This window comes from Schistocerca americana, chromosome 1 (assembly GCF_021461395.2).
Source record: "Schistocerca americana isolate TAMUIC-IGC-003095 chromosome 1, iqSchAmer2.1, whole genome shotgun sequence".
NCBI classification, from domain to species: Eukaryota; Metazoa; Arthropoda; class Insecta; order Orthoptera; family Acrididae; genus Schistocerca; species Schistocerca americana.
Genome location: NC_060119.1, coordinates 577,930,370 through 578,002,458, shown reverse-complemented (window position 1 = coordinate 578,002,458; position 72,089 = coordinate 577,930,370).

The window sequence follows — 72,089 nt, the reverse complement described above, 5'->3', positions numbered from 1 at the left end:
GTCACGTAAAGTACCCTCCACCACACACCGTTGGGTGGCTTGCGGAGTATAAATGTAGATGTAGATGCAGAACACCTGCGCCAGACACTTGTTGTCTTATATAGGCGTTTCAAACCGCAGCGTCGTATTATGCCTGTCTGAATAACTCTGTATTTAAATACCAGTTTCTTTAGCGCTTCATTGTATTTTAAAATTATATTTAGGGTAAGAGGAAAGTTCATAGCATATTTTGTAAAGGTTGCGAGAAATTAAAATTAAGCGTCGGTGAGAGTTTGTTAATCTGATGCGTTTCTGTCAGCTCTGATGTATCTGCGTTGTGTTGTTCCATTTATTCTGGTTCTGGGTTGTTCAGACTGAAATTTTGGATCAACTTCTTTGTGGATCTTGTTTTGCGGTACGTGTTAAAATAGGAAGCGAGAGTGTGTCAGGTATTTTCTGACAGACTTTTGTAGTTAATGTGAGTTCATAATCAGATGAGGCGTGAAGGAGCTGAATAACTAGTTTTATATCTAGGTCAATGAGGATATTGAGGAAATGACATCTGTCAGAGATCCGGTCTCGTTGGAAACAGCTAGGAGCTTCGAATTAAAGGGAACGTGAAACTAATCTCGAAAATAATTCGAAATGAAAACTGAGACTGATGACGATTTATATGCGGTAACGGCTTATCGAGTTGACGCCGTGGTTATAATGATCCATGGTGAGAATGATTGCGTAGATACTCCTGAAACCGGGAAATGGTTATTTCAGTTCGTCTATCTGATCCTTGTTCGAACCGGTACTACAAGTTGATCTCTTAGGTGGCATCTTAGAGATGTTGAAAAAGATGATTCTGAAAATTCATGCCGGGAAATCCGCCGCTCAGGCTAATCATGAAGAGATAAAGAAGCTAGATTCCACAATTGAGGCTACTACTAAAGCGATTATGGAACAGATTAAGACGACTAAGGGGGTGTCAGCGAACGTAATGGAATCTCAAAGACGCTAGAGATAGTTCCAGAAATTAAGAAACAGGTTGACCGTTTGACGCGAATGCAAGACGACAACGAAAATCTACAATTAGACGCAGACGAACGGGTAGCAGTGTTAGAATACAAGGTTGAGCAGACATCAGAGGAAATCGAGTACCATCCGTGTGCAGCCACTGAGCAGTTAAAAATTGCTTATCGAACGCTTATTAGAGAAGTGATTTAGACCAGGCGTCGGAAATCTGGGGACACTTGTCCGATACCAGTAGATGAGGCTACGGAAATAGAAGAGTTTGTAGCACTTAAGGAGAACCAAGAAGCCTTAAATGGGCAACATAAAATCAAGGTAACACATTTGGAGACGGTCTCTGAATGGGTTGCAGCGCAAGTACATCAAACATTAGGTTGTTGAGATATTTCCGAGACTCCCATTGACTGTGCGACAATTATCAGGATGCAGAAGTGAGAATTAGCACTCGGTGTGCAAGCAACGATGGAAACAGTTCAGATTTGTCAGCAGCAGGCAGAGTTAACATTGGGGAATGAGAAGATTCTAGTGGACAGCAAAGGTGACCAGGTTTGGAGGATTTTGATTACAAAGGACAGCAAGACCTCATTACATCCTAAGGCTTGCCTGGAACAATGTGATCTTTGTTTCCCACAGTTGTGATCATTAATGCGTAGCGTGTGGTCTTCTGGAGGGCGGGACCATTGTGAGAATGTGTCCTATCGCGCAGCAGTTGTCGACATTTAAGGAATTCAGCGACGATTCATTAGGCATGTTTGGTAGAAGGCAGCACAGGAAAGGGCGAAAGTCAAAATAATTACGGAACGCGATTTGTAGGGTTTCAGAGCTCGAAGGATGGTAATGCTGCAAATATTTTCTTGACATGCTGTGCAGCTCCTTTTAAATAATTAATTTTTACTACTAGAAGGTACTGTGACGTTTCCAGTTCTTTCTTATGGCATGCGAGAGGCATGACATTAAAGCGTTTAAGAATGTGCTGCGATAGTTAAAATTCATGAGGAGGGATTATAGCCATATGATTCAATGCTCAGTTTTGTGGGTCTGCAGAGATAGACGACGACACGAAGAAGAAACGGGCACGTGCAACAGTTTCCAGAGGAAGGACAGTAACGTTAATAGATTCAAGTAGGAAGAGAATAGTCGGGAACCACAGATCCAAGACGTGGAAATCGCTGAGATTCGTCCCTCCCCCCCGCCCTCAGGACCGGCTGGTGAATCCAGTTGCTGGCCTATCATAAAGACATTGACGAAGGGCTCACGCGGGTAAGACAGAAGATACACAGATACACCAGTGTCAGACCTAAGGACAACTGAAGTCAACGTCTTGGCAGATGTAGTTATAAGAGAGGTCCAGTGAGTTATGCATTATACGATTCGTTCCCACTGAGGTTATTTGAGTTTATGAAGTCATTCAAGTTCCTTGGTACCGATCATTTGAAGACTGTCAAACCCTTTATGGAATAGACAGACTTCAGCGACAAGCAATTTGAATGTTTTGCTTACATAAAGATAGGTTAGAGGAGATTAATCAGTTCGTGGGGATTAATTAGTTCAGGAGGACTCGTCTACTGTGTGTGTGTGCGTAGGAAACTGAATTCAAAGTTGGGGATGTATGTGGACAGTTGGACGTTCTTCAAGTGGAATGACGTGACGTTTCGTTACAAGAACTATTAGCTGATTTGCGAGTATGTTGGTTAGATAAGTTATTTAACTAATAGATCCTCGAGGTTCAGCCTTCGTACACATTAAGATGTTGTTGTGGTGAAGTACATGCAGTGAACGTGTAAACCGAGAACAAGAAAATGAGGTCTAATGCGCATAGGGTGCGGTCCAGGTCTCATAAGTTACTAACTTACACTCATTTGTGGAGAGAAGACTGAGAGGTGAACGCCATTAGGTGTTTAGGTCCAATGTGCAGTACCCGTAGTAACTGTAATATGGAGTAGCGTTAGTTGGCACGATCACTATGTGGATTCGATCTTATCACGTGATCTCCAGAAGTTGTTACAATATTTAGTATTAAGTGAGGAAGCGAGACATTTTTATAGGCGCACGCTACAGAGGGTTCGTGGTTGATTACGGAGTTTGTGCTTCATTATGGAGCTGTGATGATCTTTGGCACACGCCTAAGGATGTGCAGACAACATTACGTTTATTTTGTTATATTTCGTGTTGCAATCTCATGGAGCCAGTGAGAGAAGGAGAGGAACCTCCCATATTGTAGAGAAATTATTGTCGTGGAACAGACAGAAATGCCACGTGTTGTGTGAGATGACCACCTTCCAACAATGGAGAGTAGACGTGCGGTATAATGCTAGTTACGTAACACTATGACGTTCTATTTCCGTTTGCAAATAATAGATGCAAGAGATCCACACTGTGAGGAAGAATGAAAGAGGAAAAATGCAGAATATGAGGAGCATAATGTATTTTGAGAAGCGGCAACAGATTTTCCATATTCGACTAGATAAAAGAAGATATCATGTGGATATAACAAGTAAATAATGGCGTGAAAGGTAAATTGAAAGTTGAAGAAACAACAGTAAGATGAGACGTTACAGCATACGGTAATTTTTCTCACATTAGAAAAGAAGGATTTCCTAGTTGGTCGTATAGTTCAACGTTTCTACCGTAATTTCAAATTTCAGCACGTTGACGAAGATTTGAGAATAAGGTAAAAGATAGCAATTAACTTTTTGGAGATTTGTTTGTGTTGTAAGCATGTTACTCATTGAACTAAGAGGTACCGAAGTCAGCACTTGTGAAAGCCAAAGAGATTAGGAGGTAGTTTGAGAAGTTGCTGCCCCACAGCCCCTATACAGAACGAGTCACTATTTCCACCTTGAATAACTCCGTAAGTATGATAGTAGGTGAAACGTTAGTGGGAAAAACGTTGCATAGGACAACGGGGTCATAATATGACGCTGTTTTTTTGTTAATAGGTGGGGTCGCTTCAGAGATATGAAGATAAACTTTTTTTTTAATGGGATGCTATAGTTTGGTACTTATTTTCTGATAGCGGCTATCGACACGAACCCAGTGATGGGAAACAGTAAGGTCTTTGAAGATCAACGAAGGTCACAAAGGTGGCATCAACGTCAATTTACAGAAGGTGTTAGAAATGATGACCATTGGCATTAGTGCAGTGCTGCAATCTTCTTATCATGGATTGAGAGGTATTCTTTATCACATCGGCACTTATCGAACCAAATGCTCTGACAATTCTGTCTCGCATATCTTCAGGTGTAGTTAGAACGTCTTTATAAACAATGCCTTTTACGAATCCTCACAAGAAAAATCCAGAGGCGTCAAGTCTGGCGAACAAGCCGGCCACGACACATCTCCTCTGCGTCCAGTCCAACGATTTGAGAATTGTCTCTGCAACTCATTTCTAGTCATCAGCGAAAAATGTTCCGGATACCCATCGTGTTTCTACCACATTCTGTTCCTTGTTCCTAAAGGTATTTCTTCCTATAACGGACCTAATACTTCTTGCAGGAATGTGGTGTACTTCCTACCATTAAGATTTACTTCAATGAAATATGGGCCTATAATGCTGTTCTCCAGAATCCCACGCCATACATTCACCGACCACGGTTTTTGGTGTGCAACTTGCAGCAACCAACATGGATTTTCAGTTGTCCAATAATGCATATTATGCAAAATAACATTTCCATGTTTCGTGAATGCAGCCTCGTCGGTAAGTGAAATCAATAAATGTGTCATCCCTCTGAATCTGAAGTTGAGCCCATCGGCAGAATTTAATGCGACGCATACAATCCGTACCAGTTAATTTTCGGTGGAGGCTGATATGGTAAGGATGATATTTATGCCGATGCAGAACACGAACGACACACTCTGATTCATGGCAGGTTACCTTGCGATTTGACGCGAACTAACTCATGGATATAGAGTTACAGTGGCAAGAGTACTAATTTCCGTTTCTTCTTTAATAACTTTTCCTTGCCGGATATGTTTCTGATGCGTTAAAGACCCAATTGTTCTCATTTTATCATACAGATATTTAATTGTACGACGTGTAGGGTGAGTACGTTGAGGATATCTCTCAGCATGTAAGTCTCTAGATCTCACTTAATTGCGTTGGCATTCTCCGTAAATGAGAAGCATATCGACTTGTTCTTCGAAGGAATACATCATTTACATTCACTTGATTCGCTACACTATTCTTACCGTTACTATTAGTGTTGTAATGGGAAACCGTCGAATGGTGTTTACATGTCAATGGCGCATTAGATGGACACGCCGTATACAGCGAGTATTTACTATTTGCACGATAAACGAGAGAGAATCGTCAGAGCATGTGCTTCGAAAAGTGCCGAAGTGATAAGGAATACCACTCAATCCATGATAAGAAGACTGTAGTAGTGTATTGATACCAGATGTCATCACTTCGAACACCTTCTGTAAATGGACGTTCATGCCACCTTTTTGACCTTCCTTGACCTTCAAAGACCTTACTGTTACACATCACTGGTTTAGTTTCCACAGCCGCTATCAGAAAATAAGCACCAAAATATAGCATCCCATTAAAAAAAAAATAGACCTTCATATCTCCGAAGCGACCCAACTTAGCAACAAAAAACCAACGTAATGTGGTGGCCCCCTTTGTCCCATGCAACATTTGTCCCATAAACTTTTCTGCTAATACCATACTTTCGGAAGTATTCTAGGTGGCAACAGTTAGTGACCTACCCTGTATATTTAAAAAATGTCACATTACCGCATAAAAGTGTTGGCAAAACATTTAATTTGCTCAACCAGTTTCAGTCATCTGTTGACAAGATGGTTATACTACATTTTTCAGGTGAGGAGGTGTCACTGATGGCAAAGGGAAATTTAATTTTTCTTCTGTACATGAATTTGAACATGTGGTCTGTATTGCGGTGTGTGAATTATCTGGGAATTCTTGTCTCTTACTAATGTGCGTGGTTAAATGTAAGTGGATGTGGTGGAAGATTGTGTAAAGTAATCTGCTGCAATAACATATTTAACTAATCTTTTTATATTGCCTCGATACGTGAATAATATCGACTGAGTGGTCTTTCTTTTAATGATAATTAACTTTATCGTACTATTTAACTACAGTACAATTAAGCTCTCCCATGTGTTGCGAAGTGCAGCAGTGCAGTTTATTAAAAATTCCTTGAACGCCGAGTCTATAAACGATTAATTGGAAACTAAGCATAATTAGTGGTGTATTTAGTTCTTCTGTTCGTACACTCTACGACACGAAAAGACACACTACGAAGGAGCTATGCAAATAGTTCATAAATTGCCATTCGTATAGGTATCGATGGAAAGAGAAAAAACGTAAACTCTGACGGCACATAGGAAAATTTGTGAGGTATTACCTTCTTGTCTGTCAGTTCAGGTATGCTACCCTCATTTCTTACCTTACACATATCTTTGTCTTCTTTAAAATAAATTAATAATAACAATAAAAAAATGCTTTACTCTTAGCTGCTTCTTTTCATGAATTATATATGTGTAAAGAGAAAATAATTTAAAAACTCAAATAGTGCAGGTTTCGATAGAGCATTTCCTTCTGGGTGGTACTGGATAGATCATGGTATTTTATTTTTCGATTCGCTGAACTTTGCTACTGACGAGTGAAATCTTTGAAGTTCCTGATAATTTTCATATTGTCTTCGGCATTTGACCAGTGTTCATGGCCCAGTAGCATACTGCCTGCAGCCGATAAACGGATTGTGGCTCTTGGCCTGGGAAACACTGCGTTAGAACTACGTCATCCAGCCTGTTGAAATTTAACTGGAATTTCTTTCAGGTTTAATAATTTTGCAGCCACCGACAAGCAATAGCATACGTTAGATCACAAATGATCTTAATAGAAAGATGTTTTCTCAATTTGGATTGGAAGCCTACAGAAGTCCAAATACAAAAGTGACTCTTGAAAAGTAGGCTGAAAGAAACACGAAATTTCCAGATCGTTGAGAGGAACAAATGGATAAGAAGGGGAAGAGGCTGACTGTAGGGCTTGGGAAGGAAATGCAGAGGACGTCAAAAGAAAGGAGTAATAGAAATAAGGAACTTTAATTCCAAATGAGTATTAGTATAAACGAAATGTAATCACAGATATTTGATGTTTTATAGAGAGCCAAAAGCAAAACTGACATCGATCGAACTTCGAGAATAATTTGTTTGGAAAGCATGAGGTCATTCTTACTGCAGTAATGGAAAAGCTTTAACGGAAAAATTATGTAGTATATTTTTGATTAAACATCATAACACGACCCCTCGAAAAAGAAAAAGTTGGCGTTGCTTACAGTGATATCGACTTTCAAGCTAAACTGTGGAACAAATCACAAAATATTGTTGTGAATTAGGCAGCAGATGAATCTACAATAGCTGCAACTGCTGGTGCTGCGAGACACATTTGTTTAGCTATAGAACAGAATTTATAGTTTGAGAACGAAGAGCAGGGCTGCATAAGGAATGAGAGAGTAGAAATTTTTGTATTTTGGTAGAGAAGCTGACTGCGGTGGAGATGAAGAAGCAAAAGGAAGAAGAAGTGTGTAAGATGATTAAGTAAAAAGGGACGTAAACAATGAAACTCTGAAGGGGTCACAGGAAAATTTAGCTGAGGGTAACTCTACGTTCTAAATTGAAATATGAGATCAGTGAATGTTTGAAAATCCATACCAATAGAAGGATTTGAGTCTAGATAGCGAGGGAGTGAATTTTTCACGCTGATAAGACCCATTCGGTGTATCTTGCTCCAATTACAACTACTAAATGCACAGGAACGGAGAAGATGTAATTGAGAAATATCTTAATCGTGTATATCCGTGTGATTCTTTTAGAAAACTGAATTGTCGATACGACCGTTGATCGACACATTGTACTGTTCACAGTAGAGGGCAGTGGGTGTCCATCGAAGAGTTTTCATTATTTCCTGCAGAGGAGCACAAACTTTCTAACTTCTCACATACGTGTGAAGAACACTCTCTGGGTCCGACCTGTGATACATGGTCCCTGGTCAGACGCAGCTACCTCTGTCAGGACGGAGGTAGAGCCAACATCCCAGCAGTCACAGCGCAAGGAGACCGCGTCTCTGGCCAGCCACGCGGGGTGAGATATGCGTCGCCCATCCGAGCGAAACGAAGATAGCGCCGCCCCGCGCCCGCCGCCCATGTCGCCCAGCAGGCTGTCCACCACAGCCAGCACAAACACTCTCCGTCTATGTACCTCGCGTTTGACTTCATTCTCCCGAGAGTTGCCAGACCTGCTAATCCTGCATTACTACTAGTAATCATTAAAGTGTGTACATTACAATACTGAGCTAACCGTTTCCAGACCTTTATCGGGCGGGGTTGCGCAGTTATTAAGAATCTAGAGTAGAACCAGCTCTCGTTTTCCATGATTTCGCAAAATTATTAGGGGAATTAGCTGATCGCTTCCCTCAAAATGAGACAAAGCCTATTTTCTACGTCTCTTGCCACAACTGCGTACGTGAAATTTTACTGTTTCTTAGTAGGAACAGAAATGTGTTTCCACAGTGCAAATCTCATGTGCATAGTTGTGGAAGTTCGATCTTTCTGTTAGGTACAAGTGCTACCAACTGTTGGGATTCACTGTACAAATATCAGCAAATCAGTATAGCAGTGCAGCTTGTGGCAGCCAGAATACTTGGATGTGGTTGGTTAATTGTATTCCACTCTATAAAAAAGTATTATTATTATTTTTGTTTTGCATTGCAATCATTGATTGGTCAGTTTACTTAGGACAGTCAGTACTTCAAAAATAGTTGTCTTATACCATAAAAAGAAGCCAAGTGCACAAAGTATAGTTCGAAAAGGGGGCACATATTTTGTATAAATCTTACATCTAAAATAATTATTAAAAAAGCACCTAAGAGCATTACAAAATAAAGAAAAATTTTCCTCCCTCCAGAAAAATTCTAGTCTGAAAGAGAGTTGCGTAGAATAATGTAAAATGGTAGGCGGGTAGGTGATGGTGTGGTAAGGGGCTGGGCTTTAATAAAATCAGTAATACCATTTAAAAAATTGATTTACATGATCAATAAGCCAGAGTATGGAAACCGCTTTAATCTTTTCGTTTACAACATCTCCTCAATGAACGATAGGAAATAACCATTTCAATCAGAATATTTTTAACTAAGGACAGCTGTAACCAAAAGCATTTTTAAACTCTCTAGTGAAAACCTTAAGCTACTTTAATCATTTCCTTAGATAATTAAAACTCGTAAAACTTGATGATATACAAACTTTAGGAGGATAAACCTTCAATGTTTAAAAAATGTTCTTTAAAGTCAACAAAATATAAGGTTTACGAAAATTATTTTCGAGAACTCATAGCCACGCAAGCTCTGTTGTACAAACAGAAGAATCCACTTGCAATGAGATCACAAAGAACCACCTTTGTTTTCTATAGCGTAAGTCACGATCTCCTCGTAACACCTTTTAGTTTGCACGCTTTTACAATTTAATAACTAAGCTACCTGTAACACAACATATGTATATATATATATGTATATATATATATATATATATATATATATATATATATATATATATATATCTGTAGGATAAGGATCTTTATTAAGAATGGTAATATACAGTAATGTCACCTCGTACCTTAATATAATTTGCTAACACACCATCAATCTTGGCACAAACATTAATTCTTTCATTAGCATTAACACGTATCCTGTTTCTAGTATATAATGAAAATGGTTTATCAGTATGTACGACACCTGTTCCATAGTTCCTATCACCTAGTACACCAATAGAAAAGGTACGATAGGAAATAATGTCTCTGTCATAGTAAGATTCCAATCCTTGTAATGCTTTATCACTAACTCGTACTATAGCAAGTGTTAACCATGAGTTACCAGGAACAAGTTCTGTAGTAGTACATGAAAAGTTAATCTTGCATCCAACAAATGTTATTGGACCAGTCAGTAGCTGTTCTTGAGGAACATTATTAGGAACAAAACTGAAAGTGTCCACTGTCTTATACACTGGAAGTCTACTACTCCTCATGTATGTTCTGCAGCGGTACGGCATGGCTGTGTGCTTGGAGCGGCTGCCTCGAGTCGAATGAGCCTGCTGCTGCCTCAGAACAGGAGGTACTTCCTACCCCCCACCCGTGCGCACAGCGCCAGCGCGCCTTATCAGTGTTGCGCAATCTTGATTTTCCAGCAACACGGTGCTAGTAATACTAGGCACCATGTTGCGCGGCTGCCTCGTTCAGCGGCTAAGTCCGCTTCAAGGTCACACGCCTTACACAGCAGCATAAGGCAAATTCACACAGCCATGAAATGAAGCCTTGAAGTGGACTTAGCCGCTGAGCGAGGCAGCCGTGCAACACGCTGCCTAGTATTACTAGCACCATGTTGTTGGAAAATCAAGATTGCGCAACACTGATAAGGCGCTCTGGCGCTGTGCGCACAGGTGTTGGGAAGGAAGTATATCCTGTTCTGAGGCAGCAGCAGGCTCATTCGACTCGAGGCAGCCGCATGCAGCACACAGCCATGCCGTCCCGCTGCAAAAGATACATGAGGAGGAGTAGACTTCCAGTGTATAAGACAGTGGACACTTTCAGTTTTGTTCCTAATAATGTTTCTCAAGAAGAGCTACTGACTGGTCCAATAACATTTGTTGGATGCAAGATTAACTTTTCATGTACTACTACAGAACTTGTTCCTGGTAACTCATGGTTAACACTTGCTATAGTACGAGGTAGTGATAAAGCATTACAAGGATTGGAATCTTACTATGACAGAGACATTATTTCCTATCATACCTTTTCTAATGGTGTACAAAGTGATAGGAACTATGGAACAGGTGTCGTACATACTGATAAACCATTCTCATTACATACTAGAAACAGGAGACGTGTTAATGCTAATGAAAGAATTAATGTTTGGGCCAAGATGGGATGCAAGATTAACTTTTCATGTACTACTACAGAACTTGTTCCTCATGTACTACTACACAACTTGTTCCTGGTAACTCATGGTTAACACTTGCTATAGTACGAGGTAGTGATAAAGCATTACAAGGATTGGAATCTTACTATGACAGAGACATTATTTCCTATCGTACCTTTTCTATTGGTGTAAAAGGTGATGGGAACTATGGAACAGGTGTCGTACATACTGATAAACCATTTTCATTATATACTAGAAACAGGAGACGAGTTAATGCTAATGAAAGAATTAATGTAGCTCTTCTTGAGAAACATTATTAGGAACAAAACTGAAAGTCTCCACTGTCTTGTACACTGGAAGTCTACTCCTCCTCATGTATCTTGTGCGGCGGTACAGCATGGCTGTGTGCTCAATGCGGTTGCCTCGATTCGAATGAGCCTGCTGCTGCCGCAGAACAGGATGTACCTCCTGCCCCCCACCCGTGCGCACAGCGCCAGCGCGCCTTATCAGTGTTGCGCAATCTTGATTTTCCAGCAACATGGTGCTAGTAATACTAGGCACCGTGTTGCGCGGCTGCCTCGTTCGGCGGCTAAGTCCGCTTCAAGGTCACACGCCTTACACAGCAGCATAAGGCAAATTCACACAGCCAGGATAATGATCTTTATTAGGAATGGTAATACAAAGAGATATCTCCTTGTACAAGAATATATTTAGTTAAAATACCAGACAGTTTGCACCAAACATTTATCTTCTCATCAGCATTAATCCTCCGACGATTCCTTGTGTAAAGTGAAAATGGCTTGTCTGTTGTAACAACACATGTTCCATAATTACGGTTAGGTATAACTCCAACTGCAAAAGTGCGATAAGAAATAATGTCCCTCTCATTGTAGGCTTCCAATCCTTCAATAGCTTTGTCAGTACCCCTAACAACAGCAATTGTTAACCATGCATTACCACTAACTACTTCTGTTGTAGTACAAGAAAATTGAATCTTGCAACCAACAAAAGTAATAGGTCCTCGCAGTAACTCATGGCTGTGTGAATTTGCCTGCTGTGTAAGGCGTGTGACCTTGAAGTGGACTTAGCCGCTGAACGAGGCAGCCGTGCAACACGGTGCCTAGTATTACTAGCACCATGTTGCTGGAAAATCAAGATTGCGCAACGCTGATAAGGCGCGCTGGCGCTGTGCGCACGGGTGGGGGGCAGGAAGTACATCCTGTTCTGAGGCAGCAGCAGGCTCATTCGACTCGAGGCGGCCGCACTGAGCACACAGCCATGCCGTACCGCTGCAGAAGAAACATGAGGAGTAGTAGACTTCCAATGTATAAGACAGTGGACACTTTCAGTTTTGTTCCCAATAATGTTTCTCAAGAGGATCTACTGACTGGTCCAACAACATTTGTTGGATGCAAGATTAACTTTTCATGTACTACTACAGAACTTGTTCCTGGTAACTCATGGTTAACACTTGCTATAGTACGAGGTAGTGATAAAGCATTACAAGGATTGGAATCTTACAATGACAGAGACATTATTTCCTATCGTACCTTTTCTATTGGTGTACAAGGTGATAGGAACTATGGAACAGGTGTCGTACATACTGATAAACCATTTTCATTATATACTAGAAATAGGAGACGTGTTAATGCTAATGGAAGAATTAATGTTTGGGCCAAGATTGATGGTGTGTTAGCAAATTATATTAATGTACAACAGCAATCGTTAACCATGCATTACCACTAACTACTTCTGTTGTAGTACAAGAAAATTGAATCTTGCAACCAACAAAAGTAATAGGTCCTTGCAGTAACTCCTGTTGACCAGTCTCATTTGGTGTAATTGAAAATGTATCCACTCTCTTGTACACTGGAAGTGTGCTCCTCCTCCTGTATCTTCTACGACGCTATGGCATGGCTGAGGCTTCGTGCGGCTGTCTCGAGTCGAATGAACATGCTGCTGCCTCTCGACACAGTTATCAAGCACCATGACGTCAGAACTTCCGGCCCCCACTCGCGCGCACAGAGCCAGCGCGCCTTATCAGTGTTGTGCAATCTTGATTTTCCAGCAACACGGGCCTAGTAATACTAGGGCCCGTGTTGCCCGGCAGCCTCGCTCAGTGGCTAAGTCCGCTTCAAGGTCACACGACTTACACAGCAGCATAAGGCAAATTCACAGAACCTAAACAGCCTACTTACATATCCCCCATGGTCCCCACAAAATATTTTACAAATCGTTTTGGGCACTGGCCAATACATATTTGTTAAAATTTTTTCACAATTACAATAACAGAAAAATCAAATGCACACACTAATTGATACAATGTTGGTCAAAATCTAAAATTTTCTCACAGTCCATAAAGACAGTCCTGATCGTTCATCACAATAAAATTGTAGTGATTCTCTCAAAGTCTGAGCAGTAACAGAAAATGCACATGGAAGTAGTGGATTTCCATGCAGTCTTGAAGAAGTAGTGTTGTCCTTCTAACGGAAAGACAGTGCTGACTCTTGACATGCAGGCAGGTAATGGGCCACATCAGAGCAAACCCACAGCAGAGTAAGTCGAAGTTTTGAAGAATATTGGTAGGTAGGTCATCACAGATCAGACCCACTGCAGTCCTGGTAGAGATTATGGTATTGGTGGGCCATCAGAGGTGCAGACCCACTGCGGTCTTTCTAGAAATAATGGTATTGGTGGCCATCAAAGATGCAGACCCACTGTAGTCCTTGTAGAGACGGCCAGCAACCATCTGTTGCGACTGTGCAGGTGCACAATCATCATCGAAGAGTCTCTTAGACAATACAGTAAGTCCATAAACCACCAGTTGTGCACTCACAAAAATTTGTTTTGAAATCTCCTTAGAACCAGCAATGCTGTTATGCAGTCCCTTGCTGAATTATCAACACATGTGCAAGCACTAACAGTCCCAACTTCCCACATACTGTGCATATATTATGACCAACAGAAATGTGTGCAGTTAAATGATACTTAATTTGAAGAACTGGTGTCTATAAAATTATAAATTTACAATATAAGTATACATTTACAAAGGTACAAAAGACATCATTAAAGAACATAACAGTACAGTTAACATTTGTAGTAACACAGGCTCTACACAAGAATAGAAATAAACATATACATCAGTGTTACAGGAATTATGACGTAAGTAAATACATAAAAGATCAGAATAACTTTTGAAACGTCACCTTCACACATGAGCATTAAAACAAAACAGAATAAATAATGCCGAAACATCTTTACAAAGTAAATAACATATTACCAGAAAAATTCTACAATGTAACTCTCATCAGATAAACACATAAAGACAGGAAGAACACAATTACCCAAGGGTACACAAACACATAGTGGGATAACACAAGGAAAGGACAGGGTTTGTCTTACTGCTGTATTTGGCTGACAAAACTTTCTTTACTTCTCAGAGATCTCCCTTCGTTCTTCATTATTTCCAAAAAGTCCTATCTATACCAGCTTTCTGTACTTTTTTGTATAACTTCTCAATGCATTTCTTCCAATTCATCACAACTCATTCTCTTATATAGTCTACCCCCTCTTAAGCTAACCTAAATCTGCTGAGCACAGATGCTAAACTAATGGACGAGGCAATGCAGCAGCATGAAACAATTAACACAGACAGCAATGACAAAATTGCAAATTGGCAAAGCAAGCAGCAGTAAATCTAAATTAACAGAGCAAATGCAACATTACAACTAATATGAGCCAATGTGCAGCAACAAGAAAAATAAATCAGTAGTAAAATTGGCTTAAAAGAGTAATACAAAGTGAAATTCAGGAGCACTATGCCTGGCAAACAGCAGCAGCAAATGCATTAACTTATATCTAAACATGACAAACCCACATGCAGAAAAAATAGTACACTAAAGACAAGAATGCAGATAAGGGAAATGTATATTCACATCTTAATGTTTATGTAATTAAAGTGGTGCACCACAAAAACTTATTCTATGAAATAAATTACTAAGTACTTGGAAAGAAAATTATGTATGCAGTTCCTGTGAAGGGAAATGTCTTTTTGTGCTCCCTCATTTTCTTTGGAGTATATCACAAAATTACTATTTACTGGATCTGTAGACAGAAAATATTTTTATTAGTACATCTAAAAAATTTAATTTTAACCACTGCTGCAGTGCAGCTAGAAACTAGATATTAAACAAAATAGGAAAAGCAAGGTATGAAACGTGATTCACTAGCCATATGGCATTTCATAATACAGTAAACGATATTTCAACAAGCAAGACAATAGATGTGAAATGTTTCTCATCATTTAATTTCAGTAAATATCATAAATTAAGAACTCTACAGTGTAATAATGTTTTCAAGTTTGAGCGTGTCATATTTGCGATGCTTTCTACAAAGGAATGTCAATAGTGAGGTTAATTGCCTCTTTTTTCTCCACCTGTGCCTCTGAAAGACACACACTAATGGCTTTTTTCCAGGCGACTGTCGCACAGCTGGGTGCGGACAGTGACCTACCTTCCTTACCGAAATATTTACGACATCAGTTTCCGTTACAGTGACAGTTTGATACAAATAAAATTTCACAGGTCGAAATATTTGCGTTACGAATCTGTAGAAACAAAATCCTATAAATATAAAAGTGTCCAAAAAATTTTCGGTGGCATTGTGATACATGCACGCATGTACACACATTTCATAGCTCTTAAAGTACGATTCTTGGTTTCCAACATCCTTTTTCACATATCAGAGTCCCTAACCACTATTCATTACTCCTTACCTTATTACACATATACATATTCGTTGACATGTCAACCTTGCAGTGACACTTCAATATTTCATCATAATAAATACATAGCATAATCAAATTCCTCATATAGCATCAGCTTATTGATCATAAACATACCTCAACAGCATAATACACATTGTCATCATAATAATAACATCATAAAAACTCAGCCAAATCTCAAAAACGTCGTAGCTTTCTGCGATAATTTCAAAACATAAGCAATTCTCTGCTCATTTCAATAGTGTCATCTACCTCAAACGTACTTTAAAAATCATGATCCCATACCAAATACACCATCCAAAGCTCTCATAGTAACACAATGGTTCTGAAAGAATATGAAGAGTTCACAAAGTACACACAAAATACAGTTTCATAAGTGTGAAGTTATCCAACTGTGTAATTGTGTAAGCATCTGTCGGTGACGTAGTAAAAAAATTTTTGTTTCTCTGTTAAATAATCAGGTAGCTGTGTAATTCTGTGTTGGAGAAATATGGTACCGATGTGTAAAGTTGTATGAGCAAATACCATATTGTCTAGGGCTCCTTGTGCTTGCCACACACATGGTACACAAAGTAAGCGTGTACCCCCTTGAGGATTAATGTAATTATACCCTCAGGTGTTACAGATTACAGCAATGGAATGAAATTTATCACAGGAAACTTCCTTTGTAATTCAAAAATCTTGAAAAATAAATGGTTTAAGTACAAAATTAATCACTCAAATACGTGTCCTGTAGCGCTAAATGTGCGTCTTGCTTTAAGATAATTCTGTGGAATTGTCGTAGTTATCGTCTTCTGTAAGCAAAGTTCAGCTGAAGTCAATGTACTTACCTTATCATAAACGAAAGTGAAATGCTTTGCGTATAGATATCGTAGTTATTACATACCTTACCGTGATCAAGAAAGTACTATACTGTAACGTATTGTTGTGCTACAGAAAAGGCTGTCTCATTGTAGCTATACCACAAAAGTTACTACTAAAACATGTTTTCTTTTCCAGAAGAATTCAGAAAAACTGTGCAGATATATAAAAGACACATCGCAAAAGCAACAATGTAAATTGTGTCACACATTAGTAGTGTCGTGATATAGTCATGTAGCTGTCAAATAAACTAACCACTGTGTCATTTGGTATCTCTCACAAAGCACTTTAAATCAATAATGTATTTTCAAGTAAATCAAAATGTTGCAGTAAAATCTCATTAGCAGTACTTGTATATGTTCTAAGTATGTAAGCCTTATAATCGTTACATAATCGTTCAACTAACAAGCAAGAATGTACACTCACAATAACACTGTATCGTCTGTTCACTATAACAATGCATTCGTAATTACTCTCTAAATATGTTCCCTAGGTTCTAGACTGGATAGTTAATTTTACAACATAGTTGCATGTTAAGAGTTTCTAAGTGTGGTAAAGAGTAACAGTAATGTGAAGTGAAAAATTTTATAGCAGAGACTAAGTTAAAAAGCAGATTATCTCTCAATAAACGGTTTTACATGTGAAATATGGTGTAAACCTTTACTCTTTCTAGTACACAGAGTTTCAGTTTCAGCGCAATTATCATGTGGTATACGTCGGTAAGGAATACTGGAATTTTTCTCAAGGTTAGCTTATGATATTTTTCTCAAGCCCAGCTGGCGCAAGTGGCTGCCTGCGGTGCGAGTCATTGGCTGTTTCTTTGTTTGCGCGCGTCGTCATTGGGATTTGGAGACCTAACTTCAACAAATTCACCTTGTCGAGAGGGCCCTGCCCTGTTTCAATCCCGCCAGTTCTGATGAAATTCAGGTCTGTCGTTACGATCATATCGTCTGTCGTCATGTCGGTAGATTCCATAGTTTCTTTCTTGTCGGTCACGTGGTGGAGAATTTCTCCCTGAATCATAATTGTGCGCTGGACCGTTGCGTCTGACGTTATTCTGCCTCCCTTGATAATGATTATTTAGGTTCCCATATTGTCTGTTTCTCTAATTGCCTCTGTGATAGTCACTATCACGGAGATGTGATGTTTCTCTGTAATTATTACTACTCTGCCAACGGTTGTCATACGGGTGGTGTCTGTTTTGGTCACGATTTGTGTTGTGAGAATAGCCTTGTCGTGTCTGGTTATTATTTCTTTCATCGCGGAATTACGACGGATGTGACCTGTAATTGTTGTGTTCTTGTTTTCGCTTTCCGCGATTGTCAGTGTCAATTTATAATTCTTGTAAGAGTCCCTGAAACGCTTCAATGTCGTCTTTGCAACGTCCTGCCAAAATAATATGTCGTAAATGTTCAGGTAATTTGATTAAGCAAATGCGGATGAGTTCTGAGGGGCTGTATGGGTTTGACAGGTACTGATTCCTGTGCAACATGTCCACAAAATATTTCACAAGACTGGAGAATTCAGATTGTTCGAAATGTTTCATCATTATGATGCTATGTTTTACTAGGTCTTGTGTACCTTGAGACCAATATGCTGAGTAGAAGGCATGATAAAATTCTCCTTCACTGTGGCAATTGTGAATGACCGATCGCATTCTTACAGCTGGGTCATTCTCTAAATAGCCACACATAAATTCTAATCTGTTCTCTAATTACCAGTTGGGAAGAAAACAATGATAGAATTGATGTAGCCACGATTGTGGATGAATGTCGTTGCCGGAATTCTTAAATGTTTTGAATTTACGTGTGGTAATGAACAGCTTATAGTCAAAATCATCATGTCGGCGAGTCACTGTTACTTCGTTTCAGCGGTTCCATCTCAAATTTCGGTGTACCTTGCCAATTTCTTTCATAATTCCCGAACTACCCCGTGTTATTATTTTGTGGCTGTTCCGTATTTCTATGTCCCTCTTCCCGTATTGGAGCGCGAGTGTCCTCTGAAATACGTAATTCTTGTATTACCTGTGTCAGCTGATCTTGTACTTCCCGGATTTCTCTTTGGTGTTGCGTATTAATTTGATTCTGATTTTGTTTGAATTTCATAATTTGTTCGCACTGTTCTGTGTCATTAAAGACTACCGGTTTTGGGTCATTCAGATTATCATCTACCTTCGTAGATAAATTATTTATCTGATCCGAAAGTTCAACTACTTTCTCTGATAATGAACTAATTTCCTCCATGTGTCTTTCTGAACCGATTTTCAGAGTATCTACTGCATCCTTTAAGTTTTCCTGAATTGTTGCAAGTTGCGTAACCGAATCGGTAGATGCAACTCAGTCAATTTTAGCTTGCTAGGTCTCTTGATTTTCATGAACAATAGTTTGCAGTTCTTTTATGGCTGCTTCGTGATTCTGTAATGCATTTTCATGCCGCGAAAAAATAGGTTGAAAATGCTCACAAATTTGTGTTTTTACGTCATTACAGACTTTTTGACATTTCGATTCGATTTTAAGTAGCTCAGCAGTTAAACCTTCACGTGTTTGTTCAAGCGTTTGTTCCAATGAGTCTAACTTTTGAAGCTTTTGTCCCATTTGTTGCATTAATTGAAACAATAATGCACTGGTGTCTCAAACATGTTCCTCAGTGCTTTTCGGCAGCGAATTTGCACCGGCAACATTCACATTTTGACAAGCAGAAAATGAGTCTTGACTTATTTGTGAAAACGGTGAGGACCCAAAACCTGACTCTCCAGTATTTGCGAGATTGTGTCCTGTCATTTCGGATTTCTGAGGCGGGCTGTTTCTGACCGATCGATCGATAATGCTTCCTTGTTCACTACTTGTTTCACTGTCTACAACATTATTTGCCACCCGCTCCCTTTCCCTATGCACTATTACGAAATTACTACTTTGAATCCCTGTTAATTCATTACACAGTGGTGCTGATAAGCTACGCTCGTCGTCACTATTATTTCTCAGTTTACTTCGGAGCCTAGTGTTACGTTTTTCACACGCCATTATTGTCACAATATTTCGCACGATAACACAGAAAAGCACAATTTGAAGAGCAAAAATAAGAGAACACATTAACATAGCACTGAAAATAATATCTAGTTAATTGCAAGCGCAGCTGCGAAATCCTTGGTGCAAATCTACATGCATGCCACAACTGTTTTACTGTACAACAATGAAAGACTGCAACTACAAAGGAGATTCTCTCTACAATTCACGCTAGCAATAAACAAAAGCTACACTAATTATACAAACTACAAGAAAAAATCAAAAGATTCCAGTGAGGTATCCTTGGCTATGGGTCGACATATGAAACGTCCCCTTAGAAAAATTATACATGACTGTGCTTAAACTGACACACAATAGTTTTTAGCGCAACGCAATATGACTTTCAATAATCCCTACAAGAGAATGGCCCTGACTTAATTAACCTATACGTTTCACAAATCACTTACCTGACAAAAATTTTCGTTACTCAAACTACTGCAATACAGCGAGCGCCAATACTGCTAGCTAAATAAAAGATTCAAACTACTGAAGACACTAAATACTGATAGGCATAGTTAGCAAATGAAAGATTTTGATAGAGAACAAACAATGTATTTAGCTTAATAGTGTTCAAAAGTCATAATATATATAGCAGTTCATGATATCCCTTCTTACAAATGTACTATTTCTGTTGGACACACGTCCAGATCACCCGCTCTCAAAAATCCGCCATCTCACTTCCCCACATCCACCACTGCTGGCGGCTCACCTCCAACTGTTCAACGCTACGTTCTGTTAACAGCCAACTGCCCAACACTACAATAGCAAATTCCAACAATGCAAACCAGCCTCAGACTGCACACAGCACACTCAGTGACTTTCATACAGAGCGCTACGTGGCTGTGGCGTTACCAATATAGGAATCTAAACCGCCTACTTACAAACTCACAACGGACGGGCAAGAGCTAACTTCGATAAATTCAGTCATTTACCTGTGGGTCGAATGAGTTTGGCTCTTTGCATGGAACAGGCACCTCACTACAAGGGCTGCATCCTCTTCTGTTGGCTGTATCCAGTTTTGAAAGGCGATGGTATAAGGATCCAGTGTAAACTCCTTCTCTGGCGCCAGCTCATACTTTCAGTCATCCTGTATGGCTCGGGCCGGCCGCTGTGGCCGAGCGGTTCTAGGCACTTCAGTCCGGAACCGCGCTGCTGCTACGGTAGCAGGTTCGAATCCTGCCTCGGGCTTGGATGTGTGTGATGTCCTTAGGTTGGTTAGGTTTAAGTAGTTCTAAGTTCTAGCGGACTGTTGACCTCAGATGTTAGGTCCCATAGAGCTCAGAGCCCTTTGAACCATTTGGTCTCCCAAAATCGATTATATAGATAAAAAATAGCAGAGACTCTATAACACTATCTTCTGTTTTACTCGATGACTATACCAATTACTACGGACTGTTACCTCTCTGCAATCACGAATCCATTCGCATAACTGACAGGATGTTTATAATCATACAAATTGGTTACAAGAGGCTTGTGAGGTACAGTGTCAAAAGCCCTCTGGTAGTCTAGAAATACGGTATCAATTCGAAATCCCTCGTCAATAGCACTCAACGCTACGTGAGTGTAAAGAGCTAGAAGATGCTTTCCAAATCCGTGTTGACTGCGTTTCAATAGACAATTCTTCGAGGTAATTGAGAATTTACGAATACAAAATATGATGGTCGTCCACAAAGTAAGTTCCGTTTTTATTTCTATCCGCGCCAGTGCTACGATCGCAGTTTCGAGCATACGCAGCAGTTCTTCTGACTCAAGAAGAAGACATGTACCCCATTTTCAGGTCGCTGCTACCGACGCGTGCTTCTTTTTAATATAGTTCTGCAATTCTGCAGGCTTTCGTGGCCGTTGTCACTGAAGTTAAAATCTTCTGGGTTATCAGGCCGCGTCATATTTTTATTAAAATGATCGACGTTTCGACCCCTCTGCTGGGATCTTTCTCAGGATCTTCTGGTGTCCACAAGTGCTACAATACTGTAAGAGTGTCGTGTTCTGTTATGAAGGGGAGTTTTCTCCCGTTCGTGCTGGTGAAGTGATAGTATTGGTTAACATTCATCTGACTACCATTGGTGGGCCATAGTCATAGGCTCATATTCTCGGTCTGATGCACAAGAAGCGGCGTTGTTGGCTAATCTCCTGTGGATAGCATTGGCGGCCCATCGTCATTGGATCGGAAGGCACTATTCCACACTTACACTGGAGAAGGTATACTGGTTGGAATTCCTGCTACTGCTATTGGTTGGTCCTCATCATGGGCTAGATTCGAAACGGACAGGGAAAGAGAGGGGGAATTTTTACCCAAAATATCATTGTCCGCCGAGGTGACTTGCAGCGCGTTGTTTATGTCGCTCGCACACCGCGGCCGCGTATTCACTTCCTTGATGGCGGGGAGCCACGATGTAATTACATGATAGTACATGTGCGTTATTAAAATCGATGTCAGATTCACAGTTCTCATGATGTTCCGCTACTGCCGAATCTGCGCTTTGTTTTAGCCACATGTGCCGTTCGTGTTCTTATTGTGTTCCGTAACAGTTGTTCTCGTTTCGCCTATATACACTTTGTCGCAGCCGCATGTCGCTTGATAGATGCCTACATTGTGGAAGCAATAAGGTGCATCCGTTTTCCATCGGAAAAAATCTTATATTTTGTTTTGACTAAATGAAAATATCTGAATACGATTTTTCTTTAGAATTCTGCCTAAGTGGTCAGTGGCCCCCAAAACGTACGGTAACCTAACGGAGTAAGAAGGCGGTTCCTCGTCTTTCTTATTAGCGTTATAAATATTCCGCCTAAAAGCCCTGTCGATTGACAAACTTTCATACCCATTTGCCTTCAATGTCTTTGAAAAATTCAACTCCAAGTTGTCGTCATCGCTTATACGGAATGCACATGAAGACAGAGTGTTGAGTACTGCTTGCTTCTGGGCTGGGTGATGGTGCAAAGTGGCATCTAAACACCTGTTTGTGTTAATCGCTTTCTGTACTCTCTGTGACCTAGAGTCTTATCAGATCTTCTGTATACCAACAAATCTAGGAACTTACTCTCGACCTCCAAGGTATATTTGATTTTGGGGTGAATTCCATTGAAGAAAATGTGGAACGCATGAAATTCTTCTTCGCTGTGTGGCCATATAACAAAAGTATTGTCCACATAGCGGAGCCAGCAAGAAAGCTTCAAAGGAGCAGTACTACATGCCTGTTCCGCAAAATGTTCCATAAAAACATCAGCTGCAATTTGCGAAATGAGTGAGCCCATAGGGAGGCCGTCAGCTTGTTCATAGAATTCCCCATTGTATTTAAAATAGCTGTTGTATCCGATATTGCAATGTTAGTAAATGACGATGTCACATCGAAGCTAACAAGAATGTCACCTGCAGATGTCTTCAGTGTGCGTATAATTTCTAAAAAATGTTTCGAATCTTTTAAAAAAGTATTTGTTATACCAACTAGATGTCTCAGTTTGTCACACATATGAAGTGCTAAAATGTTAGCTGTAATTGAAAATGCCGCCGCGTGTGAAATCAGAGCTGTGATTCGTTTCTAAGTGCAAAGAAAGTTAAACAAAAGGAAATTCATCGGCAAAAGTGCGAGGTTTGCGGTCAAAATGCTATGAGTGATTCAGTGGTTAGAAGACAGGTCAGACTGTTCAATGAAGGACTTGATCAGGTGCACGATGAAGAACGAAGAGGACGCCCGTCTGTGGTCACTGATGAACTGGTTCACTGGGACACGTTTGATCATCCTCCGTACAGCCCGGACCTCGCTCCTAGCGACTTTCATCTCTTCTTACACCTAAAATGATGATGACGAGCTGAAAGCACATATTACCACGTGGTTGAATACACAGGCGGCAACCTTCTTGTGCCACGCTATGACAAGTGCCTACAAAATTTCGGAAGCCATGTCGAAAAGTAGTTCAACAGTTGTAGATTTTTGTAGAATACGTAAATATTTTTTCTCTATCTGTACACGTTTGTTTTATATAACCAAACGGAATTTACTTTGTGGACATACCTCGTACATTCGAAAATCCTGCTGCGTATCGACTTTAATGATATGGTCTGTAAGTTAGTGGATTACTCCTAATGCCTTTCTTGAATATTGGTGTGATCTGTGCAACTTTCCAGTCTTTGGGTACGGATATTTCGTTGAGCGAACGGTTGTATATGATTATTAAGTATGGAGTTACTATATTAGCATACTCTGAAACGAACTTAACTGAGATACAGTCAGCTTCACTACGCCGAGGATGTTTACTTCTAGGTTACTGATGTTGGCAGTTGCTCTTGATACGAATTCTGGAATATTTACTTCGTCGTCCTTTGTGAAAGCATTTCGGAAGGCTGTGTTTAATAACCCTGCTTTGGCAGCACACTCCTCGATAGTATCTCCATTGGTATCACGAAGCGAAGGCATTGATTGAGTCTTATCGCTATCATACTTCACATACAATCATAATCGCTTTGGATTTTCTGCCAGATTTCGATATTAAGTTTCGTTGTGGAAAATGTTATAAGCACCTCGCATTAAAGGCAGCGCTACATTTCGAGTTTTTGTAAAAGTCTTGGGGATTATCCATCCGTTTAAATTTGGGACATTTTTTTCGTTGTTTCTGCAACAGTGTTCTCACCGGATGTGTGTACTGACAGAGAGATCAGCTCCGTCGTTTGTTAATTTAATTAGTATAAATCTTTCAGTTGCTGTTAACAATATTTCTTTGAGTTTAAGCCACATCTGGCCTACACTAACTGGTACAGTGTTAATTTGGAAGGAGTGAAGATTGTCCCTCAGCAATGCATCAAGTAAATTTTTATTTGCTTTTTCGAACAGGTATATTTTACATTTATTTGTGGATGATTTGGAAGTTACGGTATTCATTCTCGCTACGACAACCATGGGTTCACTAATCCTTGTATCCGTTTAGATGATCGTAACTAGCTCAGGATTTTTTGTTGTCACGAGGTCCAGTGTGATTTCACTATCATTTACTATTCGAGTGGGCTTATGAACAAACTCTTCGAAATAATTTTCGGGGAATGCGTTTAGAACACTTTCGGATAATGTTTTACGCGTCCTTCGGATTTAATCGTGTATTTTCACTGACATATCCAGGGGAAATTAACCCTAGATACAGTAAAAGATATATTTATAAACAAGTTAGTCATGGAACACACTAGGTAAAATTATGTGAAGCTTTTCGTTGCAATGATAATATATCATTCCACTACTGTAATTGCTGTCTAAGTTTTAATTCAACGCCCCAGTAGTCGTATCTGAAGCGACAGCCGTAAGAAACTTGGGCCCCTTGCGGGACGTCAATTGCCCTTGCTGCTGTGAGGCCAGCTGAAAGTTCTCCCCAGCGCTGCCTCCAGCTACTAGGAGCCGCCCTCTGTGCGAGGCGTGCTCGGAAAGCAAGAGCACTTAGCCCATCACCTGCCCCCGACGGCCGCGGTAACTATTATGGAGTAATTAGGGAACTATGCACCTGGCGGCCAAGCCATATTAACGGTGTAGGTGCAAGGGCCCCTAGTTAGGCAAGATGTCACAGAGTGCTTCTCTTTCATCTAAGTGGGGTAAACATCGTTTAAATTCTTATACAATCTGCTCAGACTCGTTTTTAATGGGCACCTAACTAAACGAGCTACATATTCTCGGAATGTGTTAGGGTTTTTCCACCATACACTAAAGACGCGTTTCAAAAGAGAACTACTAGACGTAAGATCTGTACAACTAACAGTACCCACAGCGAATCCGTTAGTATTGAAATTTTTCTTATGTGTGTTTATTAGCTTACTAGAGTATTGCAGATATTGGCACTCACACAACATCCGACATGTTTTCACTACTAGTATATTGTGTTTATCACGCATTCACTATTCCCACTTCCGAGCGAAATTCCCACTGGGAAGCTTATGTGCCTGACAAGCATCTAAATAATAACTGCTATACGGAAGTCTGAAACACTGAACGACACGCTTTGGTTATATAGCACATTTACTTCTTCCAGAGCCTGTAGTCATACTTGTGATGTTTCCTTTATAGCTCTGAATCATAAGTATAAATTCTTCTTCCTTTCCAGCTACCATTTCCTAAACCTGAATAGTTGGTTGTTATTAATCCTCAAGCAACACAAACTTATAGTGGAATGGATCTGTAAACTTGCATTTAGTTAGTACATTAAGCATGGAACGCATTTTCCCATAATACATAATCTTTGACCAGAAAACGTATCACACAGAATTTCTTAAATACTTAGATACCCTGTATTCATCTTCCACAATTACATATATTTAATAGTTCGTTATGACCCTGTTTTCTACTTTGTACACGATAATCAGATAACTTAATGCTAAACAGGTCGTCCCACAATATCAGAGTTAGCTCACAGCTGGACTAAGACCGTATTGCAGAGATATGTGACCTGTTATGACTATGTATCGATACAAAAACAAAAGTGTATTGTTACTCGCAGAGAAGCTATGAACAAATATATCTTATAGTAGCTTATATGCACAGATTAAAAGTATAGGTATGTGTAATACAGAAACGTTGGGTATATGAATGGCACAAACTAGTAAGTTATGTGGACAAACTGGTGAATGTACTGAACAGGCCAAAGAAAGCATAGATATAGTAGTATGTACCTTTAGACACTTATGCAAAGCTTTTCGCTTATACATTTGATAATACTGAAGATTAGATGAGTGGTCACGTAACTAATGAGGTACTGAACAGAACTGAAGAGAAAACATATTTGTGGCACACTCTGAGAAGAAGGGATCGATTGGTAGGACACATTCTGAGACATCAACGGGTCATCAGTTTAGTAATGGAGTAGCGATTGTGGGTAAAAAGCATAGAGGGAGACCAAGATATGAATACACTAAGTAGATTCAGAGCGATGTAGGTTGCACTAATTACCCGGAGACGAAGAGGCTTGCACAAGGTAGAATAAAATGGAAAGCTGCATCAATCAAGTCTTCGGCCTGAAGACCACAACAACAATTTTAATATCTGAGCGTGAATTCATTTGTTCAGGTCTTCTGTGGGAATTACTTTATCGTTGTGTATTGTATCGATATCTAGTTGTAGAATGTTATATATCTTTGGAAAACAATCATTGTACACCTATGAAATCTCGCTCATACTCGTATTGTGTGGAGTATATGTTTAATAATTAATTTACCTGATGATGGCCCAGAAAGTCGAAACTGGTTAGTAATATAATACTACGTACATATCTTTGTTTAACATTATTACTGATTATTAAAGTTTTTAATATGTCTATATTCCTCTGAGTATCGAAAGGATGTTCCATATATACACGGAGTTTCCTCCATAACGAGTCTCCGTTACTGCAAGTTTATCTAGTAAATAAATTCTACGCGACAGGAATTCGTTTTGGCGTTAGTCACAACGTTAGGTAAGATTCCGAGCAACTTTTAATGGAACATACGTTGATTAACCTCAAACTTACTTGACTGATTGTTAAAGAAGACTTTGGCCAAAAATGAAACAATAGGCGGCGCAAGTAATAAATCGCTGTGAGCTTTAATCACAAAGTAGCTAAACGGAACAGCAATTTTCTTAAAGGGGACGAAAATTTAAGGTAGTGTCTTGTTCTTCGGATGTGAGACTGCCTGTAAATGTGTTAGAATCTGAGTGACCAGCTACATGCGAATACGGAGAGAAAAGAAAACTGAACCTCAGGTACTGCTTAGTATTTATTTGCCTGCAGGAGGATTATGAGTTACTAATGGAGCACAGATTGTAGATATTTGAATCTTGTGCGGATCTGTCGGCGAACTCTAAGACAATAAAGCAGATCACTAATTCTTTTGAGTTGTCAGTCTTCTGGCTTGTTTGAAGTGGCCCACCACGAATTCGTCCTGTATCTTCCTCTGCACTTTTCAACCTCTACAGCTGTCTCTATTTCCATGTATGCAGGTACGCATTGGTGGTGTAAGGTTGCCTGGGAGTGGAAGGACCGGCCCAAATATGGATAGAAAATCATCGGTCTCAAGATTATTAACATCTATCAAAAAAAATAGCCTTAACAATCAGGCCGACAGGAATTTAACATATTACGACAAACCTGTTCCGTTGGATACAGTTATCTAAAAGCAGCTGCTAATTATATTCGTCTTCTCGTTTATTAGGCAGACATGCTGACCATTACACCACCACAGTATTATGGACAACAGAGCTGCACAAACTACCGAAGTCAAACACCCTCCCCAACACAAACTATAATTCACATCTCCCCTTACATTGTCAATATTACCAGGGCTCTCTCACATTTGAATAGCACCCCAGCATTGGACGTAATGCGGAAGTGTTGTACTACATGTAATCGTATGGATCTTACATTAAATTTTCCTTGAGACATTTAAGTCTCTAATTTATCTACGACAAGGTTTTTAACATGGCTGTCAAGCAACGACTGTTGTATAATACAAAATTATGAAAAACACAGCCCTCAGTCGCGAACACAATTAATTTGTGACCTAGGTTTCAGTGTCACAAGGGACACCTTCTTCGGACAAGATTAAAACTAAATGTTACAGCATAACGTACCAAAAAATACGAAAGCGGCGGTCATATATGACAGCGTCAGATAGTCAGAATTAAAACAAAATGCAGCAGAGGTGCAAGCCACTAGGGGCTGCCATGTGTCCTCTGCTACAGTCAACACAAAAGACCGCAGCTTTCGTATTTTTTGGTACGTTATGCTGTAACATTTAGTTTTAATTTTGTCCGATGAAGGTGTCCCTTGTGACACCGAAACCTAGGTCACAAATTAATTGTGTTTGTGACTCAAGGCTGTGTTTTTCAAAAGTTTGTGTCTACGATAATGTTGGAGGCATCAGATTACACGCTGAAAAGTCGCTAAAAGATAATGAGTTGACTGGCCAAGAGAGCCATCCCCACTTACGCCCGATGGAAAAGAAGTTTATCATTCAAGCGAGATTTAGCTTCAAATCACGCTACGAGCGGAAACGGTAATTACGTAAACGTCACGTGGTGCGGAAAATATAAGCGGAAGGAAAACGCGAATGTTTGGCTATTGAACCTCACCTCCGCAATCACAAGAACAATAACAACAACAGGAAGCTGAACTGAATCCTATATAGAAGCAACAGGGCACAAACGGGCACAGGGAGTGAATCACTAACAAATATCACGCTCCCAGCTAGAAGAAAGATCAGTCTTCACGAATGGCGCCTGATTTTGGCACCGACGCAAAGAATTAAAAGTCGCTCATCAAGCGCACAAAGCCGCTGTGCGATGACAAACAGTGGAATATTGGGAGCCACCAGGAGACGGGTGGATGACGACGCCCCACCGCTGGCCCCCAGACCTGGTCGACTAAACGAATAATGGGCCCACTCCCGTTTTCCGGTGCACGTCCCTCGTGTACGGAAGATGCTCAGCCAGACCAACTTGGAAACCATACGGACGACAGAACACACAGCCAGCCCGTCGCCCGGCAGAACTGCGCTGTCCATGCCGCTCCAGTGACTCCCTCTCCCCAGAAAATGACCTCGACCGCCCACGCGGAAAACGTGATACGCACCCTTCGTGCCTAGGATTCTGGCACGAACTATCGAACGCGTAGCGGTTCAGAAGTTATTCCCGATGTCTTAGCAGATGTCTCATCATCCTGTCCCTCTTTATTGTCAGTGTTTTCCATATTCCTTTGCTCGCTGATTCTGCGCAGATCTTCCCCATTTATTATCAATCCACATAATTTTCATTATTCTTCTGAGGCACGACAACTCAACTACTTCGATTCTCTTTTGTTCCGCTTTTCACAAATTTCATTTTTACTAACATACAATAGTGCCCTCAGAATGTAAATTCTCAGAAATTTCTTCCTCAAATTAAGGGCTATATTTGGTACTAGTGCCCTTTTTGCCAGCTCTAGTCTACTTTTAATGTCCTTCTTGCTCCTTCCATCATGGGTTATTTTCCCACCTAAGTAGCAGAACTGCTTAATTTTACTTTCTTCACGATCCCCAATTTCATCTCTACCCCTGTTTATTCTTATCACGTCATCTGACAAGTCCTCCCCCTCAATGAACCCTTCAGTGTACTTTCTCATCCGTCCATTCTGTTCTCTGCATCTAACAGTGGGATTCCCACTGTACTCATAACTTTACTCCCATTGCCTTCGATTGTTTTGACTTTTCTTCTAACAGTTAGTATTTTTTTCGGTTTCCTCACATTTGTCATGTCATCATTTCTCTTCACCTTCAATACACGTCCACTTTATTTCAATCCTGAGTGCCTTGTTTTTCTGTATTCCTGAACTACCATGGACAAGTTTGAACCTCCTTTTTCCGTCGAGCAACTAAAGAATTTTTCCTGTACCTCAGGGTCTCTTTGCAATTATCTTCCTTTTAACTCTGTTTTCGTTTCCAGTTTCCGCGATTACTCTTTTTACCGATGTCCATTACTCTTCAAATTAAATACCTCTTAAGGTGTTCATTATCGCAGTGTCTATAGCCTCCGAGAACTTTAAACGCATCGCTTCATTCCTTAGTACTTCCGCATCCTACGTCTTTGCGAATTGATTCTTCCTGACTGGTCTCTTAGACTTCAGTCTCCTCTTCATCATTACTAAATTTTTACCTGAGTCTATATCTCTCGTGAGTACACCTTACAATCTAATTTCTGACTTCGGAGTCTCTGCATAACCATGTTGAAATCGAACTGGTATCTTGCAGTATCTCCTGGAATTTTCCAAGTGTACCTACTTCTCGTGTGTTCCTTGAGCACAGTTTTCCCTGTTATTCGCTGAAATTTATTGTAGGTTTCAGTTAGTATTTTCCCCTATCTCAATCCTTCTACCAAGCACATGTTCTCCAGTAACTCTTTCTTCTACTCCTTTCCCTACAACCTAACTGCAATCTCCCACAAATATTAGATTTTTATCTCCCTGAATTACCCGTTCAATATCCATATACTAAAGGTAATGTTGTTGTTGTTGTTGTGGCCTTCAGTCCAGAGACTGGTTTGATACAGCTCTCCATGCTAGTCTATCCTGTACATGCTTCTTCATCACCCTGTACCCACTGCAACCTAAATCATTCTGAATATGCTTAGTGTATTGATCTCTTGGTTTCCCTCTCCGATTTTTACCCTCCACGCTGCCCTCCAATACTAAATTGGTGATCCTTTGATGCCTCAGAACATGTCCTACCAACCGATCGATTCTTCCAGTCAAGTTGAGCCACAAATTTCTCTTCACCCCAGTTCTATTCAAAACCCCCTCATTAGTTATGTGATCTATACCTCCTCATTAGTTATGTGATCTACCCACCTAATCTTCAGCATTCTTCTGTAGCACCACATATCGAAAGCTTCTATTCTCTTCTTGTCCAAACGACTTATCATCCCTGTTTTGCTTCCATTCCGCCGCGCGGGATTAGCCGAACGGTCTAAGGAGCTGCAGTGATGGACTGTACGGCTGGTCCCCGCCGAGGTTTGAGTCCTCCCTCAGGCATGGGTGTGTATGTTTGTCCTTAGGATAATTTAGGTTAAGTAGTGTGTAAGCTTAGGGGCTGATGACCTTAGCAGTTAAGATTTCACACACATTTGAACTTCCATTCATGGCTACACTCCGTACAAATACTTTCAGAGACGAGTTCCTGACATTTAAATCTATACTCACTGCTAACAAATTTCGTCTTCAGGAACGCTTTCCTTGCAATTTCGTCTACATTTTATATCCTTTCCACTTCGACCATGATCAGTTATTTTCCTCCACAAATACCATAATTCATCTACTACCTTTAGTATCTCATTTGCTAATCTAATTCCCTCAGAATCACCAGACTTAATTCGACTACATTCCGTTATCCTCGTTTTACTTTTGCTGTTGTTCATCTTATGTCCTTCTTTCAAGACACTGTCCATTCCGTTCAGCTGCTCTTCTAGGTCCTTTACTGTCTCTAACAGAATTACAATGTCATCGGCGAATGTCAAAGTTCCTTTTTCGTCTCCATGGATTTTAATTCCTACTCGAATTTTTCCTTTTGTTTCCTATACTGCTTGCTCAATATACAGATTGAACAATATCGGGTGTACATTACAAACCCGTCTCACTCCCTTCCCAACCACTGCTTCCCTTTCATGCCTCTCGACTCTTATAACTGTCATCTGGTTTCTGTACAAATTGTATATAGCCTTTAGCTCCCTGTATTTTACCCCTGCCACCTTCAGTATTTGAAAGATAGTAATCCAGTCAACATTTTATTACATTCTTGTTGAATTCTGGGGGTATTTCTCTTGTCTTTATAAATCTTGCTCACCAGATGGTAGAGTTTTGTCAGGGCTGGCTCTCCCAAGGCTGTCAGTGGTTCTAATGGAATGTTGTCTACTACCGGGGCCTTGTTTCGACTTGTTTCATTGCTCTGTCAAACTCATCACGCGGTAACATATCTCCCGTTTCCTCTTCATCTACGTTCTCTTCCATTTCGATAATAATGTCCTCAAGTACATTGCCCTTGTAGAGACGCTCTATTTACTCCTTCCGCCTTTCTGCTTTCCCTTCTTGCTTAGAACTGGGTTACCATCTGAGCTCTTGATCTTCATACAGGTGGTTCTCTTTTCTCCTAAGGCCTCTCTAATTTTCCTGTAGGCAGTATCTATCTTACCCCTAGTGAGATATGCCTCTACATCCTTACATTTGTCCTTTAGCGATCCCTGCTTAGCCATTTTGCGGTTCCTGTCGATCTCATTTTTGAGGCATTTATATTCGTTTTTGCCTGTTTCATCTACTGCATTTTTATATTTTCTACTTTCAACAATTAAATTCAATATATTTTCTGTTACCCAAAGATTTCTACTAACCCTCCTCTTTTTGCCTATTTGATCCTCTTCCGCCTTCACTATTTCATCCCTGAAAGCTACCCATTCTTGGTCTACTGTATTTCTTTCCCCCATTCCTGTCAATCGTTCCTTAATGCTCTCCCTGAAGCTCTCTACAACCTCTGGTTCAGTCAGTTCATCCAGGTCCCATCTCCCTAAATTCCCACCTTTTTGCAGTCTCTTCAGTTTTAATCTTCAGTTCATAACCAACAGAACTGTTGGATTGTGGTCAGAGTCCCTATCTGTCCCTCGAAATGTCTTACAATTTAAAACCTGGTTCCTAAATCTCTGTCTTACCATTATATTATCTATCTGAAACCTTCCAGTACCTCTAGGCTTCTTCCATGTATACAACCTTCTTTCATGATTCTTGAAACAAGTATTAGATATGATTAAGTTATACTCTGTGCAAAATTCTACCAGGCGGCTTCCTCTTTCATTTCTTACCTCCAGTCCATATTCACCTACTACGTTCCCTTCTCTTCCTTTTCTTACTATCAAATTCCAGTCACCAACGACTATCAAATTTTCGTCTCACTTCACTATCTGAATAATATCTTTTATCTGGTCATTCATTTCATCAAGCTCTTCGTCATGTGTGGAGCTACTTGGCATAGAAACTTGTACGTGTGGGCTTCGTGTCTATCTTGGCCACAATAATGCCTTCACTTAAACTCATTTCTATGTTTTCATTCATTATTAAACCTACTCCTGCATTACCCCTATTTTATTTTGTATTTACAAGCCTGTAGTCGCCTGAACAGAAGTCTTGTTCTCCTGCCACCGAACTTCCCACTATATCTAACTTTAACCCATCCATTTCGCTTTTTAAATTTTCTAACCTACTTGCCCGATTAATGGATCTGACATTCCGCTCTCCGATCCGTAGAACGCCAGTTTTCTTTCTCCTGATAACGACGTCCTAATTAGTTCCCACCTAGCGATCCGAATGGGGGACTATTTTACCTCCGGAACATTTCACCCAAGAGGAAGCCATCGTCATTTAACCATACAGTAAAGCTGCATGCCTTCGGGAAAAATTACGGCTATAGTTTCCCCTTGCTTTCAGCCGTAATCAAGGTAATAAGAACTGTAAAATGGATGATTGCTGATACTTCAGTAAAAGCGCTTGTCACTTTGCGGAATACAAACAAAGTGAAACCGATCAGAAGAATTCTTCAGTTAATATGGTTAGTTTCACAATTGGCTGCGTACATACCCATCACACCACTGAATACAATATACAGCATTCTTCCTTGTACAGCCCCATCCACAGTAACTTTCACCAGCGGCAGTCGGGGCAACACACGATCTCCGATCTGGTGCCTCCCATAGGGAGCAACAGCTATGAATGCAGGTTTGGATAAAATAAACGCTGAGTTGCAAATCTTATGTAGTTTGTGTTTAAGAATTTAATTTACCTGTATTAAAACTTCGTCGACGACCTTGCCGCAGTGGATACACCGGTTCCTCTGAGGTCATTGAAGTTAAGCGCTGTCGGGCGTGGTCGGTACTTGGATGGGTGACCATCCAGGCCGCCATGCGCTGTTGCCATTTTTCGGGATGCACTCAGCCTCTTGATGCCAATTCACGAGCTACTCGACCGAATTGTGGCGTCTTCGGTCAAGAATACCATCATAACGACTGGGAGAGCGGTGTGCCGACCCAAAGCCCCTCCTATCCGCATCCTCCTCTTAGGGTCCCGATGGGCCGCTTGTAGCCTGTAGACGGAGTGGTATTAAGACTTTATATTGAAAATAAATTTTTGCAGAATGTTTTTTACATTTATGAGCATTGCTATGCAGGCATTGTCTCACGCTGTTCGTGTAAGAGGAGATCAGATGTCATATTACGAGAACGAAATGAGAACCTCTTGCGTAGTGGAAAATACTGCATAATTCGGAAAGAGTACATGTCACTCCCGTTTACGCAAAGAATAAACGATCGGATTAGGACTAAAGGGCGGTATTGTCTAACTTCCGCCCATTGCAGTATCCTGGAATAAACATTAGGTTCATACATTATCATCGTTCCTAGAGGAAGAAAGGGTCTGTCAAGATTCAGCACTAACTCACTATAATATCTTAAGAAACTTACTTTACTCGAACTAGGTATTGTCCACATAGCAGATGCTGATTAAAGCGTAGCGTTCCTTACTTGCGAAAGACTTTCGTCACCGTCGTCGACTTCTAATTAAGATACAATCTTACAGTCGTTACAGATATGAACTTCTTCGATGGATATTGCATTACTAGAACCCAGTACGCTATACTCGATGAAGAATGTTCAAGAGAAGTGAAAGACATTCGTTTGTGCGCCGACCCGCACAAAATACTGTTAGTTTTAAAATCTAAATTCGGTTTGAGCAGATCAAGTTCCTTTTGGCTGCAATGAGCAGCAACCCTCTTAGCCCACCCAACAATTAACTTTTAGTTACTGTACGTTCTTCGAGATGGTACACGAATCTTATTTATAATTTTGCCGTTCAAAAGAGTAACTTTCTCATCCGTCCTGTTATAGCTTGTTTCAAGAACATTCTTCAAGCCCACTTCAGTGTTTAAGTGATGAGAGTTTTCTCCCATCGTCCAGAACACCATCACAAAGGGCACACATCACACTCATTATGTACGACTATTTTATACACCTCAAGTGAAGTTACCGAGTGCAGACACATTCTGACCAACCATCCCAGAGCGAACATGCACAAAATTGCTGGTGCGCGAGACCAACACAAAGGATGGGCCTTCCCCCATTAGAAGGAGGGAAGTCAATATGACGTCTAGTATTCGTAAATTAAATGAAATATTTGTCACACAGGATTAACCGCATTCTACGATTATTCGCTACCGATGCTTCTTTCTGCAGGAGTCTTATGTCGTTGGACGATCCTGGGGAAAAGCAGAAAGAGTTGAACAAAATTTAGTGTAATTATTGCTATCTCTTGAAATGGTGCGTACATTCAGGATAATGCTTATAACAGACACTTAGAGATCAAAAGTATCTGATCGCTAAATGGATCTTATAACGATAGAGGCTTTTGAAACACGGTGCCACAGAAGAATGTTGAAGATTAGACGGTAGATCTGGTAATTAACAAGTAGTTACAAAATTTATGGCCAAACTATACTACAAAGGATCGGTTGGTACGACGAGGATCCTATGGCGTCTATGAATCACGAATTTGGTAATGGGGGAGAAATGTGTATAGTATGTGCGGGAAAGGTGCATGGGAGGTGGCGAGAACTGTGAAAAGATACCAAGACTCTACCAGAATAGGTTGCTTACATTGTGTATAGTTATAAAAAATGAAGAGTCTTGCACAGAGTAGGCTAGTGCGAGCTGTATGAAACCAGAAGCCTGCAACAACAGATAGGATGAATTAGTAGTTTCTTCATATGTAGGTCCACAGTTCGACATAATATCTAAATGCTAAAACCATTTTAACAATTCTTCGTAGGCTGTCAAATTCTTTATGTAAGATGAACTTCATTACAGTAGTGGTCACTGTCTCCGAGTGACCTTTTTCAAATGTGTGTAATAATACTGCGAACAAACTAAAATAATATTGTGACACAGTTACAACTTGCGTATAATGATAACTGGTGCATTACTTAGAGTGTTTTATTGTATTTGACATGCGTATTTTTTTAATTCTTGGTTTTACTCACGATGGTGCGGGCTGGAAGCCGGTAAAGTCACTTTTCAGGCGGAGGTCACACAAACAGAAAATGCTTAAGAACAGATGACAAGAAAGACTTAAAATGATTGGCCACATGCGAGTAGGATTCGCGCGCTGACTCGTCTGTGCAGACTCAGTTATGAAAATAGACAGTTTATCCATGTCTGGAATCGAGGATATTTACGCTTTTTGGCTATTATCGACATTGATACTGGCAAGATATCGGTCCCAGGGATTCCAACAGTTTCCGGAATGTTTTAATTTCAAGATAGAAGTCGGAAAACAAATGACGAAAGAAGTATCTTTTCCTTGTAATATAATTAAAAAACAACAGTTTCAGATTTTTTCCCATACTTCTACTATGAAACCTTGCTTCATCCCAAATTTCTTGATTCTCAGTCAACTGGAAGTACCCTACAGGTTTTGATGCGTGAGCTTTCAAGTAACAAAATATGTAACGTAAATGGCCGTATCTTTTTATTGCATTGATATCTTTTGATTACGCTGACATAGAAATTTTGAGTTTTCTATTATCAATAGACCATAGACCAAATTATGTGACATAAATGTGAACTTTTTACGTTTAGTCCTTCCTGAGTAAAAGGTTTATAACTGCCGCACAGACGTACTTACAGAACCACAAAACATATCTCTTGCAGCATATAACTCTCTGTGGCCATGATGCAGTAACCGTGATATATTTTCTACATGGAAAACAGACTGTGTTGCGATGAAAGCAGAATACGCAATATGACGATGAAATCGTATACCTAACGACTCTCTATTATTATCGTAGACAACAATAGATCCTATAAGGTATCCATTTTTACAGACTGAGACACGAAACTCCATGAAACACATTAGGGAACAACATTTGCGATTTTTACACGAAAGTGAAAGATACTATAAATAGATTGTTAAAAAAAAGAAAAAAACACGGAGATGGAGAATGCTGACGTTCTTTTAAAATCTTATAGATGATTTTTTACTCGTTTTAAATTACAGTCACAGATTATAATTTGAGTGGTACTACCATGTAATGATATTGTATGAAAGTGGTCATTGTTATGACGGAGATAGAATGATGAGTATCATTTTGGGCCATGTGGAGCCGTGGGTAGCGATTAAAAGCATTGGTGAGGAAGGGTGAGGCTGAAAAGTGGAAGGATGTGAGGAGGAGCATTTTGAGTAGGGCGAATTTTACTGTTGGGAAATGTGACAAGGGTGAAATTCCTGAGGGAGGGGATTAATAAAGCATAAAGGTGCGTCGAAGGTGAATTATGGACGTAGTGGGCAGTAGTAGTGTTAATGCTGGATAGGATATTGGATGCCGGAAGTGCGTTTTGCAATTAATGTGCAGGGTTTTAAGTTTCTCTAGGAAGAGAAGTAGATGTGGAAAGTAGGTAAGTTGGCATAGTATATGAGTTGGGCAAGGTAGGCGGATGCTGAAGACGAGGTAGAGTGCCTGAATTGCCAGGTTTTCAAGAAACTGGTAGAATTTAGGAGAGGCCGAAATCCAGGCAACGTTGGCGTAGGTGACGATAGGCTGAAAGAGGGATTTATTGATGAATATAATGGTGGAAAGATTCCCAGAAGGCCATAGAATGGGAGGAGTTACGTATTGCAGGAGGCGTGTTCGGTGTGTTGGTATGTGAATGTCGGCGGTGTACAGGATGTAAGGGTGGTGGGAAGTGCGAAGGGACAGAGCCTTGAGGTGATTCTGCAGTAGGTGAAATGTGCGAGAACAGGTATGGCTGATTTGAGGTACTCGTATATAGGACGGAGCTTCAAGAAAGGATGCTGTTTAACTGGGAGTGCAAATGTTGCTTGAAGAGGATACCAGATTGCCGTAAACAGTAACATACCATTTGGACATAAAGTGGGAGAAATAAGGTGTATTTCGATTTATTCAGTTGATATGACATGACTGGGTACGGTACGGAAGATGGTCGTCGGCGGAATGTTTGGGATGAAATACACATTGGGGGTTGGGGATGGGTAAGTGGTTTACGAGACGCTGGTGTTTTTGCTGGGTTTCGAGGATTTTAGTGAAAATTGCCTTGAGGCCGATAGGTCGACGAACATTTATCCTGATGGGTAACACCATCCCGTCAGGGAAGACACAGCACTCGAAGAGGTGCAGGTAGTCCTCTATGACGTTTAATCCACAGCTTTTGTGGTCCCATGCCAATACAGTTCACCCCATAGCGTAATACCGCTCCCACTGCGTGTTTCGAGCAATTGTTCATCTGGTTAGCAGCATATCTGGACACGACCGTGAAAGTAATACGACTCATCCGAATATATCACGCGATTCTATTGATCCACGCTCTGATCTCTATGATTCCTTGTCCACTGCATTAATAACTCATGTCATCAGATCAGCTGGAGAACACGTAGAAATCATTTGCTGCAGAACCACACTTTCAACAATTGGCTCTGATCGGTTTGTTCCAAAACGTTGTGCCTACCAGCACCGTAGTCTAAGATACGCCACTCACGCACGAGCTTCCGACCTCCACGATCTGTAAGGAGGCATGAAGTTCCACTCCTTGCCGGCTAATCAAGATCTTACAGAGCTATAACCACTTTCCATAGACTTTCCCCCAACAGTAGCATGCCAAACCCCTGACCGTCTTCCTTGTTTCCTAACCCGTAAACTACGATACTTTACTGGCGACTAGAGACGTTCTAAAAGAGAACATGATCGATTAGAAACTGAAATTAATTTCTACGTTGCTAATGCTATTTTAGTTTAATTTTTTTTAGTTTGCTACATTATGAGAATGAAATACGGTTATAAAGTTGTTTCTGGAACTGTTTCTACAAACAGGAAAAATAATAAATAGTAAAATAAAACGATAATGAGGGTACATGGAAACCTAGCCATAAATTTCCCGACAGCCGTTCGTGTTTTAGTACATAGTACGTTTAAGAAAGTAGCAGATGAACGTATCGAGTTGCTCGCTTTACTTGTATAGCGTAGCTGTAGGTGCTTGGGAAGTACCGTGAAATATGCTGGTATAAACTGAACATTCGCAAAATGCCGAATGACCGGCATTCGTTCTACACTTTAGAATGTTCTGGAAACGTTGTTAATTGGACTGTAACATATTGGCTCGTTCTCTTGGATAAATGCCGCTGGAGTAAGGGTGGCAGCCAGGCTGTATTTGTCAGGTCGTCTCTAGAAAATCATAACGCCGAAGTTAACATTTGCTTGCGAACCAATTTACGATGTTATATTCAAGGTTAAATTAAAGAGGGCGTAGTCAAATTTTCTCACTGTTACACATAAAGGGGATACTATTTGTTGAAATCTCTCTTTTACTTCTATTGTTTGTTATAGATTTATCAGGCTAAGGCAGAAGTGTTCTCATAAAATTTCGAAGTGGTAACTTGTTTGCAAGTTCTGTTTCCCCATTCTTAAAAGTCGGACGAACTCTAACAACAGTTATAACAGCACACAGTCATGGAAAGCTTTTATAGTGACCTGAAAGGAACATTCGCAAATATATTCTCTCAGAAAGGGGATGCTTGTTGCAACTGCCAACGTCAAGGGCTCCATTTACGTCTACAAAAGCTACATATTTTGCAGTTTGATTTCCTTTACTAGGTGCAAGGTAAGAACAGCTTCTCTCAAATTTATTCTCCTCCTGAAACAAAACTGATCTCCACCCACTATATTTCCACATTTTATTACTATTCTTATATGTACGAGGGTTGGAACTTTAATAGTGACAACTATTTATTTACAGCTCATACAAAAGAGATACGTGTTTCAAAGTTTTACTGACCTTCAAAGTAGTCACCAGCATTGTGTATAACCCATTGCCAGCGATGTAGAAGTCGTAGGATACTCTTAGCAGTACCAGTTGTGTTAACAGTTCGAGCAGCGGGGTCTATTGCCTGGCCAATTTGTAGCAGTTTTGAAGCGAATGCCGTGAAGTGTTCCCTTCAGTTTAGAAACAGAGTTGAAACCACAAGGGCTTAAGTCAGGTGAGCGCATCAGGTGGTACAGCACTTGGCAGCCCCATCAGTCAAACAATTCAGTAACAGCTTGCATTGTACGTGCTTGAGCATTGGTCTGCAAAATGATGGCCACGTCCTGCAGAAAATGTCATCACTTCTAAGCTGGTCGTAGGTTTAGTTCCAAACATGAACAGCATAGACACCGAAGTGATGACACTGACTGCAGGACTTGCCCATCATTTTGCAGGACAATACTCAAGCATGTACAGTGCAAGCTGTTACTGATTTGTTTGACTGATGGGTCTGCTAAGTGCTATACCACCTAATGCAATCCAATAACTTATGCCCTCGTGAGTTCAACTCTATTTCTAAACTGAAACATTCGCTCCAGATCTGCTACAAATACGTCGGGCAATAGACCTCGCCGCAACTGGCACTGCTAAGAGTAGCCTACGACTGTCACATCACTGGCGACGGGTTATACACAATGCTGGTGACTACTTTGAAAGTCCGTAAAACTTTGAAACACGTATCTATTTTGTACGAGTTGTAAACAAATAGTTGCCACTATTAAAGTTCCAACCCTCGTATAATTCTAGGAATCAGTGTACAGTGTAACTTTATAGAGAAATCAGTCTATGATTTTCACATTTATCTGAACACACTTTCTTTTGGTTACATGATGACATTGCCTTTCGGAAATATTTACATCTATATTCTGCAGACTACTGTGAAGCGCATGCCATAGTGTGCACCCCACTGTGTCAGTTTTTACGGTTTTTTCCAGTTCCATTCACGTATGGAGCGCAGGAAGAATGATTTTTTAAATGTTTCCATGCCCACTATAATTAATGTACTCTTGTCCTCATAAACCCTACGGGAGGTAGAATATTCCCTAAGTCATTACGTAATGCCGATTCTTGAAACTTTGTATGTAGTATTTCTCAGGGTAGGTCTATTTTCAAGAGTCTTCTATGACTGGTTGCACGAGTGGTTTGCAAGCAATGTCATTTGTCGACATATTATCTTTACCCAGTATTCTACCAATAAACCAAAGTCTACCTCCCACTTTACTCAGAGCCGAGTCTATGTACTCATTCCATTTCGCATCTCTAGAAAGTGTTAGCCCATTCCTGTTCTGAGTGATTGATATTACAGAAAAAGGAAATTACGTTTTTCAGAATTGTGAAGTGCAGAATTTTACATTTCTAATCACTTACGGAGTTGCCAATATTTGCACCGCTTTGAAAGCTTATCGTGATCTGACAGAATATTTATGCAGTTTCTTTCAGACGATACTTCATTATAGATAACTGCGTCATCTTAAAAAAGTCTGAAGTTACTATTAATTATATACGCAAGGTCATTAATATACGACATGAAGGGCAAATGTCTCAACACACTTTCCTGCAGCGTGCCCAAAGGCAATTCTACATCCGTTGATGACTCTTCATCCATCCTGCGTCCTCTCTACCGAGACATACTCAATCCAGTCACCAGCTTAGTTTGAAAAGATAATTAAATCGGCACCCTAGTTGCAAACATGCATTGTTATACATCATTGGGGACATGTTGATAATGTGTGCCCCGACCGGGACTCGAACCCAGGATCTTCTGCTTACATGGCCATGTAAGCAAGAAATCCCGGGTTTGAGTCCCGGCGGGGCACACATATGTGTCAAATAGATATAGTTGGACACAGTTGCTGTTATATGACTAATTTTTGGTTATGTACAGCAACGACCCACAATTTGTTTATAGGTTACTTTATTCAGAAAGTACCGTTACCAGTTTCGACATCTTTCACAATAAATCTTCGGATTTTTTTTCATGTTTTCATCAAAACAAATGATACCATGTTTTACTGTACGTTATCCTAGGATTAACAGTACTTCACAGTTACAAACATTTAACCAAAATGATTGTGCTACAGATTTGTGTTGGAACGCTACCATGTTCATCTGGCAGTTTCTTTCTTTCTTTTTTTTTTTTTTTTTTTTTTTTGCAATTTTCTTCCTAAAAATATTTTAGTAAGAGACTTCGTATTTTCACAATCAAGTACGTAGGTTTGCAATGTAAAACACTTTCGTTTGGTCACAAAACCAATTTTCAACGTGCATGACATGCTTCGATTCACAACATTCGAAGCAAATACAAAGTTTACAAAGCACATGAGTACGAAAGCGCTGCGATACAATGACACAAGGATATATCACTTCCGTGAAAAACTTCAGAAAGTACGTTCAATACTCTAGTATCCGCAGATCAGTAACTAACCTCTTATAATGTGTATGCACCAACAATTGTCACTATTATTCAAGGCTGTGAATACTAATAAATTTTAGTGTATTTTCACCATCATTATTGAAATAGCACAGATGAATTTCACCCACTTTCCTGTCCACATTTGTTCCTCTGTAGTCATTTAAAACAAGTTTGAGACGCTATAATTCACAAAATCTCATGTATTTATCGTTATCTGTTTGTATGAGAACCTTACATTTATTGTAAAATACTTTTAAAATTTAACACAACAGTAATTTACGCTTCCTTTCGTAAAAACGCCATCTCTTTTTATCACTGTATCATATTATCTTTAACACTCTTGTATTTTGTAAACTCTGTATTTATATTCATCTACATTGCATCTACATTGATACTCCGCAAGCCACACAACGGTGTGTGGCGGAGGGCACTTTACGTGCCACTGTCATTACCTCCCTTTCCTGTTCCAGTCGCGTATGGTTTACGGAAAGAACGACTGTCTGAAAGCCTCCGTGCGCGCTCTAATCTCTCTAATTGTACATTCGTGATCTCCTCGGGAGGTATAAGTAGGGGGAAGCAATATATTCGATACCTCATCCAGAAACGCACCCCCTCGAAACCTGGCGAGCAAGCTACACCGCGATGCAGAGCGCCTCTCTTGCAGAGTCTGCCACTTGAGTTTATTAAACATCTCCGTAACGCTATCACGGTTACCAAATAACCCTGTGACGAAACGCGCCGCTCTTCTTTGGATCTTCTCTATCTCCTTCGTCAAACCGATCTGGTACGGATCCCACACTCATGAGCAATACTCAAGTATAGGTCGAACGAGTGTTTTGTAAGCCACCTCCTTTGTTGATGGACTACATTTTCTAAGCACTCTCCCAATGAATCTCAACCTGGTACCCGCCTTACCAACAATTAATTTTATATGATCATTCCACTTCAAATCGTTCCGCACGCATACTCCCAGATATTTTACAGAAGTAACTGCTACCAGTGTTTGTTCCGCTATCATATAATCATACATTAAAGGATCCTTCTTTCTATGTATTCGCAGTACATTACATTTGTCTATGTTAAGGGTCAGTTGCCACTCCCTGCACCAAGTGCCTATCCGCTGCAGATCTTCCTGCATTTCGCTACAATTTTCTAATGCTGCAACTTCTCTGTATACTACAGCATCATCCGCGAAAAGCCGCATGGAACTTCCGACACTATCTACTAGGTCATTTATATATATTGTGAAAAGCAATGGTCCCATAACACTCCCCTGTGGCACGCCAGAGGTTACTTTAACGTCTGTAGACGTCTCTCCATTGATAACAACATGCTGTGTTCTGTTTCTCGTATGTTGTGAATCGAAACTTGTGGCAAACAGCGAAAATTCGTTGAAACGAAGGTGTTTTATATTGCAAACCGACGTATGTGATTGTGAAAATACTAACAACCTTGAGAATATATTTCACTGGAAGAAAACTGCAAAAACAAATGTGCCCGATGGGCATTTCATGTAACTTGGATTCTAATGCAAATCTGCAGCGCAAACATATTGATTACACGTTTGTAACTGTCAATTATTATTTATCCTAGGACAACTCACGGAAATCGATGCATCATTTATTTGGATGAAAATCTGGAAAAACTGTCTGAGTGCTGTGAAAAATTCGAAAGTGGTAACGGTAGTTTTTGAATAAAGTAACCTAGAACCAATGTGACTTGTTGCTGTGCACTACCAAAAGTAAATTGCAACGAACTTGTTAGAATGCTTTGAACTACAAATTCATTCGATAGTGGATTTATGCCACATTTTGAGTGCACAATTACACATCCATATGAAAGTAAGTCTCGATAACTCGAATGCATTAAATAAGGAAGATGATTTCTCATTCGTAAGGTACTTTTACATCTTGATAGATAATGTCAAGAACTTGTGATATTTCCCGGTATTTCATCTTTTAAAGTATTTCATCTTCATACATAATCTAGACATTTTAGACTGTTTATTAAATTAGTTCGACGGACAAACTTGTTACTGTCATAAGATTATTATACAGTCTTACGTAATGTCAGTCTTTAACTCTATGTTGATCATAACACATATATTTCTTTTACGAACACTATGTTATTAATATTTTAAAAAGTTATAAAGAGTTTCATGTATTAGGAGGTGATCTTCTTTAAGAATTTGTACTCATGGTGGCTGGCAGAACTAACCACATCTGTGATAGTATGTGTGAACACTTTATAAGGTTTGGTTTTTGTAGTCGTTGTATGTCACATTCCAATGAAACTTGTCAAAATGTCCTTGCTTGAACTACTTGGCATTTTATAATAATGTAAGTACTTGGTTTTGGTACTTTCACGCTATCCTCTCACATAGTTTCACTGTGCAGTCAGTACCTTGTATCCCCTCCAGCCAAAATTCCGTCACTGATTAGATTATATTAATTTTGCGCTCAAACGTTAAGGACCTCTTGACGTTTTGTTGCAACGTTCTTCGTCTTTTATCCCAATGGCTAAAAGGATAGATCACTTTTTATTAATATTTAGGGTTTCTTTGATTTTTTTTATTGATTGTAGAATGTGTTTCAAGGGACAATGCTGTTACATTCACAAGTTTATTGCATTTGCTTCATGTGTCAGGTCTTGACTATATGTTTCTGATGACTGAGTATATGATTTATTAGACTACTACATTGACGCTCTCCCTTGAGTTTGCTTTACTGTTTAGTTGCCATGTAGCACGGTCTATACAATCCTCGAATACCGGAAAGTAATTTAGACAGTAATTATCGCAAAGAGCATGCTAACAGATTTGGGTATTTGAGTGCGTCTGCAGGTGATATTCTGTTTCACATTATTTTTCCTGATAGTTTCAGTGTAGAATCACATTACTGGTCATTCCATTCCGTAGAGTTTTTCGTTCACTGGTTCGGTTGCATTAACGTTTATGGCTCCTGTGACTTGATAAAATTGCAATCCCATTTCCCTTTCAATTTCAAAGCTGTTCTACCCTCAACTAGAGGACGCAGCGTCATTTATTCCTATAGGAAATAACATTGTTTAGAACTAAAAGAACACTTCCCTTAATTACAGGTCCTTAAACTAACATCTCTTGAGATATGGCCCTTCGAGAAAACCCATTTCTCCTGACTTTGTTCACAGGAGAGGCAGTATCACAGTATGTGGCATTATAAATTATAATAAGCACATGCGAACATGCATAAACCCGTTAAACAGTCGTAGAGGAGAGGCATCAGTATTTCTTTGGTATCACTGTAAGGGCTGTAATTGTCAGTGAGACACTGATTGCAGCCCGCCACGAATTCCTCTCTTGCGCTAACCTCTTCACCTCATATTAGCGCTTGGAACCTAAGTCTTCAATTATTTGCTGGATGTATTCCATCTGTATTTTCCTCTACAGTTTTTGCCCTCAGCAGCTCCCTCTAGTACCATGGAAGTCATTCCCTCATGTCTTAATGCATCTCCCTCCAGTACCATGGAAGTCATTCCCTCATGTCTTAACAGATGTCCTATCATCCTGTCCCTTCTCCTTATCAGTGTTTTCCACATATTCCCTTCCTCTCCGATTCTGTGCAGAACCTCCTCATTCATTACCTTATCAGTTCAACTAATTTTTAACATTCGACTGTAGCACCACAACTCAAATGCTTCGATTCTCTTTTGTTCCAGTTTTCACACTGACCATGTTTCGCTCCCATACAATGCTGTACGCCAGACGTACATTCTCAGAAATATCTCCCTCAGATTAAGGCCGATATTTGATGTTAGTATGTTTTTCTTGGTCAGGAATGCCCTTTTTGCTACAGCTAGTCAGCTTTTGATGTCCTCCTTGCTCCGTCCGCAATGGGTTATTTTACTGCTTCGGTAGCAGAATTCCTTAACTTCATCTACTTCGTGACCGTCAACCCTGACGTTAAGTTTCTCGCTGTTCTCATATCTACTACTTCTCATTGCCTTCGTCTTTTTCGATTTACACTCAATTCATACTCTGTATTCATTAGACTGTTCATTCCTTTCAGCAGATCATGTAATTCCTCTTCACTTTCACTCAAGATAGCAATAACATCAGCGGATCATATCAGTGATATCTTTTCACCTTGAATTTTAATTCCACTCCTGAACCTTTCTTTTATTTCCATCATTGCTTCCTCGATGTACAGATTGAACAGCAGGGGCGAAAAGCTTCATCCTTGTCTTAGACCCTTATTAATACGATCACTTCGTTCTTGATCGTCCACTCATTATTCCCTCTTGGCTGTTGTACACATTGCATTTGACCCGTCTCCAACTATAGCTTAACCCTACCTTTTTCAGAATTTCGAACTCTTGCGCCATTTTAGATTGTCGAACTCTTTTTCCAGGTAGACAGATCCTATGATCATGTCTTCATTTTTCTTAGGTCTTGCTTCCATTATTAATCGCAACGTCAGAATTGCCTCTCTCGGTCCTTTACCTTTCCTAAAGCCAAACTGATGGTCATCTAGCGAATCCACAATTTTCTTTTCCATTCTTCTGTACATTATTCTTGTAAGCAACTTGGATGCAAGAACAGTTAAGCTGATTGTGCGTTAATTCGCGCACTTGTCAGCTCTTGCCGTCTTCGGAATTGGGTGGATGATGCTTTTCTGAAAAATCAGATGGTATGTCGCCAGAGTCATACGTTCTATACACAAACGTGAATAGTTTTGTTGCCACTTCCCGTAATGATTTTAGAAATTCTGATGGAGTTTTATCAATTCCCGTCTGCCTTATTTGATCTTAAGTACTTCAAAGCTCTTGTATATTATAATTCTAATACGTGATCCTTATCTCTACTAAATCTATTCCTGTTTCTTCATCTATCACACGAGACAAATCTTCCCCCTCATAAAGGCTTTAAGTGTATTATTTCCACCTATCTGCTCTCTGCTCTGCATTTAACAGTGGAATTCCCGTTGCATTCCTAATGTTACCACCGTTGCTTTTAATGTCACCAAAGGTTGTTTTGACTTCCCTGTATGCTGAGTCTGTCCTTCCGACAATCATATCTTTTTCGATGTCTTCACATTTTTCCTGCAGCCATTTCGTCTTAGCTTCCCTGCACTTCCTATTTATTTCATTCCTCAGCGACTTGTATTTCTGTATTCCTGATTTTCCAGGAACATGTTTGTACTTCCTCCTTTCATCAATCAACTGAAGTATTTCTTCTGTTACCCACGGTTTCTTTGCAGCTACCTTCTTTGTACCTATGTTTTCCTTCCCAACTTCTGTAATGGCCCATTATAGAGATGTCCATTCCTCTCCAGCTGTACTGCCAACTGCGCTATTCCTTATTGCTGTATCTATAGCGTTAGAGAACTTCAAACGTATCTCGTCATTCCTTAGTACTCCCGCATCCCACTTCTTTGCGTATTGATTCTTCCTGACTAATGTCTTGAACTTCAGCCTACTCTTCATCACTAATATATTGTGATCTGAGTCTATATCTGCTCCTGGATACGCCTTACAATCCAGTATCTGATTTCGGAATCTCTGTCTGACCATGATGTAATCTAATTGAAATCTTCCCGTATCTCCCGGCCTTTTCTAGGTATACCTCCTCCTCTTGTGATTCTAGAACAGGGTATTCGCTATTACTAGCTGAAACCTGTTACAGAACTCAATTAGTCTTTCTCCTCTTTCATTCCTTGTCCCAAGCCCATATTTTCCTGTAACCTTTTCTTCTACTCGTTCCCCTACAACTGCATTCCAGTCGCCCATGATTATTAGAATTTCGTCCCCCTTTACATATTGCATTACCCTTTCAATATTCTCATACACTTTCTCTATCTGTTCATCTTCAGCCTGCGACGTCGGCATGCATACCTGAACTATCGTTGTCGGTGTTGGTCTGCTGTCGATTCTGATTAGAACAACCCGGTCACAGTAATACACCCTCTGCCCTACGTTCCTATTCATAACGAATCCTACACCTGTTATACCATTTTCTGCTGCTGTTGATATTACCCGATACTCATCTGACCAGAAATCCTTGTCTTCCCTCCACCCCTACTATATCTAGATTGAGCCTTTGCATTTCCCTTTTCAGATTTTCTAGTTTCCCTACCACGTTCAAGCTTCTGACATTCCACGCCCCAAGTCGTAGATCATTAAACTTTCGTAGATTATTCAGCCTTTTTTCATGGTAAACTCCCCCTTGGCAGTCCCCTCCCGGAGATCCGAATGGGGGACTATTCTACATCTACATCTACATCTACATTTATACTCCGCAAGCCACACAACGGTGTGTGGCGGAGGGCACTTTACGTGCCACTGTCATTACCTCCCTTTCCTGTTCCAGTCGCGTATGGTTTACGGAAAGAACGACTGTCTGAAAGCCTCCGTGCGCGCTCTAATCTCTCTGATTGTACATTCGTGATCTCCTCGGGAGGTATAAGTAGGGGGAAGCAATATATTCGATACCTCATCCAGAAACGCACCCCCTCGAAACCTGGCGAGCAAGCTACACCGCGATGCAGAGCGCCTCTCTTGCAGAGTCTGCCACTTGAGTTTATTAAACATCTCCGTAACGCTATCACGGTTACCAAATAACCCTGTGACAAAACGCGCCGCTCTTCTTTGGATCTTCTCTATCTCCTCCGTCAAACCGATCTGGTACGGATCCCACACTCATGAGCAATACTCAAGTATAGGTCGAACGAGTGTTTTGTAAGCCACCTCCTTTGTTGATGGACTACATTTTCTAAGCACTCTCCCAATGAATCTCAACCTGGTACCCGCCTTACCAACAATTAATTTTATATGATCATTCCACTTCAAATCGTTCCGCATGCATACTCCCAGATATTTTACAGAAGTAACTGCTACCAGTGTTTGTTCCGCTATCATATAATCATACAATAAAGGATCCATCTTTCTCTGTATTCGCAATACATTATTCCAGAATCTTTTGCCAATGGAGAGACCATCATGACACTTCTTCAATTACAGGCCACATGTCCTGTGGATACACGTTACGTGTCTTTAATGCAGTGGTTTCCATTATCTTCTGCATCCTCATGTCGTTGATCATTGCTGATTTTTCCGCCTTTAGGGCCAATTTCCCACCCCTAGGACAAGAGAGTGCCCTGAACCTCTATCCGCTCCTCCGCCCTCTTTGACAAGGCCGTTGGCAACATGAGGCTGACTTCTTATGCCGGAAGTCTTCGGCCGCCAATGCTGGTTATTTATCAAAATTTAGGCAGTGGCGGGGAACGAACCCGGGACCGAAGACGTTTTGATTATGAATCGAAAATGCTACCCCTAGACCACGGGTACCACATGTTTCTAACCAACAGTAAATGTTTTACTGATTTTCTTTTGAAACTACTATTCTACCCTGCAGACAATTCATTTTCGGACAAAACAGTCTTAAGTTTCACCCTGAATTGCCCTGGATATCCTCAGAAGCACTCCTCCGCTGACTCTTGCCGACTGACTGGTCGGACGTTCGAGAAGGGCATATATACTCTGAGGATGTCCAGCGCAGTCCTGGAGGAAAAGTCAGGAACAGAAAAAATGGTTCAAATGGCTCTGAGCACAATGGGACTCAACTTCTGAGGTCATTAGTGCCCTAGAACGTAGAACTAGTTAAACCTAACTAACCTAAGGACATCACACACATCCATGCTCGAGGCAGGATTCGAACCTGCTACCGTAGCGGTCTCGCGGGTCCAGACTGCAGCGCCTAGAACCGCACGGCCACTTCGGCCGGCGGAACAGAATAGTTTCATGGGCCAGGACCTTAAATCCCGAAAGGTTTACCAGCAGCCATGTAGAGTTATGTTGCGTCTCTAACAGAACCTACCATGGCACTCAAATATTAGAGGGTGTAGCATATAAATTTAGTTGTAGGGATGACAGAGACAAGATTAAGTCTCGTTCAATGAACATTAAGAATGACTAATCATACACGAAGCAGACAGCCAGCGTATCCCAAAGTAAGACTTACTATTAAAATGAAGACCCAGGAAGAAATGGAAGAAAAAAATTATTCCAGCATGTACCTAGAATACAGATCGTAAAATTCTTGACTGGTATGAGTCAAATCAACAGTCTTACTTTCCATGGATCTTCCGTGAAAACAAAGTGGAGGCAGGAATTACAGTTGTACGCTGTGACCTGTGGAGTTTCTTACAGAGACCAGATGTGGAGTTAGGCAAATAAATTACAACGAGTAGAGAGTTTCATTGGAATCAAATACAGGGAATACAAGAAATGAATTACAGTTGAATAAGCTAAAAAATGTTTAGTTCGTCTTGTTCAAAATGGGACTTAACTTCTGAGGTCATCTGTCCCCTAGAACTTAGAACTACTTAAACCTAACTAGCCTAAGGACATCACACACATCCATGCCCGAGGCAGGATTCGAACCTGCGACCATAACGGTCGCGCGGTTCCAGACTGTAGCGCCTAGAACCGCTCGGCCCCACCGGCCGGCTCTTCTTGTAAACCAATGAAAAAATATTGAAAGTATTAGACTTTGATTTACTTGGTACTGTTTCCTCCTCACCGTTACCGCTGTTGTACACACTACTTGTCACTTACCCGATTTCCCATACACTCTGTCAGTCTTAACTTGCCACAAGGAATAGAACCATCTCCTCAGTCTTATGACTGCTTTGATACAGCTCGACACTTCCTCCTCCTTGTCGTTGTGCCTGTTACTGTCATGAGTGCTAATCAAACGTCGAGGGTGATAAGTTTACAGAGGTACGACAACTTATTTTTGCTTTGTCGTGCTCCCCCCTGACTGAATCTCGGCAGCGTCCGGCGGCACTGTACGTCCCTGAACTGGGCCGCGGAGGCCTCGTTTTATCGACCGGCTTGTAGCGGTGGGTGGAGTTATCTGGCACCGTGACCCGGAAACGAGACAACCGCGAAACTCGGACGCGCCATCGAGGATCTCTTCTGATTGAAGAACCTGACTTGGCTCCACGCTTATTGCTCTCTGTCTGGCAGATGAACAGTGGAACAGCACTGTCGAGCAGGCGGTCGTTCTATTCCGCTCATGTGCACGCGGCATGACGTCAGACAATTAATCGACCTAATAACCTTATTTCTTCAGAAGTGGAAGAGGCGCTAAAGCGGAAAATGTGTGCCTAATCCACTTATCGGTGCTTGATCGCTGCCTTTTGTAACGTCATTAATTTTAATCAGACAGTAAACACGTTTACCCTCTAAACAGATCGACTGATATTCTCGGAGAGGAAATCAAGTCGTAGGGTAAAGTGCTTATTGTTAATGTGTATTACCTGATGAACTTTAATTCTCTGACTAAAATGGGACTTAGGTGGCACACTTTGCATAATGATAAGTTTTCTCGAGCAATGAGATGGAGGAGGCAGGATGGGGAGACTTACTGCGGCTTCTCCGCCAGAGTGCCCCCTGACTACCAGGAGGTCATCGTGTCTCGCGATTAGCACACTGGACTTGCTTTCGGCAGGACAACGGTTCAAACACCCGCCCGGCCGTCCTGATTTAGGTTTTCTGTGATTTTCCTAAATCACTTAAGGCAAATGCTGGGATGATTCCTTCGAAAGGGTGCGTCTGTTTTCCCTTAATCTCCCTCCTACCGTAATACGAGCCTGTGTTCCGACTCTAATGACCTCGATGTCGATCGGACATTAAACATTAATCTCCTCGTCCTCCGTCTCTCGCGAAGAAGTGCTCCCTACTTGTTATCACAGCGTGGTTCAAAAATGGCATTAGCCCTTGGAGTGCAAAAGATTACTCCACTAGGAGAACGTTCTCGGCACATTATTACCATTAGAGAATTACGGTGTAGAAGAATTACAAACAACAAAAGTGCGCAGAGTGTGTTAAGATCCCTTCCACGTACCAGGAGAAGAGAACATAGCTTGCCATCTACGATGGAAGTCACCCCTGCCATTAAGACCCACTTCGCTCTCGCCCTCTAGGTCTCTGCCATCAGGTGGAGCGACAATTGAATCCATCTGGTGCCCGTCACACTGACGGCATATGAGTGACGGCTTCTGCATCCAGTTTTCTTTCAGATAACGGTTTCCGAGGTATATAGCCGAGTAGCTATCGCAAAAGACTTGTTCAAGTGCAACCTGGTCGTAGGTAAAATTTCTTCCTTTTTAGCGTCCCGTACCTCACTTGGTAAACTAAACTGAACTCCGTCCGAACAAGCCTTGGAAGGTCCAACGTTACCGACCGGCCGCCGTGTCATCAGCCCACAGGCGTCACTGGATGCGGCTATGGAGTGGCACGTAGTCAGCACACCGCTGTCCCGGCCGTATGTCAGCTGATGAGACCAGAGCCGCTACTTGTAATCAAGTAGCTCCTCAGTTTGCCTTTCAAGGGCTGAGTGCACCCCGCAACCAACAGCGCTCGGCAGACCGGCTGGTCACCCATCAAAGTGCTAGCCAAGCCCGACTGTGCTTAACTTCGGTGGTCTGGCGAGAACCGGTGTCACCACTGCGGCAAGGGCGTTGGCCTCACTCGGTAAAAACGGAACCCCTATATGACAATGAGCCCCTTGTTACCCATCTGTCTGTCAGAGCGTTAGATTTGGCAAGAAGGGAGGTTTCGAAATATAAGTATAGGAACAAATCCAAAAATTGTTAATTTATAATTATGAGTCACGGAAAAAACGTTTCTTTTGTCATATATTATCCGAGTTCAAATTAAAATTAAGACAATCTCGAAAGTCTTGGAATTCCTGGGACCGATGTGTTGTCAGTACTAATATCGATAATAGACGAAAACTGTGAGATTGTCGATTCCTGTCGTGGAGGCACATTCCAATGTATACAGACTGCACCAACGCCGGGGATAGGGAATCTGTACGAAACCCTAAGTGCGCGAGTCCTACTCGCATCTCGCCATTTTTGTGAACTTTTCAACAACTTTCCTGTTTTCATCTAAATTGTTGAAATAATACGCTGGCGAAGGTGGAAGAACTATGAAAGAACCGCATTGTGGTCTGTACTTCTTCCTACAATCATTCTGTTCTTCAAATACTGTATGAGATTCTGCTGTTTATGTAGTGACATCATAGAAACAATGTTAACACCACACATTCGTCTACTGTCGACACACTTTGGTGGTAGTTACATCTGGCAGACAGTACGCCAATGACGTTTACATGTAGTGCATCTTTCTGCATGGCTTCTTATGTGGCTGCTATTGCGTAAACTCAAGCGCCGTTGGTTTATTTTCCGGAGCTATGCAGCGATTCATGCCTTCAGTATGACCGCCCAGGGGCAGGAGGAAGAGGGGGGAATTACCTGTCGAATTATGGGCGGATTTCTGCGCGATTATCTGGCCACATTCTCTCAAAACACCCCAACATTACCGTCGCAACACTGGCTAGTGCAAGAGACAGTGGCCGTAATTGGGATGCTTGCAGTAATCAGCTGACTTAGCATTTCGCCATCGCGTCTGTTCTCGGTAAGCTAATATGACCGTTTGGTCAGCACAGTGCTGTTACCGAATTCGTGGATATTCCTGCAACATCGTTACGGGGATACTAAATGACCGTTGGTGTACCTGCATGTCATCACCTGCATGGCCAACGTAAATATTTCTCACCTTGCTGGCAGGAGACATGGAATTGGAGGTCACTGTGGAACGGGCTTCTGCCTTGTGGCCTGGAGAACCATCGTCTCTCTACCACCGTTGGTTGCAGCAGTCAACATGATCTCTCATCCAATGGGAGTTATCCGCCGTACGGACCATCGTCATCTCCCATGGGCTGTGCTTTGATCTAAGACCCCTTTAGCCACCGGCTGAATTAGGGTCTACCTTCGCCAGGCGCTGCCGGCCAAATGTTGGGGGCTGGCGCCCTCTCCCCAGAAGCCACTGCTTCCGTCATCCGCAGCTTCTGGGACCGGCCAGCATTGTGACTTGCTCATGGCAGAGCCGTGCCAGTTGCAACGCCAGCACGTGCCACAGCTCCGCCGCTGGATGAGAACGTCTACGGCGCTAGGTCGCTCCGTTACTGGGTGCCGTGAAGCATGATACCTGTAGGCGAGAACTCGCCAACTCATTGCCAACGGCGATCATGCGTTTACCTCTCAGCTCTAGCCTGCCACACATGGGTACAGGATCTCCGCCTTAGACCGAAACTAATAAGCAAAGCAGCCCATTCCAAGCTGAATGTGAGTGGATTTGTCCCTTTCCCACCCACTAGAGAACTCCGCATCGTTACATTATAGTCAGTGATAAAATTTGTCGGTTTTCTTGGTACAGATAGCTCACAAACCTTACACTTTATGCTCCGCAGTGTATAACGTTTCAGCGTAATAATCCGAACGTACAATGGATGGTTCTAACTGTGATATTGTGACTATTAAGCTGTGTAGCCTATAAATGGTCACATGTTCGCAAAGGCCACATCCTGAAAGTGAAACGTCCCTGTAAAACACTGTGCATATAGAATAGTACACAGTTTCATACAAAATATACTAAAAACAGCAGGAGGTTTTACTAAAGACAAAATGGCAGCTGTGGTCACTTCGCTGTCTGTGGCCATCGACAAGGTGTCTCAGCTGGCCAGCACCGGTGAGATGTACTGCTTGCAGAGAGAAGACAATGTGAAAAGGAAACCAAGATGGCGTCACAAATATAGAAGTCTTTCACCACAACCAACTACGATACGCGAGGAGCAGTACTCGTGTTTCGCACACACCACAGAAGAAGGGCAACTACTGAAAAATGTCCGAAAGTCAATGAAAGTACGCAACAAACTTTTCAACAACTGTATAGAACATCCAACTCCGGTTACTGATACTAATCTCAGTCTGTATCCTGATGTGTAAATGTTCAGCCGGCTGCGGTGGTCTAGCGGTTCAGGCGCTCAGTCTAGAACCGCGCGACTACTACGGTCCCAGGTTCGAATCCTGCCTCGGGCATGGATGTGTGTGATGTCCTTAGGTTAGTTAGGTTTAAGTAGTTCTAAGTTCTAGGGGACTGATGACCACAGATGTTTCCCATAGTGCTCAGAGCCATTTGAACCATTTGCAAATGTTCTGTGTTCTGCAAACACTACGAATAGTGTTTTCTCGTTGCCCTAATAATAATTCTCTACCGCATTACAAAATAAAGAAGTAACCTGTAATGTAACACTTTACTGTGTGCTGAAATACATCACACTGCTTCTGCCAAAATTGCTGTTAGCCATCTATACACGCAGCAGAAAGAAAACACGGCAATCCAAATGGGGCACCAAAGTAGCCGAAGGCAAAATAATATGTTAAACATGATTCACAGACAGAAACAAAGGTAGTCACATGTAATAAGCAATGGAAAAAAATAATCGTTTACAACAGCAATGTAATAAAAAAATTCTGACTTCTAGACTAAAGTAACAGACTATGTAATTTTCCAAAAGTGGTGTGTATCTGTAATTGAGCACTTTTCAGTTGGAATGGATTCAATTTTTGCATACCTTTTCTGTTTTCATTACTGCATGTTCACTGGGATATAATTTGCAACGTCCAACATTGGCAGTCCTTTGCAGAGGTTTCACTAAGTAGACTCCGCGTCAATGGGTTTGCATCTTCTCCAAACAATAGTTTTTACATTGATGTTCGTGTGTTTTCAGGTATTTCGTTCAGCTTCTGAATTTCTTGCTTCACGTGAGGCTTTATAATGTTCAGACCTAACAACAGTTTTCTCCTTCTGTCGTGTGCAAGAGCCTTTCAGTCACGATCTTTTGGCTTCCAAATAATGCAAATATATATGGCTGCTGAAGCTGAATAATTCATGTCAAGAATAGCCCATATTGCCATCGCTTGGTACTTACATTTCATGAATATTCGTTTATCATTTTGTTAAGTGTATCAACAGATTCTTTTTCTCTCGTTTTCCGTGTCGCTGTTGTCATCGTGATATTCAGACCTCAAAAAGAATTACTGCCTTATTCTTTGTAGGCACGAATGACATTACGGTTAGATTTTCACTGAATGCAAACGTAGACGAAAACTGTGGTTTCAAGATGAGAATTGTGGTTTCAACGGCATTGTTTGAAGTTCAGATCAGATTTCTCTAAGAGTATCAGTCAATGTTAGCCCTTGTTTCAAGGGCTCCTGTGCAAGTGGAACACCAGTAAATAAGTTGACTGTGTAATGCCGTATCAAGTTCCTAAAGGAATTAAGGTCCATTACAGCTCCAGCACCCTGTCCCTTACACGTAGATCATTCTTTCCTCATGTATACATACTATTTGAAAGCATACGAAGATTACAGTTCGCAGAGGGATGCCGTGTATGGCTCGTTATGAGTGAGTCCCAAATGGGCATTTCCCACGAAAAGCTACAGACTGCTCAACCTCTGTCAAATGATTGCTTGGAATTTTTTTTTTTGTGCCCTCTGTCTCCTAACTGGTTTGATGTGGCCTGCCATGAATTCCTCATCTGTGCCTACCTCTTCCTCTCAGAGTAGCACTTAATAGCCTACGTCCTCAACTATTTGCTGGAAGTATTCCAATCTCTGTCTTCCTCTACAGTTTTTGCCCTCTACAGCTCCCTCTAGTACCTTGGAAGTCATTCCCTGATGTCTCAACAGTTGTCCTATCCTCCTGTTCCTTTCCCTTGAGAGTGTTTTCCACATATTCCTTTCCTCTCCGATTCTGTGCAGAACCTCCTCATACCCAACCTAATCAGTCCACCTAATTTTCAACATTAAAATGAAGCACCGTATTTCAAAGGTTTCGATTATCTTCTGTGCCGGTTTGCCCACAACCCATGTTTTACTACCATACAATGCCGTGCTGCAAACGCACATTCTCAGAAGTGTCTTCCTCAAATTAAGGCCTATGTTTGATATCAGTAGACTTCTCTTGGTCAGGAATGCCCTTTTTGCCAGTGCTAGTCTGCCTTTAATGTCCTCCTTTCTCCGTCCGTCATTAGTTATTTTGCTGCCCAGGTAACAGACTTCGTTAACTTCATCTACTTCATTACCATCAATTTTGATGTTAATTTTCCAGCTGTTCTCATTTCAGCTACATCTCATTAGTTTCGTCTTTCTTCGATCTAATCTCTATCCGTATTCTGTACTCATTAGATAGCTCATCCATTCCGAAGATCATGTACTTATTTTTCATTTTCACTCAGGATGGAAATGTCTCAACAAATCGTATCTTGGATATCCTTTCACCTTGCATTTTAATTCCACTTCCGAACCTTTTCTTTCGTTTCCATCATTGCTTCTTCGATGTAGAGTTTGAACAGTAGTGGCGAAAGGCTACATCCCTGTGTTACACGCTTGTAATCCGAGCAATCCGATCTCGATCGTCCACTCTTATTACTCCCTCTCGGCTCTTCTATATATTGTGTATTACCCGTCTCTTCCTATAGCTTATCCCTATTTTTCTGAGAATTTCGAACATCTTGCAACATTTTACGTTGTCGAAAGCTTTCTCCAATTGACAAATTCTATGAAAGTGTCTTGATTTTTTCTAGTCTTGCATCCATTATCAAGCACAGCATTAGAATTGCCTCTATGGTGCTTTTACATTTCCTAACGCCAAATCGATTGTTGTCTAAAACATTCTCAGTTTTCTTTGCCATTCTTCTGTATATTTTTCTTGTCAGAATCTTGGATGCATGAACTGTTAAGCTGACAATGCTATAATTCTCGCAGTCTTCAGAATATTGTGGATGACATTTTTCCGAAAGTCAGATGGTATGTCACCAGACTCGTACATTCTACGCAGCAACGTGAATAGTCGTTTTTTCGCCACTTCCCCTAGTGATTATGGAAATTCTGATGAAATGTTATCTGTCCCTTCTGCCTTATTTGATCTTAAGTCCTTCAAAGTTCTCGTAAATTATAATTCTAATCCTGCATCCCCTATCTTTTCCTTATCGACTCCGGTTTCTTCTCCTATCACATGAGAAAAATCTGCCCCCTCATAGCGGCCTTCAATGTACTCTTTCCACCTATCGTCTCTCCTCTGCATTTGATAGTGGAATTCGCGTTGCACTCTTTAATGTTACCACTCTTGCTTTTAACTTAACCGAAGGTTGTTTTGACTTTTCTATACGCTGAGTCAGTCATTCCTACAATCATTTATTTTTTGATTTCTTCACAATTTTCATGCATCCATTCCGACTCAGCTTCCCTGCTCTTCCCATTTATTTCATTCCTCAGTGCCTCCTACCTCTGTATTCTGAATTTCCCTGAAGATTTTTGTACTTCCTTCTTTCATCGATCAATTGAAGTACTTCCTCTCTTACCTGAGATCTCTTCGCAGCTACCTTCTTTGTACCTATGTTGTTCTTTCCAACTTATGTGGTTGCTCTTTTTAGATATGTTACTGCTCGGATAAGAGCGAGCAAAAGTTCTATATATTTCTCCCAATGCGGGAAACCGTCTTGTTGCCGTTCCTCTTTAGGGTTCTGCTAGGAAGAAGTTCAGAAACCTGTTACTCAAAAATGAAGCTGGGATAAGTTTGATTTGGTACATGGCGTCCGTGGACCATAACAATGAAAGTAGTTCAGTTTAAACTTTTAATGCCCCCATAGTTACCAGGAGCCCAACGATACGTAAATTTTTTTGCACTTGCTTGGATCCACTTACGATTACTAGAACGAGTTGGAATTCTAAAATTGTAAAACGTCTATGTTTTTTGTTTCCTCTGTTTTATGACTGTGTCTGCTATTTTATGTTTAATGAAGAACATGAGAGTCTCCAAAATGTAAGAGGCACTCCTTTGAGTCTCTGTGAAACCGATACATTTTATTTAAAATATCCTGTTTCTGATACGTTCTTATAATAAAAGAATAGATTAAAGATAATTACACACAAAAATTCATTAATATTTCAAACATTCATTTCACACTTTTACCAAAATAACTCTCGGCAATGTAATTTATACATGTGTGTTTTCTTGTCACAACGAGTCCCAAGTGGGGTACCAAAGGACAACAATAAATATTTTAATTATTCTTTGTTATATAGAGAAATTTTCTTACAAAATTCAAATGAAGTAGCATTTAATGCAAGCAGTTTAACGATGTCACATAGACAGAAAAATAAAACATGTTTCAAACACCTACAAATAATAAATGAAACCCGATGGTCAAGGGAAGGCAGGATTCGGTTACGACTGTGGACGGGGTCGTAATCAGTTACTACTTGTTGCCTTTCACAGATACACACATTTACTTTTAAAACAGTAATTCCAGACTCAACAATAAATAAAAAATGCCACACGTTATTAATGAACGAATAAACAACTGTGTTAATAATACTGTTCCCAGTGAGTTACAGTTTAGCAAATCACTACAAAATACAGATACAGATAATGTTTAAAAAAAAAGGCACTGTGATCACAGTTGAAGGCCTTACACGCCAAGAATGGCAATAAATGAAGAACAGTTTAAAACTTGCTGCAACTTACAAATTTCAGGTATTTAAATATTAAAGGCAAGTCGCCACAAACACCGCAGAAGGCATCAGACGCCAGGAAAGGCAGTAAATAAGGTTTTAAGGTTTACTGAAAGAAAATACAAATACCAAATAGAATTTTAAAACAAATGCACACAATCACGGCTCAAGGCCATAACGCCAAGAACGGCAATAATGTAAAAAAACATTTGGAACCTGCTGTGAAACAGCAAATACTACAGCAAAAGTTATTTAAAAAACAAGCAAGTGATCCAGACAGTGCTCCAGGAATCGACTTCTGAGAAGGTCCGGCAACAAACACTTTCGCGAGCGATGAGATAGGCAGCTTAGAGTTGCATTCACTTCTCAAGATGGTAACTCAGACTAGTGGCAGTCTAAAGAATGACTAACGACAAGCTTGCTGAAGTTACCTGACGTCCAATTAAACAAATCCAAGAATGCAACAACAAGTCAAAGCCGGAACCGTCGGATTGCACTATGCCCCCAGAATGCTGTGCTTAGAGCGCCCGGGACGAGAAAGGAATCACTACCAGGAGAGTAGAAGAATCACAAACGGCGTACAATCAAGAAAGCCGTCAAAACCACACGCCTTACCGGACAGCAGCGGCAAGGGGAGGAAACGTACACTGCCACTACATACACTAACCCCCAGGGCAGGTAAGTGGGGCGTTAGCAGCCACCAGGCAGGAAAATACCGCTGTTTGAACTTAAAAAACTGTAACAAGCTGAACGCAGTAAATAGTAATTAGAAGTGGAGGAAAGCTAATCAGATACGCTTTCCCCAAGCACTCCACTCGCTGCTCTTCATCTTGGTGACACTACCAACCCAAGTCACCGAAGAATCTCGAGATGTCACAATGGTGGAGGTTTCTCAACTGAATTGAAATGCACTCATCTCAAAGCCTGCTTGATCCGGTTCACGACGAGGTCGTGCTACCTTGTGACCACAGCCCTTCCATCCGGCAGTCCATACGTGCTGCCAGCGGTCCCGGCATTTTCCCGCACTGCACAGACCTGGCTCCTCCTGAGTCCCCAATCTAACTGCCACACTCACACGACGCGGGAAAATGACGTCGCCCCAAAGATAGGGCAACAGTTACTACATATCGATAACCGCCGCTGCTGCCACTAGCGGACAGTCAACGCTTGCCCTGAGTGGTGCCAGTTAAGACGAGAAGAAGAGAAGCAACCGCAACCATGACAATTAAAGGATACAGTGTGGCCTCCAACAGAGGGCCGAAACTTAGAAACAGCACCAATGCGAGCCGCAATCGGCTCAACTTCCAACGGGGGTGTGTTAAGAGACCCAACTAGCGGGTTAACCAAACTTAATTGTATTAAATTGCTCCCGGTATTGCTTACCGGTATGGTTGTCCTTAACCAGAAGATTAAGTGGCCCTAAAATCTGCATAATCGTACACGGACCCAGAAAACGAGGAGTAAACTTATCAATTTTGCCAACACGTACATACTCCCAGGGAAGTTACGGACGTACACCTGATCTCCCGGCTTACCCCCGACGGCACGTCGATTACGGTTATAACGACTAGCTTGTCTGTTGTGGACCCTGAGAATATCGCGCCGCGCGCGATACCGGTTTCCTTTGACGACCTGAGGGGGGATCTCTGCAGGAATTAGATCTTGAATCCCAGAAAAGTTCGAATGGGGGGGAATTAATTGGATAAGAAAACATCAAGGAAACCGGAGTAGCCTTCAAAGCCTCATGGCTGGCGGCACTGAAGGCAAAGCTAAGCCAAGGCAGACTAGAATCCCACTTACTGGGAGACTTCTGTTGAAAGTTAATTAGGGCGAATGTAAGGTTACGATTGACCCTTTCCGCAAAGGACCCCTGCGGATAATACGGTGTGGTAGTTACATGCGTAACACCTGCTTGAAAACAGAAGTCCTTGAAAGGTGCCTAAAGAAAGGCCAGCACATTATCACTAACAATTTGCTTACGAGGTCCAAAAACACTAAATACGTAAGTTAAATGAGCAGTGGTGGTAGTAGCAGTGACATTACGACTCGGAAGGACCAAGTTATACCTCGAAAACGCGTCAATAAAATGTAATACCTACCGATGGCCTCTTTTGGTGCGAGGTAAGGGCCCCACATAATCGATATATAGTTTGTCCTTGGGGTAAGATTCTCGCTCAGAACTAAGGAAGCCCTGTTGAAGAACGTTATTCGGTTTGGCCACACAAAACCATTTCTCTGACGTCTCGGTCAATAAATGGCCATTTCATATGATCCTTACTCTTCTGCAAGGTCTTATAGGTTCATAAATGCCCGCCAATCAACGAGTTGTGAAAATAATGAAAAATGGGGCGTACTAGGATGCCAGGTAGACAGATCTTAATCTCCTTATTACGTTCCACCCTTTTACACAAAATGCCTTTACTGATAATGTATTCATCCAAACGGGTCCCTAAGTGGGGTGCTGATCCTGAAGATTGGCAGTGTCACTAAACAAATGAGGAATACCACCTAACACGACACAACTAAGATTGCCTTCCGAAGCTTCTTGGGCGCCCTCACTAGATGGTTGTACAGTAAACATATGGCTGAAGACGTCCGCGAACACATTCTAAGTGCCTCTAATGTGCTTAACTTCGAACTGAAACGCCGAAATGCGGACCGCCCACCTTGTGATTCAGCCAGTTTTAATCGACCTGGCTAGCACCCAGCTTGAGGTTTGATTGTCAGTCTCTAGCTGATTTTCTCTATGTTCGAGACAAAACCGGTACTTATCCAGCGCGAACAAGACAGCCAATGCCTCACATTCGTAAACAGAATATTTAAGCTCAGCGCTGGTTAACTGACGAGACGCATATGCCAATGGTGGCCTTTGACCCTCGAACTCCTGGAGGATGACTGCAGAAATTCCCGCATTAGATGCGTCGGTTTGGACAATTAAATTCTTATTAAATTCAGGTATTCCAAGAACCGGAGGACTGACTATAGCCGCCTTGATGTGCTCAAACGTGGTTTCTTGAGCAGCTCCCCAGTCAAAACGCACCCCGCTTCGGGGCAGGTCATTTAAAGGAGCCGCCAACTGAGCGAAATTAGGGACAAAACGCCTAAAATAATTCACCGTCCCTATGAACTTGGCAATCCCTCGCTTATCAGTGTGCGGCAGAAGGGCTCTCAAGGCCTTAGTCCGCTCCTGATCGGTACGAATACTCTCTCCTGTTACTAGGTGACCTAAGAAGGATGCCTGCTGCCTGGCTAATGTCATCTTATTGGGTTTAGCAACCTACTAAAAACTTGATGGATATGTTCCAAATGCTCTTGAAACGGACGACTATAAATTACCAAATCGTCCAGGTAATTGTAAACACAGACTAATTTCAAGTCTCCAAGAATATTATCCAGCAAACGAGTAAAGACGGCTGCGCCAGTAGCCAAACCAAAGGGGACCCTATTAAACTTAAACAAATTCCAAACAGTACAAAATGCTGTAACGCGTTTACATGCTTCCGCTAAGGGAATCTGATTATAGGCTTGATTCAGGTCGAGCACAGTGAACCAATTAGCCCCGGAAAATCAAGTAAAAGTGTTTTGAAGATCAGGTAAAGGAACCGATTCGAGGACAACCTTTTGATGTAGGCGACGTTAGTCAACAACAAGCCGAAAGTCCCGCCGCACCTAATCCTTAGGGACGAGGAATATAGGGGAGGCACAGGCTGATGTAGAAGGCCAAATAACTCCATGCTCAAGCATTTCGGAGTTTTTTCCCCTTAATATCTTCATCTCAGACGGTGAGAGACGATATTGGGACTGCTTGATGGGAATATGGTCAGACAGACATGATAGTCAAGAACATTAATAACCCCCAGTCTATCACAGAAAAGCTCTGGGAACATCTCCATTAAACCCCAAGTTCGGAGGCCTGCTGGGAAGAAAGATGGGTGAGATGAAACTCACTAACCGTAGCATCAACAGCCAGCATTCCTGCATCTCGATGCACCTTACGTTTAGTACAATCACAGAATCCAAATTTCTCAACAGAAACGAACTTAAAGAAAAAGGTGTACCCCGAATAATCCAAGACAAGACTAGTTTTACAGATAAAATCACACCCCAAAATTAAACCGACCGGCAGCTTCTTAACCAAGGCCAAAGCCAAAGGCCACGAGAAACCGCCAACCGAGATACTCCCTCAGACCCAACCATGCAGAATTCATGCCCGTTGGAAACCTAACATCTCTGCACCAAAGAAGGGACTAGCCTAGGTCCCGCAAAATGATCAAATGCAAGAAACCTTCCAACAATGAACAATGAAAAGGAGGTACCAGAATCGAAAAGGGCGCAAACAGGTACGCCACCACTTGAGTAAACATAAAAGGTCTCTGATGATCAAGCAGCGACACGGGCACACCAGGATTTAAAGGCTCGACCCCGTGGTCGATGCCCAACTGTGCGGCATTTATTGACTCCGGGTGTCTGCGGCTGGACGCAAGTACGAACTAAATGCGGTGTTCGACCACATCCCAAACAATGCCACCATTCCTCTTTAGCACACTTACTTCACGGTGTCTATCGTCCGAGAGCGGCGACGCAGATATCGCTACAACGGCGGCGCGAAGTTCTTCCCAAGTGGAGGGACGACCACGAGAAACAAAATGTATCTGCCGCTCTCATTCCCCTCAGGCAACTGAAACTAACTCCCGTTCTGGCAAGTCGATTAACAAGGCCAAACAGGCCGTCTTAACTCCTTCCACGTACTGAAGCAACTCCTCCCTATCGTGCTGCATCGGCAAATATAGTGACACTCGAGCTGTTTACGAACTCCTGTGGTCAATCTTTTGCTGCTCACAAGCTCCTTCAACTGCTGCAATGAAAACCCTTCTGCCATGGCCCTGGATACCAGAGTCCTCAATTGGCCTCTAGTGAAAGGATACAATAGAGACAAAATTACCCGATGCCAAACACCAAATGCATCAATGTGTTGCTCAAAGTGAACCAACAACCATAACAACCTTTCAATTTGCTCGAGTCAGTCTGTAGCTAATTCTGCGATGTCTCGAAACAGATGCACCAAGCGATCAGGTAATTTAGCAAACGCCCCGGCTAATCCCTCAGAGGACAGAAGGGCGTCATTCCCAGACTCGTTAGCGCACTGCCCGGAATGTAACAAATCCTGCTCCCCCGTACTCTTCCAATCAAGCTGTTAGTGTCTAACCTTAAACTGCAATTTATTAACCAAGGACCACAATTCAGCGGTTGATTCCTCATCACGATCCTCTAACTTTAATGCCCTTAAATCAGATATCCAGTTCGTTAAATGTATCAGCTGTGCCCGCACCCTGTCTAACTGACAGCCACTAGGTTGAGTGCCCTCTAAAAAGCCGATTTTATCCTCGAGACTCCTAACAACTTTTTACATAAACTCATTGGCTGCCTTTGTCTCAGCCACAACATCCGGCTGAAGAATGGTAGCACGCAAGCGGGCTGCTAAGTCCGGAACACCACCCTCAATAGGCTGGCTTCTTATCGCCACCTCAATAGACCAATCCCGGGGCATTGCCTGACCGCCATTACAGAATTGATCACCTAAAACAGAATACAATACCAAAGGCAGAAATCATACAACACTAACAGAGTTTAACAAATCAAACCTACAGTAACTGAAATGGCAATATTACAATTGAAACCACACTCTGCTACCATTTGAAACCTGATAGCCAATGGAAGGCAGGATTCGATTACGATTATAGACGGGGTCGTAATCAATTACTACTGGTTGCCTTCTACATTTACAAATATTTATTTTTAAAACAGCAATTCGAGACTCAACATCCAATAAAAAAAATACCACACATTATCAATGAACGAATAAACAACTGTGCAAAAACTAGTGTTCTCAGTGACTTACAGTTTAGCAAATCACCATAAAATACAGATACAGATAATGTTCAATAAAAAAAATTTAAAAAACTAGCCACTGTGATCACAGCTGAAGGCCTTACACTCCATGAATGGCAATAAATTAAGAAAAGTTTAAAACTCACTGCAACTTACAAATTACAGGTATTGAAATATTAAAGGCAAGTCACCACAAACACCGCAGAAGGCATCAGACGCCAGGAATTGCAGTAGATAAAGTTTTAAGGTTTACTGAAAGAAAATACAAATACCAAATAGGATTTTAAAACAAAGGACCACAATAACGGCTTAAAGCATTACTCGCCAAGAAAGGCAATAATACAAAAAAAAATTGGCAACCTGCGGTGAAACAGCAAATACTATAGCAAAAGGTATTTAAAAAACAAGCAACTGATCAAGACAGTGTTCCAGGAATCGACCTCTGAGAAGGTCTGGCAACAAACACTTTCGCGAGCGATGAGATAGGCATCCAAGAGCTGCACTCACTTCACAAGATGGTAACCCAAACTAGTGACAATCTAACGAATGACTAACGATAATCTTGTTGAAACTACCTGAACTCCAATAAACCAAATGCAAGAATGCAACAACACGTCAAAGCCGGAACCAGCGGACTGCGCTACGCCCCCAGAATACTGTGCTTAGAGCGCCTGGGACGAGAAAGGAACCACTACCACCAGGGTAGAAGAATCACAAAGGGTGTACTATCAAGAAAGCTGTCCAAACTACACGCCTTACAGGGCAGCAGCGACAAGGCGAGGAAACGTATACTGCCGTTACATACACTAACCCCCAGGGCAGGTAACTGGGGCGTTAGCGGCCACCAGGCAGGAAAAATACCGCTACTTGAGCTTAACCAACTGTAAAAAGCTGAACGCAGTAAATAGTAACTTGAAGTGGAGGAAAGCTAATCAGATCCGCTTTTCCCAAGCACTCCACTCGCTGCTCTTCACCTTGTCGACACTACGAGCAGCAACACGAACCCAAGTCATTGGAGCATTGGGAGATGTCACAATGGTGGAGATTTCTCAACTGAATTGAAATGCACTCATCTCAAAGCTTGCTGGATCCGGTTTACGACGAGGTCGAGTACGCTTGTGACCACAGCCCCTCCAGTCCATGGATGCCGCCAGCGGTCCCGGCGTGTTCTCGCAGTCCGTGGTCCTTGTTCCTCCTGTGTCCCCCAACTGAACTGCCACATTCACACGACACGTAAAAACAACAACTTCATCCCAAAGAGAGGGCAACAGTTACTACATATCGACAACCGCCGCTGCTGCCACTAGCGGACAGGCAACGCTTGCGAAACAAGTGGCGCCAGTCAAGACGAGGAGAAGACAAACAACTGTAACCATGCCAACTGAAGCATATCGTCTGGCCTCCAACAGAGGGCAGAAACCTACAAACAGCACCAACGAGAGCTGCAGCACGGCTCAATTAAAGAGTTATGTTGGGCTCCTTCAGAGTCCTGTTGATATGCAGAAGTTTAAGCAAATTCTGTGTTGCAAATGCCTGTTAAATAAATAATGCAAGGTGCGATGAGTGTGGTCAACTCTCTGGTAAAAAGGTTTCTGGTCGTTAAATCGAACTGTGGAATGTCAAGGGCAGAGAGTCAAGACCTCTTTCAATCTAAAGTGGTGTATTAATGCTCATGAAACAATATTTTAGATACTTCAGTTATATTTTAATGAAGGATGCGAGCCTCTTTTAGACACTGTCCCTAACGATCACCCTGAAAGAAGTATGAGACAGAACCAAAAGGTGACAAAAGTGATACAGTAATTTCGTGAGTACGTGAATGGCAACTGTGGAGTAACTGCCTACATAGTCTTTCGTTATCCAACAAGTGAATTTTTACATTAGGAGCCGCGAAAAGAAACGCTCGATCATTTGCAGTCGCGGCAGACGCGAAAGCTCTTACGTATTTCCAAGATGGAAAAAAATGGAATCCTGAAAGTAAGTTTCGACACCATCAATGCCAATAGTACAAGCAAGAGTAAATCGGGCGCCTGGCATGAAGTAACACAACCAGAGAGTAATGATATCCACCTGTAACAACAATAACTTTGGTAGTGCAAAGAGATCTCCTCCATCCGTGTACTCGTTGAAAAATATTCCCTGTGGCAAAGATTACCGAAACCACGACTGCCACTTCTCCTCATAAAGACACCTCTTCTGAATCTAGCACATATACATGGTGTCCCAGGAGGAATGGCCAGTATTCAGAAGTACGACAGAAATCCTCATTCGAAGAAACGTAGTGTAGTAAACATGGGCTCTAAAATACCTACTTTGAAAACTATTAGCACTTGGTCAATAGAAGAGATGCGTTTCACAGTAGTGAAAATGAAGATTAACTGTGCTCATAGCTCTTTTGGTAGGTGCTTTAAAGCTCCTGTTTACTGGACGTTTTTTCCTTGTTTTGGTACTTAAATCTACATCTACATCTACATCTACATCCATACTACGCAAGCCACCTGACGGTGTGTGGTGGAGGGTACCTTGAGTACCTCTATCGGTTCACCCTTCTATTCCAGTCTCGTATTGTTTGTGGAAAGAAGGATTGACGGTATGCTTCTGTGTGGGCTCTAATCTCTCTGATTTTCTCCTCATGGTCTCTTCGCGAGATATACGTAGGAGGGAGCAATATACTGCTTGACTCCTCGGTGAAGGTGATAGTCCATATGCTCCTACTTTGTTCTTTAGACGACTGTGGGGAACTGTATCGAACGCCTTGCGGAAGTCAAGAAACACGGCATCTACCTGGGAACCCGTGTCTATGGCCCTCTGAGTCTCGTGGACGAATAGCGCGAGTTGGAATTCACACGATCGTCTTTTTCGAAACTCATGCTGATTCCTACACAGTAGATTTCTAGTCATTATACTCGAACATAATACGTGTTCCAAAATTCTACAACGGATCGAGAGATATAGGTCTATAGTTCTGCACATCTGTTCGACGTCCCTTCTTGAAAACGGGGATGACCTGTGCCCTTTTCCAATACTTTGAAACGCTACGCTCTTCTAGAGACCTACGGTACACCACTGCAAGAAGGGGGGCAACTTCCTTGCGTACTCTGTGTAAAATCGAACTGGTATCCCATCAGGTCCAGCGGCCTTTCCTCTTTTGAGCGATTTTAATTGTTTCTCTGCCCCTCTGTCGTCTATTTCGATATCTACCATATTGTCATCTGTGCGACAATCTACAGAAGGAACTACAGTGCAGTCTTCCTCTATGAAACAGCTTTGGAAAAAGACATTTAGTGTTTCGGCCCTTAGTCTGTCATCCTCTGTTTCAGTACAATATTGGTCACAGAGTGTCTGGACATTTTGTTTTGATCCACCTGCCGCTTTGACATAAGACCAAAATTTCTAAGGATTTTCTGCCAAGTCAGTACATAGAACTTTACTTTCGAATTCATTGAACGCCTCTCATATAGCCCTCCTCACACTGCATTTCGCTTCGCGTAATTTTTGTTTGTCTGCAAGGCTTTGGCTATGTTTATGTTCACTGTGAAGTTCCCTTTGCTTCCGCAGCAGTTTTCTAACTCGGTTGTTGTACCACGGTGGCTCTTTTCCATCTCTTACGATCTTGCTTGGCACATACTCATCTAATGCATATTGTATGATGGTCTTGAACTTAGTCCACTGATCCTCAACACTCTCTGTACTTGAGACAAAACTTTTGTGTTGAGCCATCAGGTACTTTGAAATCTGCTTTTTGTCACTTTTGCGAAACAGAAAAATCTTCCTACCTTTTTTAATATCTCTATTTACGGCTGAAATCATCGATGCCGTAACCGCTTTATGATCGCCGATTCCCTGTTCTGCGTTAACTGTTTCAAATAGTTCGGGTCTGTTTGTCACCAGAAGGTCTAATATGTTATCGCCACGAGTCGGTTCTCTGTTTAACTGATCAAGGTAGTTTTCAGATAAAGCACTTACAAAAATTTCACTGAATTCTTTGTCCCTGCCACCCGTTATGAACGTTTGACTCTCCCAGTCTATATCCGGCAAATTAAAATCTCCACCCACAGCTATAACATGGTGGGGATAACTACTCGAAATGTTTTCTAAATTATCCTTCAAGTGCTCAGCCACAACAGCTGCTGAGCCAGGGGGCCTATAGAGACATCCAATTACCATGTCTGAGCCTGCTTTAACCATGACCTTCACCCAAATTATTTCACATTTCGGATCTCCGTCAATTTCCTTCGATACTATTGCACTTCTTATCGCTATAAACACGCCTCCCCCTTCACTGTCCACCCTGTCTCGGCGGTATACATTCCAATCTGAGTTGAGAATTTCATTACTGTTTACATCTCGTTTCAGCCAACTTTCTGTCCCTAGTACTATGTGGGCATTGTAACCGTTTATTAATGAGAGCAGTTCTTGGACCTTTCTATAGACGCTCCTGCAGTTTACTATTAGCCGATTAATATTGTTGTTCCCTGTTGCATTTTGCCTACTCCTACCTTGCCGCGTCTCAGGAGACGTCTTGTCGGGCCTAGGGAGGGAATTCTCTAACCTAAAAAGCCCACATGTGCACTCCACACGTACTCCGCTGCCCTTGTAGCCGCTTCCTGCGTGTAGTGCACGCCTGACCTGTTCAGGGGCACCCTATATTTCTCCACGCGATAGCAGAGGTCGAGAAATTTGCACCACAGATCTCCGCAGAATCGTCTGAGCCTCTGGTTTAAGCCTTCCACTCAGCTCCAAGCCAGAGGACCGCGATCGGTTCTGGGAACGATACTACAAATAGTTAGCTCAGATTCCACCTCGCGAGCCAGGCTTTCCGCCTTCACTAACTCCACCAACCGCCTGTATGAACTGAGGATGACCTCTGAACCCAGACGGCAGGAGTCATCGGTGCCGATATGAGCAACAATTTGCAGTCGAGTGCACCCAGCGCTCCCTATCGCCGCCGGCAGGGCCTCCTCCACATCTCGGATGAGACCTCCCGGCAAGCAGACAGAGTGAACACTGGCCTTCTTCCCCGACCTTTTCGCTATTTCCCTAAGGGGTTCCATCAGCCGCCTAACGTTGGAGCTCCCAATCACTAAGAAACCCCTCTGCCCGTGTGCCTGCTCGGACCTTGCTGAAGGAGCGGCCACATGTCCACTCACAGGCAGTGCTGGCGATGCCACACGGCCAGCCTCCACATTGACCCCCCGCCTCGTGCGCCGCGAACGCCGCTGAACCCGCCACTCCCCTTGGGGAGAGGGTGGCCCAACCGCGCCCGGTACCCGCGAAGATGTCTCGACAGCAGGGACAGTGGGTGAAGCATGTAACACCTGGGGTGTACCATGCGACGCACCAGACTCCCCACTGCCGCTATACTCCGAGGAAGCAGCCTGAAGACGACTGACCGCGGCCATCAACACGTTCAGCTGTTCGCGAACAGTGGCCAGCTCCTCCTGCGTCCGTACTCAGCAGTCACACATCCTATCCATCCTAAGAAATCAATTTACTGTAGAGAGTTAATCAACATTTAACTAGACTGCTAATTCACTAAAGATGGCTGATAGTTGACTAAACTGTGGTTACTAGATACTTCTTGTAGAAAACAATGAAAATAGCAGTGCCTGTCGATGGACTGTATTCAAAACAAACACTAGCACAACTGGCACTGTGGCTGACTAAAGGGACTCTCTCTGACTGTATTCAAACCAAACACGAAATCTATGGAACACTGTTACTAGCACTCGACAATTAAAGCTTCTACTTACAACCATTTCTCAAAACATGGAAAGCAAAAAGCTTGTTTTAGAAGAGAATTGTTTCACGTTATCGAAGACGAAGTGCTCATAGCTCTTAATCAATGCATTTTTGAGGCCTTGTTTACTAGGATTATTTACTTAGAATGATCGTTCCTGTTACAAACCTGAATATTGTCCAGCCATCCTGCATACACTGCAAGTCAGATTCTTTTGTGTGATTGGGGGCACTCCTGGCTTTGCCATTCCAGTGCCAAGAATCTTCATCCGCCTTTGCTAATGGCATGTGGGAAGAATGGTTATCGAAAACTGCAGTATTAGTGCCTCTTCTGTTCATTTCGTGAGGTTTATGTGGAAGGATACAACATGTTGGTCGACTATTCCCGGAACGTTTGAGAGTTCAAAACCGTCGTACATAATGCGTTAAATGAGTATGTGCCAAGCAAGATCGTAAGAGATGGAAAAGAGCCACCGTGGTACAACAACCGAGTTAGAAAACTGCTGCGGAAGCAAAGGGAACTTCACAGCAAACATAAACATAGCCAAAGCCTTGCAGACAAACAAAAATTACGTGAAGCGAAATGTAGTGTGAGGAGGGCTATGCGAGAGGCGTTCAATGAATTCGAAAGTAAA